General features: G+C 38.6%; 1 pseudogene; it reads left to right on the forward strand.

Moving 5' to 3' along the window:
- The first annotated feature begins 1,199 nt into the window (after positions 1–1,199).
- LOC144250999 (serine/threonine-protein kinase ULK1-like) lies at positions 1,200–59,021 on the forward strand (annotated as a pseudogene).
- Positions 59,022–72,089: the final 13,068 nt, after the last annotated feature.

The raw sequence follows: 72,089 nt of genomic DNA on the forward strand, positions 1-72,089 counted from the left end.
CCCTGACAATAATTGATGGCCCTGTGATCTCCAGGGACTTGGCCTCCCATGTGGTCATCACTCTTTCCTCTTGGCATTGGGGTTGGGATCAATGAGATGATGCACAAGGTTCCATGAACAGCCTGGCACATAATAACCTACTCCCAAAACTGGAATATGTAATTATGCAATCTTATATTTACACATGTATGTGGACATGTAGTCCTTTTTTTCTGTTCACTATACTGGTAATGATGGATTTCGTGGGTATACCTTTTTATGTTTTCTTTCTCCATTTATATAGTAAGCACTTTCAAGCATCAACAAACCCTCTTTGTGAATATCCCATTGAATTGATGACATGACATCTCATCGAAAGAACTTACTAACTTACCAACCTTCTTTAGTTGTCTTCCCTTAATGGAAATGGAGGTTGTTTCTTTTCACTTTCTCATAAGTAAAGCTACATAAAGACTGTCCATAAATTTCCATTCATGACTCTTCTAGCACCCTGAACCTAATGCTGCCTGCCACCTCTGTTCTGTCCACCTCCACCTGTTCTATTCAGCTACACAACATGGCCACCTCAGTGAGGGTGGTGCTCAGTAAACTGAGTTTTTAGTCCTGCTTGTCGATGTTATTCAGCTTTACTTGACCTTGAATTTGTCGTACAGAATGACCTCCAGGGTGCTCCTAAGCCTAACATGCTACCATTTTATGCCTTGAAAGTTTTCTATAAGGGAACAGGTATAATAAAAAAGGTCCTTAGCTTTCAAATCGCCAAGCTCAGTAAAGCCACTCATTTATGTGACTAGATGCCAATACCTTGACCAGATGGCCGGCCTCCTGGGCATCACTCAACCTATCTCTCACCCATATGCCCTGTTCATTCAGTGGGGTCCTTGGAACCTTGTCACGTGGAAACTTCAGGGTAACAGCCATCCATGCACCCTTCATGCTGAGTCCCAGACTGCACCATTGTGGGCCAGAGGTTTGGGGACATCTGGCATCTACTTGAGCATCTCTGCTGAAGCCACTCTCCTCCTCAGCTCACCAAGCTCTACTTTTGCTGGTTTTAATTTTTGTCTTTTCTTGGGCCAACTCCTTTATTTTCTCTGGGCCTTCGTGTTTTCTCTTGACTCCATCTGGCCTGTCAATCTACCACAATTCTTATTCTTCCTTTGGTGGAAATAAAAATGTCACATCATCAGACTGAAATAATGGATGAGAATAACTTACAGGAAGAAAAGTTTACTTGGGACCTTCTGGTTTTAGAAATTCAGTTCATGGTCAGCTGGCTCCATTGCTCTGGGAGAGGTGGGGCAGAATATATGGTGGAAGGGCATGGTAGAGGAAAGATGTCTAGCTCCCAGTTGGGACACAAAGATAAAGAGCCTGGAACCAGGGACAAGGTAGAATCCCCAAGGCCACACCTCCAGTGAACGACTCCTCCAATCACAGCCCACCTTCCTGTCATTACCCCCAGAAGTGCATTCAAACTATGAGTCCATCAAGTGGATTAATCCACAATAAAATTACAGCTCTCATAATGGAACCATTTCACTTCTGAACATGGCTACAATGGATATCATGTTTCTGACACCTGATTTTTGCAGGGATACCTCATATCCAGACCATGGCAATATTTTTTCTTATTTTCTGTCCCATAATAATGCAAGTTCCACAAACGCAGGGCCTACAGGTGTCTTTTATTTTTATTGACTGGTTTATTGATTGATTTACACATACATCAATTCAATTAATTAATTTATTTTTAATGCACATCAGTTGTACACATCAGGGAATTCACTGTGGCATTTACATACATATGTATGTCTTGCCTTGACCTGTGCTTGTCTGTCAATGAATCACCAGCCTCGACTGTGCTATGTGCTTGGGATATTGTTTTGCACCCAATAATTTTTTTTAAAACAAATAAATAGTATTTAACCCGATTCTAGAGAAATTCTTCAGACAATTTAATTAAAAAAAAGGAAGCAAGCAAGCCAACAAATAAAACCCTGGCAAAGCCTTGCTCAAAGCAGAATAGAACAAGAAATGCCAGGAGTCTTTTCATGTTCGTGAACTGTTAGATTTCCTCCTCCCTTAAGCCGGGGCCTCACCGTCTTGCAGAACACCTAGTAAATCAGCCTTCAACTTGGCAGAGGAAAAATAGAGAGAAAGGACTGCAATGGATACGAAGTGAAGATGATCAGAACAGTCTTCAGAGGACTGAGGTGATTTATAGGCACCACCTTCCTCCAGATGACCCACCTGTCACTGAATTTCAAATAAGGCTCTTAGAAGATTCCTGCCTGAGAATATCACCACCGTTTGGAATTCACTGTCTCTACCAATCTCCATGAGAGATGTGGCTTTGAAAAACACAGACATCTTCCATATAATGATCCAGGTGACTCTAGCAAGATGATTGCCTGCTTGGGTGGGAGCCCTGCTTTTCTTGCATAAACCTCTATATTTTGGGTTTCTGTGAGGTCTCTTTTTCCATGTCTCCCAAACTACCAAATTCAGCTTCTCCTTTTACAAATGCCTGCATTTGAAATTGCCATGTTGCATGAGATTTGATTTGTCTCTTTCTGTTATTAATAGTGACTGAAAAGGTCCAAAAATCGTGCACATGGGCCACTGTGGAACGGGTCCTATACCATCCCCCTCATTAAAAGGAGACAGCAGAGACTCTATCAGCCTTTGGGTTTCAGGAGTTCCTGTTGGGCAAGCAAGCGTTTTTGTTCTGAGATCCAAAAATTTCATTCACCCTGCAAAAAGATCTTGCTTCCAGCCACTGAGCAAAAAGTCCGTGTGTGTATATCAGGGATTTTTGGATGTATCCTGCTATCTGTGCCTGAGCCAGTATCTTTGAAGAGAGCATTGTTCTTGTGCAGTGAGTTCCCGTTCAGGACAGAGAAGATATTCCTCCTCAAAAGGGCCCTTTAGAACCAAAACTTCGGCATAGGGTTTCTTAGATTGGGTATCTGCTGTGTTGTTTGTTGTGGTGTGTGCTTGCCTGTGTGTGTGTTTCTTCATTATGAATATCTGCCACCTTGCCCCAGGGGGAACCTGTACTCTTAGGGATATGTTACAAAAGGCCATAGTGTTTTCAAAGCTTCCATAAAACCCCAAATTAAAGGTCCTCCCCATTGTTTTTATCCAAACAGCCTCAATCTGGGTACAATCAAAAACAAGAGGATATTACTCTGTTCCCGAAGCAATTCAGCCTCTTTGTTAACATATGCTATTCTCATTTTATAAATGGGAAAACTCAAGAGGGTCTTTTTACCCTGGACCCTCTCTGCAAGAGGTTGCTCTGGCTCCCTGGCCAATAGGTTTTACCATTGCTACCAATAAGGGATCATTCAGTGATGTCTCCAGAATTTGAAACCCTCTGCCACTCTGAGTCCCACTTTGAAATGTCCTTTGGTAAGCCCTGCCAAGAGCGCCAAGTCCCAACTTCAGAGAGCCAGTGTTTCATTTGCAACTGAAAGAGAGAACCCTATCATTGAATGTGGTCTTAGAGGGAAGAAAAAGAGCACAAGTTGGAAAGGAAGAAACTGGAGGAAGAGTCTCTTTCTTTGACTTGGAGGGCACATTAGGGGCATCTTTCTTGAATTTTTATTGTTTTTTTAAAGTCCTGGGCTCGGTGCCTGTCATAGACCCCTGGATTTGTCATTGTGGGTGGCTTGAAGTCAAAGCTGTAAACCAGGTCACTTAAACTCAATGGAACGAGTGGCCTTTTCCCATCTGTGAGAACAGCACTAGCTCCCCACCCAGAGAGGACGAGGATGGGGACAGATGTGGAATGGATCACCAGAAGGGAGTCTGGCTTCTCGACAGGAAAGTCAGAGCAGATTTGACATAAGACACAGAACTTGCTTACAAAGACTGGGGCAGAGGTGGGCTCCTCAGCTTGGGAGAAGGCTCAGTGCACCCAGGTGGAGGGGAGAGGAGGGACGTGAAGGAAGGAAACGGGGGTCCCTGGGTGGCCCTGCAGAGGCACTGGGGGGCAGGGGTGGGGGAGAACGTAAAACACCAGGTGAAGAAAAATCAGAGAAAGAGCAAATGGATCCAGCTCTGTCCGAGGAAAAGTGCTATATTATCTGTCTCCAGACATGTAGCCAGGAGGGCTGGAACGAGTCTATTGATTTTTACTGTTTTACATTTTTAAGGCTGTAACCAACATTTTTAAAAAAGTTATTTATGGAAAAGGTGGGGAAGGAAGGGAGGGAGGGAGGGAAGGAGGGAGGAAGGAAGGAAGGAAGGAAGGAAGGAAGGAAGGAAGGAAGGAAGGAAGGAAGGAAGGAAGGAAGGAAGGAAAGAAAGAAAGAAAGACATAAAGAAAGAAAGAAAGAAAGAAAGAAAGAAAGAAAGAAAGAAAGAAAGAAAGAAAGAAAGAAAGAAAGAAAGAAAGAAAAAGAAAGAAAGTAAGTTTAATTACCAGCAACCAGAGGAAGCATGTTCAGCTTGGGCCTGCCCTTAACCGTCCTGAAGTTAGATCCTAGTTGTCAACTGAGATCAGACATTTACCTAAAGTGATTGTCAAGAGCACTGAGCTGCAGGGGGGAGGCAGGCCTGAGGATACCTCTGCTGTCCTTGGCCAACGGTGAGCCACAGGGCACAGCCACATGGTCCTCTGGCCTCACCATCCTGGCCTCCTGAGAAATTCCACTTCTGAGCCGCCCCCTGGGTTGATTGAGGTTCTGACCCGGACACTCAGCACTTGTGTGATCCTGCCTGAGACTTCAACTCTGGTTCTCATATGGTTCTTATCTTTAAGTCTATTGATGTGGTGAATAAAATGTTATTGATTTCCGTATATTGAACCATCCTTGCATCCCAGGGATGAATCCTACTTGATCGTGGTGCACAATATTTGATGTGTTTTTGTATTCAATTAGCCAGAATTTTATTGAGGATTTTTACATCTAGGTTCATTAGAGATATTGGTCTGTAGTTTTCTTTCTTTGAGGTGTCTTTGTCTGGTTTCGGAATCAGGGTGATGTTGGCCTCATAGAATGAATTTGGAAGAGCTCCCTCTTTTTCTATTTTCTATTGAAAATTATTGGTATTAATTCTTCTTTAAAGATTTTGTAAAACTCCGCTCTATACCCATCCGGTCCTGGGCTTTTCTTGGTTGATAGTCTTTTGATTGCTTCTTCAATTTCATCCATTGATATTGATCTGTTCAAATTGTGTGTATCCTCCTGATTCAGTCTGGGCAACTCATATGACTTAAGAAATTTATCGATGTCTTCACTATCTTCTATTTTTTTGGAATATAGGTTTTCAAAATAATTTCTAATTGTCTTCTGTATTTCTGTAGCATCTGTTGTGATATTGCCTTTTTCATCCCGTATGTTAGTAATTTGAGTTCTCTCTCTTCTTCTCTTCATTAGCATGGCTAAAGGTCTGTCGATATTATTTATTTTTTCGAAGAAACAACTTTTAGTTTTGTTAATTTTTTCAATAGTTTCTTTTGTTTCAATTTCATTGATTTCCGCTCTGATTTTAATTATTTCTTGCCTTCTGCTACATTTGCTGTTGTTTTGCTCTTCCTTTTCTAGGGCTTTGAGATGAAGTGTGAGCTCATTTATTTGTTGTTTTTTTTTTTTTTTCTTTTTTTGAGGAATGACCTCCAGGCGATGAATTTCCCTCTTAAAACTGCTTTCATTGTGTCCCATAGATTCCAGTATGTTGTGTCTGTATTTTCATTTATCTCTAAGAATTTTTTTTATTTCCTCCTTTATGTCTTCTATAACCCATTGATCATTCAGTAACATATTGTTCATTTTCCATGTGATGTAGGATATTTTCTTCCTTCTTTTATCATTGATTTCCAGTTTCATTCCATTACGATCAGATAAAATGCATGGTATTATCTCCACCCCTTTATATTTACTGAGGGTTGCCCTATGACATAATATATGGTCTATTTTTGAGAAGGATCCATGTGCTGCTGAGAAAAAAGTATATCCATTTGATGATGGTTGATATATTCTATATATGTCAGTTAAGTCTAGGTTATTGATTGTGGTATTGAGTTCTATAGTTTCTTTATTCAACTTTTGTTTGGAGGATCTGTCCAATGGTGAGAGAGGTGTGTTGAAGTCACCCATAATTATTGTGTTGTGGTCTATTTGATTCTTGAACTTGAGGAGAGTTTGTTTTATGAAGGTCACAGCACCCTTATTTGGTGCATAAATATTGATAATTGTTATGTCTTGTTGGTGAATGATTCCTTTTAACAGTATATAATGTCATTCCTTATCCCTTTTGATTAACTTAGTCTTGAAGTCGATTTTATTCGATATGAGGATGGCCACCCCTGCTTGCTTACAAGGACCCTGTGCGTGGTATATTTTTTCCCATCCTTTCACCTTCAGCCTGTGTATGTCTTTTCCAATCAGATGTGTCTCCTGGAGGCAGCATATTGTTGGATTTGTTTTTTTAATCCATGATACCAGCCTATGTCACTTTATTGGAGAGTTTAAGCCATTAACATTTAGAGTTACTATTGATATGTGGTTTGTACTTCCAGCCATGTTTGATTATTTATCCTTTTTAAAAAAAAATTAGTTTGTTTCTCCATGATTATCTTTCCCCTTGCCCTCTGTCTTTACCGAGGCACTTCCCACTGATGGTTTTGGTTATTGTTTTTCATTTCTTCCTCATGTAGTGTTTTGCTCAAAATGCTTTGCAATGCTGGTTTTCTGGCTGCAAATTCTTTTAACTTTTGTTTATCATGAAAGATTTTTATTTCGTTGTCATACCTGAAGCTTAATTTTGCTGGATACAGAATTCTTGTTTGGCATCCATTGTCTTTCAGTGTTTGAAATACATTGTTCCATGACCTTCTTGCTTTCAGCGTCTGTGATGAAAAATCAGTGGTTAACCTTATTGGTTTACTCCTGAATGTAATCTGCCTCCTTTCTCTTGTAGCTTTTAATATTTTCTCTTTGTTCTGTATATTGGACATCTTCATAACAATGTGTCTTGGCATTGGTCTACTGTGATTTTGTGTGTAAGACCTAAGGGGTAAGCCGGGCTTGGTGGCTGGTGCAGCTGAGATCAGGAGGATTAGGCTGGGCAGACAGGGAACCGGGCCCCTGGGTGACTTCCTGAGCAGCAGAGCACAAACAGCAGCTGCAGAGTTTTACTGAGACACTGACAAAAGGGCTGTTTTCACTTTATTTTATTGATTTTTTAAAAAATAAATGACAGCAGATAAAATAAATCACAATTCTTATTACACATACACAGCACAATTGTTAATGTTTCTGCCTGTATATAAAGTAAGTTGACACCAATTTGTGTCTCCATACCTGTACTTTGGATAATGATGTCCATCCCATTCCACCATCCTTGTTAACCCTTTGCCCCATCCCTGCCCCTTCCTCCCTCTGCCCTATCTAGAGTTCCTCTATTCCTCCCATGTTCCCCCTCCCTACCCCACTATGAGTCAGCCTTATAAAGGCTGTTCTTAAATCAGGACCTACATGACCTGGCATTTGGGACCCAGGTGACACAGCATCCTCAACCTCTCCAAGGAAAAGCACCTGATCAATATTTTGATTGGACTCAAGTCTTCGTGGATGTCTCCTGGACACTGAGTGCCTTACCCAGGATTGAGCTGGAGTCTGACTTCCTTAAGCCTTAGATTTATATAAGCCTCTAGACAATAGCCATCGGTGGGCTTCCCTTTCTTGGGACCCCTCCCTCTTTAGGTCTTTCTTTCTTTCTTTCTTTCTTTCTTTCTTTCTTTCTTTCTTTCTTCCTTCCTTCCTTCCTTCCTTCCTTCCTTCCTTCCTTCCTTCCTTTCTTTCTTTCTTTCTTTCTTTCTTTCTTTCTTTCTTTCTTTTCTCCCTCCTTCCCTTCCTCCTTTCTCTCTCTCTCTCTTTCTCCCTCTCTCTCCTTTCTCTTTCTTTTCTTCTTTCTATTCTCTAATAAATTCTGTTACTTTGCTGTCACCCCTGTGTCCATGGATTTTATTCTTCAAATCCCTGAGACAGCCAGGCAAGATGGCACATGCCTGTCATCCCAGCGGCTTGGGAAGCTGAGACAGGAGAATCGAGAGTTCAAAGCCAGCCTCCGAAAAAGCAAATTGCCTAGCAACTCAGTGAGACCCTGTCTCTAAATAAAATACAAAATAGGGCTGGGGATGTGCTCAGTGGTTGAGTGCCCCTCAGTTCAGTCCTGGTACTCAAAAAAAAAAAAAATTCAGGAGGCAAAGAAGTCACTTGACCCCCAGGCTCCATGCCTCACAGCCAGTGAGTCACCAGGGCTGTCCAAGATCCATCTTTCCATGCTTTTTCCGCTTCCCTCAAGGAGATGGGAGGGATCTGATCAGCTAGTTATAACGTGTTCCTTTCACATTGTGGCCAAAGCAGTTCAAATGTTTCCATCCCCCAAAGGCACTATCCTCGAGACAAGGAGCAACCATCTTTTATAAGAGCCCTTAGATGTCACAGAATCTTCTTCAGTCTCGGGGGACAGTGGTGAGTCCCATGACTGGTGAGGGGCAAATATTCAGCTGCAATTATTCAACTTCTTTCCTGCTCCTCAACATTCCTTTATCTGCTCTCTTTGGTGTCGAACTATTCAGACCTGATTTATGGGGACTCCCTGCAAAGTTGGGTCTCTGGCCTAGAACTCCAGAAACAGAGGTGGGTGGAGGTTTTCTAGAAAATTGGGCACCTTCTTTTCTTAGTCCTTTTCTGGTTATTTCCGGTCAGTGTCAGGTGTTTGGTAAGGGTCAAATCCTTGGGGGGAGGGGTGCATTGACATATAATGAAGAGCATGCCCACAATTTGCTCACCAGGGACAAAATGTAAACAACAAAGTCACACACCCAACTGACCCAATTTCTCCAGTCACACCCTACCAACCTACATTTTCCACCCAATTAATCCATATCTGTGGATTAATCCACTGTCTTTGTTTCTTTCTGTTTCCAGAACTTTCTTTTAAGGCAAGCATAGGGATGGCAAATTCTCTTTGTTTTTTCATCTCAGAATATCTTGATTTATTCTTGAAGGATGTTGATACTGGCTATAGAATTTTTTTTTTCTGGTACCAGGGGATTGAACTCAGGGGCACTCGACCACTGAGCCACATGCCCAGCCCTGTCTTATATTTTATTTAGAGACAGGGTCTCACTGAGTTGCTTAGCACCTCACCATTGCTGAGGCTGGCTTTGAACTCCTGATCCTCCTGCCTCAGCCTCCCAAGCCGCTGGGATGACAGGCGTGCACCACCACACCCGACTATAAAGCTCTTCTTTTAGAACTAGAAAAATATGCTGTCATTTTGTTGAGAGGCACAGCCAAAGGGGCCCCAGCAAACTTCCAGCTGCCAGCAAACTTCCAGCTGCCGGCTGATGATTGGCTCACAGTGGCCCCAGCAACATCTAGTTGTTTGGCTCCTCTGCGGTGATGTTCACTGGGCTGTTTCCCTGCCCTTTCAGACCACGGAGCTGCTCATTGGGGGACTTCTTTGGCTCCGCCCACACAACCCAGCCAATCAGCCTCAAGAACAGGAGGATTGTGGGAGGTGGTGAGGCTTGTGGAAGCCGGTGGTGGCAGTTGGGCTCTGAGGGTTTTTTTCCTGAGGAGCTGTTTTGTTTGCCTTTTGCAGTTCTAAAAATAAAGTTAGTTTCTTTTGACAAGTGGCTCCTGAATTGTGCCCAGCCAGACTGTGGCGTCATTTCCTTCTGGCACCCATAATTGTAATGGGAAATCCATTGTCATTCAAATTGCTTTTTACTCCATACATAAAAATGCCATTTTTTTCCCTTACTTCTTTGGAGACTCTGTCTTTAGTTTTTCGAAGCTTAGTTGTTTGCGTCTTGTGTGCATTTCTGGGGGCTTTTCCCGTTCAATGTGTGATCTTCTTCTTGAGACTACAGGTTTATGAATTGCTGAATTTGGGACTTTGGATCCATTACTTACTTGAGCGCTCTCCATTCTACCTTCTTTCTCAATCTCTTTCTGCTCCTTCAACCGTATGAATATTTTACTTCTGCTCTAATCCACCAGACCTCCGAGAGCCTGATCATTGTTTTACTCTTTCTCTCTGCTTTTTAAACTAGATAATTGCTGTAGTTCAGTCTCATGAATCCCACCCCCAATCTCCTCATTTTTGCCACCAAGCCCTGCACATGGATCTTTATTTCATTTTTAGCATTATTCAGTTCTTGAATCTCCTTTTGATTCTTTATATCTTCTGTTCTTCACAGAAGTCTTCTGTTTCTATTTTTGTTTTTCTTTTATTGCATGGATGCTCATGATTGCTCAAGGAAGCCCCTTTCTTCCTGTTTCTCTTTTTCTCTTGCAGCCCTGGGCATGGATCCTGGGCCTTGCTCGTGCCGGCTGAGTGCTCTAGACGGCACATCTACCATGGAGGCTTTAAAATCACGTCCTGATGTTTCTGACGTCTCTTTTCATCCTGCTGTGGGTAGACCTGTGCATTCTTCCTTTTCCTTTGGCTTGTGCCTTCCGGTTCTTGGTTGGATTAACATACTTTATTTTAACCTGGACATTTTCATATTGTTTCATGACACTCTCAGCTTTTCTCTGGCTCTCTCTCTCTGACATCCCTGCAGCATGCCCAGGAAGAGGAGGTCACGACCCTTTCCCTGCAAGTGGAAGTTGAAGTCAAAGTGTCCCACTCAGTCTCTGTGGACACCCATGTGTCCCCATTCCTGATGGGTGGGATGGGAACTCCAGTTCCCCAGAGGGTCTCACTTGACACAGTGGAGTCACAGACCCCTTTGCTTTTCAGTGTAGATGAGAGCCCTGGCCTCCTCCCTGGCCTCCCACCTGCCTCTATATTCATATCTGTTCTAATTAGATATACATGACAGTAGAATGACTTTTGACACACACCATACATAAATAGAGTATAACTTCTCATTCGGCGTCGGATAGTATATGATGTAGGGTTCCTAAATTTTAAAGATCCTATAATCATAAGCTGATATAGGGTAATAATGTCTGACTCATTCTCTTCTCCTTCCTATCCCCAGGCTCCCTCTCTTACCTTCACTCCCCTCTGTCTAGTCCAAAATACCTCTGTTCTCCCAACTACCATCCCAACCTTATTGTAAATGAGCATCCATATATCAGAGAAAACATTTGGTTTTTTGGGATGGTCTTATTTTGCTTAAAATAATATTCTCCTCTTCTACCCATTTCATTCTTCTTTAAGGCTGAGTAATATTCCATCCTGTACATTTACCACATTTTCTTTATCCATTCATCTGTTGAAGGGCACTCAGGTTGGTTCCATAGCTTAGCTATTGGGAGCTGAGCTGCTCTAAACACTGATAGGACTTCATCACTATGGTATGCTGATTCTGAGTCTTTTGAACAGTGTGCCAGCAGGGGCATTGAGACACCTTGTCCAGCATGGTGAGATGGTAGGTCCAACCTGTCCTAATGGCCTCTGCCCTTAGGAACAGGGTCATCATTCCTTCTATGGTGCTAGCTGGGGTAGAATGGTTATTTCCCAAAGGGTTTCTGACTTGCTCAGCTAACCTCTTCCTCCTCCTTTATGTTGAGTAAGTAGACTTTTTCGGGGGCTATGGACTCTCCTCATTGTATATTTTTAGAAGACAGTAGCTTTAGCTCCAGGTATGGGACGTATAAGGCCAAAATAATATCCAGGGAAGTCAGCCCCATGATATGCCTTGAGCTCCTAGTCCACAGCCTATCTGTAATCCTCCTCACCTTGCAGAGTTTGCCTGGGATTTGCATGGCTTATGGTTGTATACTGAGTAGGAGGAAGAGGGAAAAGCATATCTACTCCATATTCCTGGAAGCAGAAGTCAGTAAGGAATGTACATTGGAATAAGCATCCCAGGTGCTTCTGAGGCAGGTGATCATGGACCACATTTTGAAGATGATTTTGCTCTGCAGCCCTGAAAAGACCAACTCAAAAATCCCAGGTTGCACAATCCAAAAGCTAAACTCAGCCCTGTGTGTTCTGGCTTGCATTTCAATGCCATTTTTTTTTCCTCGTGACACTAAATAAAGCTGCGAAGAATACCAAAAGGAACTAATGTATCAATTTCACTGATATTCATGGAGATCAAATAGTTTGCCTCAAGGTAATTCACCAGCTTATAGAAAAGTGGAGCCAATATCTTTCTGATTCATTTGCTCTGCAGAAGCCACAGTACAATTCTACTAAGCAGGATTCCAGGCAATTGCTCCAAGATGGGGCATTGTTTGCACATGAAAGAACTTCTTGGAAATTAAAGTCAATGCACTAGATTCAGGGTGCCACCCAGAGCCAAGACAGGCTGACTCAGACCCAGGGAAGCTTTTCCACTTATGCTAATCCTCATTTGGCAGCTGGCTCTATAATTGCCAAAGTCAGTGGGTAGACATGCAGGAAATGCTAATTCTCTGCAAATACAGTTATTCATAACTGGGTGTCAGTGGTATCACCCTCCATAGAGACAGCTCTTCAGAGGACACAGGTGTCTGGGGCAGGAGGTCAGCATCTCCTCAGCCTTGGGGAGCCCTTGAACTCTTAAAGTGAAATCTCGAGGGATAGGAAATGGCGTGAGACCGAAGGTAGCACAGGAAAGCATCTAATGAAATCCAGGCATCCTCCTGTGGCGGCCTTTTATTGGACTGGCCCCATGCACAGGTAGAACCAGATGGTGTGCTCATGGTTTCCATCAATGCCAAAATGCAATGAAGAAGGGAAGAGAAAAAATGGATGAGCAAAGGAAAGTCAGTCTGCACAGCTGAAAATAATTATGCTTGCATATCTAATGACCCAGGGAATTAGACAAAGCCAAATCCATTGGAACCCTGGCCACATGCAGGCAAGTGTCACAACTCAATGGCAAAAGATGGATTGTTTCATGTGCTATGTAGACGCCGTGACGGTTCTTCCTTCTGAATTGCTGTCAGAGAATTAAATCGTAGGGAGATGCGTACAGTGGGTGTCTTTGGATTTTAAAAGGGGCTTGCTAGCAATCATCTTGGACAATGGAGAAAATCAAGAGATGTCAGTAAATGTCATACTGATGTCCACTTTGACCTGCAGGGATATTTGGAAGCAGTCCACAAGGTGTGGTGGCCAGTTTTTCCTACCACCAACGTATAGATTCTGCATTCCTTGGGGGCAAGGGTCAACTCTGGCCCTTCTTTTGTGGGCCATTTAAAAGCATTTATTGAAATTCTGCCAAGTACCCGGCCCTGCTTAACAATCTCCAATAGATAGATGAGAAACACACTGCTCCTACCCGGCCTGGAGGAGCTCACAATGCGTAAATATTGATTGGAGGGTGGATGACTGATTGCTGTTCCCCTGCGGGGACACAATTGGGGTTTCTGAAATTCTCATTTCTTCCCATTGTAGCTGCGAAAATGGTATTCAAATGCTAGAAGTTCAAGTATTCTTTCTGTAATTCATTCACTGAGTCATTCAGTCAGTCTTTACTGAATATTGATTATGCGTCAGGCACTATGCTTGGCACCGGGATAAAAATAGGGAGAAACATTTTAATACATGAATACATGATATCATGTGTTTGCTTTGGATTGTTTTTTGGTGCTTGTGACTATTGCAATATTATATATCTCCATTCATATATTTATATTTGTAGATATATGTATATATATATATATCTGCTGCTGTGTCTCTCCAACATTCACACACTGAAACTCTAAGGTCAAGGTGACCGCCTTTGGAGGTGTGGCCCTTGGGAGGTGATCAGATCATGAGTGTGGGGTCCTCCTGGGATCTGTGCCCTCATGGAGAGAGACACAGAGTGATGAGCACTCCTTCTCTCTCTCTCTCTCTCTCTCTCTCTCTCTCTCTCTCTCTCTCTCTCTCTCTGCCATGTGATAATACAGCAAAAAGACAGCTGTTTGCAAACCAGGAAGAGAGTCCTCCCTAGAGCACAATCAAGCAGTCACCGGATTCCAGGCTTCCAGCTTCCAGAATAGTGAGAATAAAAGGGGACTGGTGGTGGTTACAGTAGCCTAGGCAACCAATAAAAACAAATTTCTTTATATTTCATCTCCCCCTTTTCCACATAATTCACTTCCCTACAGCCAATGGGATCTCTTTAAAAAACTCAACTCTGATTACCCCACGTATCCTGTGCTTAAATCTTCTTCTACCTTCCTATTTCACTTGAGAGTAAAACCCAGCCTTGGCTTGGAGGATCTAAATGGTTTCCTCTGCCTCTGCCTCCTGGCCTGCTTGATCACTGAGCTGCAATCACTTTTTTTTTTTCACCTTCTCTTCCTTAAAGAAATCACCAGGTTGGACTTTAACTCTCTACCCAAGAGCAATATATATATAGCCTAGCTCCTCCTAGTCAGGTCTGAACTGTCCCCAATATTCATGAAAACGTACCCTGGGCTGGGATTGTGGCTCAGAGCACTTGCCTCGAAAGTATGAGCACCAGTTCAATCCTCAGCACCACATAAAAATAAATAAATAAAATAAAGGCATTGTGTCCCTCCACAACTAAAAAAAATATTTTTAAAAAAATGTTCCCTGAATTCCTAACATCTTGTACTTCATCTTTAGGGTCAAGGATGTCACCTGGCTAATTGCACGGGGAATTACCATCATGGGAAGTGGTCTAACTTAGCCACATCTTATTTCTGCTCTTTCTTGCTGTATGGAAGGTCTGTGCATACCTGGAGTTCGCTCTCTGCTATGTATGCACGCCCAGCCTTGCACGTTGTAGGGACTTATCTGTATTTTATTGAACAAAACTAGTTTTCAGGGATGGGAGAATTATGGTTTAATGGAATAGAAAGATACCTGAAATATTTACTCACTTAATCTAAGAATTATATACATAATGTAAAAGTCAAATGGGATACTAAGGTCCACAGGGGATCAGAGAATGAAAAGTACCTGGGGACGCATGGGTAGAAAGGATCTTTCAGAGGAAGAATAAGATTCTAAAGAAGTTGAAGGGGAAGAAACGGGGCAGATCTCGAGACAAGGACTGGTACTTGCAATCACAAGATAAAACAGGAAGAATTCCCGGAGATTAACCAGATAGGAAATTTGCAGGAATAACAGAAACTTTATTGACCATAAAATCAAAATTAATGAGGTGGGTGAAATCACGTTGCACAAGAAGAAGGATTATTTCAAATCAAATTACCCAAGATCAGCAGACTCCAAACCGGAGTCAGAGGAAGATATGAGGAAATTTTCTGTCCCCAATACCATGACATAAGTGGCTGCACATGACGGGCTAAGGTCCCTGCAGATGGAAAGAGGTGGGGACAGGGCACTTCCTCCCTGTCCTCTCTTCCCACTTCTGTCTTCTTTTCCTGCTCATTCTGCAGTTGCCTGAACAACTTCTCAAAGAGCGCTTCATTGTTGAAGGGGACAGACTGGCTGATATCTGGTCCCCTTCTCTCTAATTTAGGGGCTCACACTGTGATGCAGCAGGGCTAAATCGATGATGAGTTCTCAGAACTTCTCAGGCCATGCTGGTGCATGCCGCACCGTGAACAGCTCTCTTCCCTTCAACCTCTCTCACCACCTTGCTCTGCCTTGTACATTAACTTTCCCTGGGTCTGCACAAGTCCTGATGTTCTTGTTCTGGAAAGTTCTTTCCTTTGTCTCCCCTCTCCTCTTTACAACTGATTATTGTTTGGATGTGTGTTGACCCCCAAAAGCTGATGTGTGAGACAATGCAACAGAGCTTAGAGGTGAAATGATTGGGGTTTTGAGAGCCTTAAGGTCATCAGGGCATTAATCCCCTGGTAGGGATAAAATGGGTGGTGACTGTAGGCAGGTGGTGTGGCTGTAGGAGGCGGGGCTGGGGCTGTGTCTTTGGGGTTTGTAGTTTGTCCCCCGGTGAATAATGTTCACTCTGCTTCCTGACATCCAGGAGCTGAGCTCTTGTCTTCTTCTACACCCTTCCACCATGATGTTCTGCCACACATCAGGCCCAGAGCATTGGATCAACCATCAATTGACTGAACCTCTCAAACCATGAGCTCCAAATAAACTTTCTCCTCTCATTGTTGATGTCAAAAACAAAAACTAAAACAAACTAGCAAAACTTACCTCTTTCTACTCAGATCCAAACTTACCATCATCTCAAAGTTCAAATGCTACTCTCTTTTGGAAACTTTTTTATATTTACTCTAGTAATAGCATATAGAGCCCACATATTTTCTGTGACCAAAACCTAACAGTCATGCCTGAAAATATGTTATTGTTTTCATCTTTGTAATTACTTAAGCATCACCATCCCCTTTTATACAGGAAGATGCTGAAGCCCAGGGAGATTCTGTAACTTGCCCAAGATTCAACAGTTCTAAGTGTCAGAGAGTCCAGACTTTAATTCAGCTCTGTCTAATTCAGTCTGGGCTACACGACTGCACTGTAATGTGAAGTCAGCATGGGTCACTTTCCTCCTTGAATTCATGTGTAGTCATTTACTGTATGCCCTATTCTATCATAATGTTGATGGTCTCCAGGAATCTGTTGTGATCGGTCCATACCAATGTCATATTCATCCTGAAATTCTGAATACACCCATGCTTTACCCTCTGTATTGTGTTTCATGTGTCTTGCCAGAAAAATAGAATAGGTGCATATTATTTTTATAAGAAAAAGCAAGAGGAATGATTGAAACACATATATTTTAGATTCTAATCATTTAATTTCTCCATCTGCAAAATTGACTGTGAGCTTTCTTGAAAGCAGAGACAAGGTATTCATCCATCCATTGACTGATTTTTCATTTCTCACAATTCTTCACACAAGGTGCTCCAAATGTTTGTTGGGTACTAGGCAAAGTCCTGGGCCATCCGGAGAAAACAGATCTGGTCCCCAGCATGAGCGAGCTTCCAACCAGTGTTCAAATCCTTGTTCCTCTCTGGTATGTGATAAGTGGCATCAACCTACGGTGATTGATGGAGAGCCATAAATTCATAGGATGCTAAGACAAGTTTGGGCACAATGCTCGAGAGGCACAGCACAGGACACAGGGAATAACTTCAACTGTGACAGAAAACTTAATTTTATGAAGTTATCCAAATGGGGGTCAGTTAATTGAAGAAGTAGTTTAGGGAAGGAATTAATAAAATAAATTATGTAAATGTTACAAGTATGTGTGTGTGTGTGTGTGTGTGTGTGTGTGTGTGTGTGTGTTTTGCTGGATGTCATATCTGGGCCTTGCGCATGCTAGGAAAATGCTTTACCAATGAGCTATCCTTCCATCCTTAAACCTTATACATTTTATTTTTCAATACCATAACTGCCTTTGGGTATAATACCAAGGAATTTTCTTGATGTGTGGGTCACCTAGTTGGTATTTTCTGTCATCAACCTTACATAACCCACACCCATAGTGACCTATCTCTAATTTCCATTTTCAATTTTCATTACAAAGAATGAGAACTTAAAGATTTGGGGATTATATATATATATATATTTTTTTCTAAATATTTCCCTGTTGTATTGTCACTTTGTGGTTTAAAATCAATTTTTTTAAATGCAACTTTCCTTCATTGGGTCTTTCTAGAACATTGCAGTTAGTTTCCATAGCAACATAACTCTATTTTCACACAGATGTTTATATAAGTTTACATTATATTAAATTAAATTATGTAATTATAATAACAAGTAAACAACTTAAACAGGTTTGGGAACAAATGGCAGAACAGACTCTTGATAAACACAGCTCAACTGTTGGGAGTAAAATGTGTGAGACCCCACTTCTTCCTAGGTACCCACATGCAATGTGTAAGCTGACTAGTTCCCTGGGCTTTGGGAACGAGCATGGTTCCCTGGAATCTGGACTTTTTGCTTTAAAGCCAGGGTGTGTGCTTTCACATTTCAATGCTGTGACTAAAAGACCCAACCAGGACAAATGTAGAGGAGGAAAAGTTTATTTGGGGGCTCATGGTTTCAGAGGTCTCCATCCATAGACGGCCAGGTCCGTTCTTCAGGGCTGGAGGTGAGGCTGAACATCATTTCGGGAGAGTGTGGCAGAGGGAAGCAGCTAACATGATGATCAGGAAGCAGAGAGAGAGAGAGATCTCCACTTGCTGAATACAAATATATACTGCAAGACCATGCCCCCAATTCCCACCTCCTCCAGCTACACTCCCACCTGCCTTTAGCTACCACACAGTTAATCCCTATCAGGGGATAAAATCACTGACTGGGGTAAGGCTCTCACAACCCAATCAGTTTTCCTCTTAACCTTCTTGCATTGTCTCACATCCAAACCATAACATTGCATTGGGAATACCAGGCTGCTTGCTCTCTTTAACTGTTGGTGCCAGAGATTCTGCTTTCTGGAAGAGAAGCTAGACACTGGTAAATCTGAAAAATTCACCAAGTGGAGTTTTACTCAAGAGAGTTTACAGCCAGTTCGTGAATGGACGCCACTAAAACTTCAGGATGTCTTCCTGCCTCCATGTTCTTCCTTATCCCTGCCTGCCTCCTTGGGAAAAGGTAACTTATGCCCAATGCTATAAGCAATCACTGTGCTTGTCCCCTCACAGGCCAGGCCAACGTCCCTTCTGGTGGCAAAGATCTCACATTATTTAGGCTCTATCTTTATGCTCTTATTTGTTTCTATGGAGTTTAGAATTTTTATATTTGATGTCATCCAACTTATTGATTCTGGGTTTTTTTTTTTTTTTTTTTTGGTAGGGTACCAGAGATTGAACTCAAGGGCACTTAACCACTAAGCCACACCCGTATTCCTATTTTTGTATTATATTCAGACACAGAGTATCACTGAGTTGCTCAGTGCCTCACTTCTGCTGAGGCTGGCTTTAAACTCGCAATCCTCATGCCTCAGTCTCCCAAGCAGTTGTGTGTGACACCACACATGGCTCCTCTTATTGAGTCTTGGTTTCATTTCTTATACTTTATAAGTTTTGTTAAGACAATTAGTGCTTGTCAGAATGCCAAAGTGTTCAACTTACAATTTTATCTAGCAATTACAGAGTACTTGTGTAATTCGTAAATCTTTTATATACTCTGAGTTGATTCTGTGAAGGGTGAGAAAGAAGGATCAAGTTTTATTCTTATTCATGTGTGCATCCAGTTTTCCTAGACATACTTGTTAAAAAAGACTATATATGTTGTTTTCTAAAAGCAATCCATTGTGATGTGATAAGGAGTAGAGGTAATTATTCTAATCTTTTTGTACTTACTAATACTTGCTTTGTATCCTAATATATGATCTATTATAAAGAAAGTTCCTTGTGTTGCTGAAAAGAATATTTGGTCTGCTGTTTTTCAGATGAAATAGTGTGTAGACAACTATTAAATTGGTATTATGTGAAGTAAAGGTGAGATTTAGAAACTTTATTGATGTTTTCTCCATATATCCAGCCTCTGGTTACAGTAGTGTTAAAGTCACTCACATTTATGATTTTTATTAGATTTATCTGTTCCTTTAGCCTGAATAGTAATTATTTTATAAAAGTTGGGTTAACTGCCATACACATGCAAATATTTATAACCATTTATCTTCTTGTTGGGTTTTTCTCTTTAACACTATGTAGTGACCTTCTTTGTCACCTTTGGGTAATTGTTGCTTGAAGTCTGCTGTATCAAGTATAAAAATAACTACTACTTTTTTCTTGCTTACATGTGCATGGAATAGATTTTCATCCTTTCACTTTTATTCATAAACATCTTTGCATGTCAGGTGTGTTTCTTGTAGATAGTATATATTTGGGTCTTTTTAATTAATTATATCAGTCTATGTCTTTTAAGTTCATAATTAACACAATGTGAATTCAGTGTTAGGATAGTGAGTTTTGTTTCTCTCTAATATAGGATTTACACTTAATAGTCAATTATTTATCTACTCTTAAAGTGCCATTTATTCTATTGTACTCTCCCTTGATTTATTCTAATCTTCTTTTTGTGTATACAGAATCTCATTGTGAATCTTTTGCAATGGTAGCTTAGATGTCACAGTTTTTTTTAGTTTATTCTTGTCTTGGAAGGTTTTTATTTATGCTTTGAATCTGAAGAATAACTTTGATGCAGATAACAATGTATACTGGCAATACTGAACTAAGACAGATGAGACTGGCCAGAGGAATTAGCATAAGCAGGTTTATTGTCTGCAGACTGTCCAGCAGGGGCTTTCACCTAAAACAAATCCTCCCTCTGAATGCCAAGTCTAGACATTCTTTGAACTTTATAACCAGTGGTAGGCAGGAGGTGCTTGGAGATGTACATTTTTGCAGTGGTCTACATAAAAGTGATTTTTTTTTTGAGTTCTCAGAAGGTACCTATTGTCCCATTTCTTAGAACGGTTTGGGATTTTGCACATTATACCATAAAAGCAGAGTACATACATTAAGTTTGTGGTTAAATTTAGTTTTTGTAGGACAGAGCTGAGCAGTAGGAAATAGAGCATCTAAGTACAGTTGAGCCCTTTTGCAGAGATCCTTGCTGATATTTTGTTAAAAAGAAAAATTGTGGTGAGAGTCTCTGGGGAAGCTTAATTAAGATGACTATGTGGAAGAGGATGTGCTGCTACAGTGTTTTTCTTTCAGTGTTCGAAATATATTATTGCATGTTCTGCTGGCATTTAGAGTTATCCAGCTACATTACCATTTATCAATAACTTTTTGCTTCTCCCTTGAATTTGTAAAAGTCTTTCTTTGCTCTGAATTTTGTCATTTTAACCCAAATATGATGTTGAGAAGTTCTTTATGGCCATGTCTGTTAGGTTTTCTAAATGTTTTCTGTACCTGGATGTCCATCTTGTTCTCACAATTAAGGAAATTTTTCTGGAGTAATTTCACCATAAGTTTTCTATTTCATTAGTCCTTATACACTCCTTCCTTCAATACCTTAGTCTTCAATTGGTCATTTAAAGTTGTCCTAGAATGATTGTATATTGTTTTAAAGTCTCTCCTTTTTAGTACTGTATGAAAATTCTACTTCATCTACCTTGTCTTCAATACTTAACATTCTTCAAGACATATTATACTGGTCATATTTCCCATTTGTAATTTTAGTTGAAATAATAAAACTTATGATTTTTAAATTTTCTACTTTGTTATTTTTTTCTGAAACTCTATCTCCTTGTTGGAATATTCTTTTGAAACTTGACTTGCCTTCATTAATTTATTTCTTAGTACTTTAATTTCTTAAATTATTTTCACAGTAGTTTGAATTCTTTGCTCAGCATATTCTCCACATCAGTGTATGTGGATTAAGTTATTGGGGAAATAAGAACTTTGGTAGTATCCTAATAGTTGCTCTTTCTTGTTTCCTGATTTAATGTTCAGTGAGGTTTTTGTATACTTTCAAATAGATTTCTCTTTTTCTCTAAGATGTAGGTAATTTTGTTGGGTAGATTTCTCTATGGATATGCCCTGACAGAGTTTATGTTCCATATTCAAAGCCCTAACTCATTGACAAAAGTTGTGGGACCACAAATATATAGCACTTTAGTAGGAAAGAATAACTACCAGTAATAGTAAAAACTTAAAAGAAAAGGAAAACACATGTTGATTTTTAAGGAAAACAAAAACTTTTAAAAAATGTTTTTTTTTCAACTCCAATAACCAGTGAAGAAGTGGTAATAATGTACAATGCCCAAAATTTAGGCATTAATGATTCTAATTTTAATACTAAAATATATAGAAAAGTGGTGATATAAAAAAAGAGTGACAACAAAAATGTGGAAAAGAAAAAAAAATGGAGCACATGCAAATGAAAAATTAAGAAAAAAATTACAAAGTAAGAAACAATAAAACAGTTAAATATTATGTAATTTAGAATGAGAATAACAAAATTTTTTACAAAACTACTTACAAATGCAAGACCAAGAAAAGTATATGATTTCCCTAGCTGATATAATTCAAATGTAGACAGTTTCTTTCACATTTTCAAGTCTTAAAATTAATCATCATTTTGGGGTTTCTGAGGAACAACTTTAGTTTTACTTGTTTCTTCTCAATTCTAGCCCAGACAGGCCTAACAAGCCACTGTGTCCTAGAGATATAAAACATGCAAGACAATTTAATCTGTCAAAGACAGAGTCTCAGCAGTGAAAACTTTATAAGGGAGGAACCCACTCAGTGAGTTGCCATGGAAGTGAATGTTGTTGCTTTAGTTGAAGAATTGGCGGTTCTTCCTTCAAATGCCTCTGAGAATAGTAAAATGACCAGACATGGGAGATCATCTCACCTCGCTAGAGCACCAAGTTTTCTACCAGAAATAATTCTTACTCTCACTGTCATATAGTTCCTACAGTCACATTTGAATGAAACTCACTTCAGTTTCTATTCCTTGGATTGACCATGTAACCATGTCTATAGATTTCAGAGCTCATTGAAGATCTGTTTCTTAGTTTGTATTATAAATAGAGCCTGAAATTGTTGGGTCTTGAAAATATAAGAACATAAATGCCAGGGTTACTGATCTTCCATAAAGAAAGTCTATAAAAATAACTCCAAGTGAAGAATTTTCCTATGTAGGTGATTATGAGTCTATTGAGAAAAATCTGCAGTGCACCTGTCCTCCATTGAAATTTCTGGCAGAATCCAACTGGCTCCTTTGCTGAAACTGTTTACTGAAATTTTAAATATTCTTTTTTTAAGACTATAGAGGGTGTGAGGCTACCAGCGAACAGCTTCCACCTAGCCAGTTTTTCCCTGACAACTGCTGCTGTTAAACTCTTTTATGAACACTTTTGTTACACTAAAAACTATTTCTGGGTTTTATTTGTCCATTGTCTCTATGTAATTGCACCCCCAGTGTTTGCCTCTTGCCAGTGTTTGTGCAGACACACACCATTTGTTTTGAGTCAAATTCAGGGTGCAGTCAGTAACTGCTGTATGCATCTAAATACATACTTTTTTACCATAGTTTTTTAAAAATGATTTTCCCTAGAGTGGAAATTGATGCATACTCTACCCTCATATATTGGTAAAATCAAGAAAGCTTTTAAAACCAACTTCATCATTTTATTAAACTAGTTTTTCTATCAGTAAAAGTTTTACCAAAAATATGTAGATTTCTGTAAGCCCTTGCTTATCTGAATGAAACACTGAAAACACAGCTTGTTTTCTACTTGATGTGAAATAATTCAGTCTCTATAACAAAATATCTCAGTTCAACACTAAAAACTTAGAATGTGTACAATGTTTATTTATGTGTAGCAACTGTGTATATGTATATTGGTATAACTATATATGTATATATACAATTTAAATTTATTATGCATAATATATATATATATATATATATATTATATATGTTAGAAGCTCTTCTTATTTTAGTGCTATGTTATGAGTAGGGTTAGATATAATGAGGTTACTTTCTTTTGGAATTATGTACATCAGTTAGTGCACTGTGTGTAAATAGTTTTTATTTATTTTTCTTCTATCTTTTTTTATATACAGTTAGTAGCCAAATGAAGATAATAGTTGGCTGATTTGCAGAGAATGCATTAGACTCTGATATAAAATGTTTTTATTTTCAATATGTACTCAAGTTTCTAAGACTAATTTATTTCAGATCTGGAAAATTAGGTGTCTTCTTAGAATAGTGATTAGGAAATCTTTGTGCAACTCATTAGTGATATTAGTTTTATCAGAGTGTCTCTCAGATTAATCCTTAGAAATTTGTTGGGCATTTATCCAGTGATCAACATCAAAGAGCAAATCATGATGTAAATTGACATATAGAAAGTAAGAACCACTCATTATAAAATCATTGGATATGTTTGTTAAAACATGAGCACTTATATGTTTTAAAAGTTGAAGAAGTGAAAAAATAGTGAGGAAAACATTGAAATGGTATCAACTTATCAAGTTGCAGCAACATGGTAAGTTGGAGTGTCACTAGAGGAGCTGAATTATTAGGTTTATTTCCAGACCTTCTTAGAGAAAAGTTGGAAAATAAGAAAAAGGTGGGGACTAAAGCTAATGAAGAATGAGAAGGGTAAAGATGACAGACAAAAAAGGGGAAAAAAGCAGGAGCTAATTGTTAAGGGAGGTGAATACAGGTTAGATATTAGAAAGTGGATGAACAGAGTATTAGAAAAATAAGAAGATCTGAGTTTCCGTTACCAAAGCTGGTCTAAAAGATAAAGTAAAAATTTCTAACAGTTCTGATCTTTGACAATATTGAAAAGAAATAAAGGAATGAGTTTCAGATCATAAAAAGCTATATTTGGTTTATCATAAATAAACATAAACATATATTATTCCCTGTGAATGTATATAATTAAATAACATATGAAAGATTTATAATTCCTAAGACCATAAATATTGCCCAAAATAATAAAATTGTTAAATAAAAAGAGGGTATATTATGGGATGGTCAGCAAAGTCATGGCCTGGTAAAATGTTTCCTGGAAAATGTAAATAATAATAATAAAGAGTAAACAGAAATAATGTGCAGAGACAGGGAAGGTGGCAGAGTGGCTCTTTGTCCATGTGGCCACAGTTATTTATAACAATAGTTTACAATAGGTTATTAGTACCATAACCACATTATTGTTTAGAGTATCAGTAAGGTTGCTTATTCTGTAGTTACATTTTACAGTTACATTATGTAATGTTAGGAGCTTTGTGCAGCTCTCAAGAATATCCATTGTCCACAGTTACTGTTAGGCAGGCAGCTCCAGGAGTACTGGTGTTTGATGAAACATTGTAGTTAATATTAAACTTAAAGATGCTTCCAATGCTCCTGATCCACATGACACATTCTGAGTTGCAAATAAATGAATTGCCCCATAGAAAATCTAAATGAAGGGCCATTGCATCTTAGTTTAGGGCATAACAGATCAAGTGAATGCATAAATCTTTCGTTCTGATTCTGTCCCTGTGCAAAGGGGAAGGATAAAATGATGAAGACATAGAAATTGTATTTTTAGATAGAGTTTTTTAATTTCCAAGAAAAAGAAGTGGAAGTAATCCAAATAAAGAATGTAAAAAAGAATCAAGACCACAGATCTAGAGGTTGCTTATGAAAAAACAAAGGGAAGGAGAAATGAGGAGGGAACCAAATAAAATAACTAGGTAATTTTGAAAATAATGATAAGAAGACTGAGGGAATGCATTTCAGCTGGTTTCAGTATATTTGCATTGAATACAAAGATGAGTTTATTACTAGTCAGAGATGGTTGTGATCAGGGGAAATGGATAGAATTGGGGAAACCGCCACTATTCTTTTTTTCTCCATAACTACCAAGCATATGGAAGAATGTGGCATTGATGTCAGTAGTTGAGATGAGAAACATATCATTTCAGAAGCATTGGAAATTTTTAAAGATAGTTAATTTGAAGCTGGGGTTGTGACTCAGTGGTAGAGCGTGCACCTAGCATGTGTGTGGCCCTGGGTTTGATTTTCAGAACCACATAAAAACAAATAATAAAGGTATAAAAAAGATAGTTAATCTTCTCTTTGCTGAAACCATGGTTATAGGCATTCTAGAAATGCACTCTATTACGAAGCTACATCTTCATCTTTAAATAGCTAATTTTCTGATAGGACAGGTATTTCATGAAAATTCTTGAAAGTCTAACAAGATATACCAAAACAGGCTCCTTTTGAAAAGACCAGACTCTATAGGTTAATTCTTTGCATACCAAAGCTTTTATTCTTTGTATATATGCCAATGAATTTGAAATAAAAATGTATTCATATCTGATAATTATTTGACATTTCAGTTCACTTTTCCTTTTGGATTACCATATTTTAATACTTTATGCTTATTATACATTATTTATTATATTTGCTTCCTATATCTTTTCACATGAGTTGATAAAGAACTTTCAGTTGGTTAGACCAGAGGATACAGTAAAAGAAGACACACCACTGTCCTGCATGGACAGTGAGCCATAACCCCACCCTGCTAAAGTATTGTATATATAAGCAAACCCATGATACTCCATGTTGATTCAGCAAGAATGTCTGGGTGGTTTGTCATATTCATGATTTGTGGATTATGTATCCCTTTTGCTTTTTTCTCTCATGAAAATAATTAAACTTCTATGATTATCTTGAGTTATTAACTGAATATTACATAAAATGTACAACCATTATTTAATATCTTCTTCCAAACTCATACAGCCTATTCTAGATAGTAGATGTTTTCTTCAAAAGAATACAGTAGGGACGACAGAAGCAAGGATATGCAAATCAGATAAATTTTGTAATAAAATTCTCTAGAAAGAATTATATTAAAATATTTGAAATGCTAGATTGTCCCCTAAGTGGTGGGAAGATAGTTAATTTTCTTTTTACTGAAACCATGGCTATGGAGGACAAATAGCACATGTGAGACCCTGAGTTAGATCCTCAGCACAACATAAAAATAAATAAAATAAAGGTTTTAAAAAATACACCAGTGTCTACATTGGCATATAAGTTTAAGAATACATTTTTAAAGACACACCAAAATGGTTTCAAGAAAAATCTTTATCTCAGACATTTCTAAAATTAAATTTCCACAATTGGAATTCTTATACCTGTTAGGTGAATTATGAGACTCTATTTTTTCTCCAAATTAAAAAAAAATTCATAGGTGACAATAATTTTCAAATCTTGGGAGATGGACATAAAAATATTGGATTAAGGGTAGTGTGTGAAACAAAACCTGTTTAAAATTTAATTTCAATTGTAGTATAATACCCAATGTATTGAATAATTACTTTGAACCCATATAGTATTTGATACCCCTGTTTATTCTGTGTCCATCATCACTCATGTGATCATGTCTGTAATCATGCACACAAAGTATTATTTTGTATATTTTATTCATTTCCTGTAAAACTATTTGTAGGAAATTATGATTTTCTGAAGTTGGTTTTTTATTTTGTTTTGTTATGTTTTGTTTAAACCCAGAGTTGCAAATTTAAAATTACTTACACAAACCACTGTGTATATTCCCTTTTATTGCCTTCTTTGGTTGGGTGGTTTACTTTTTAATGGTGGGCCTGAACACAGATCCTTTGCATGCTAAGCAGTGGTTCTATCACAAAGTTTTTCCCATAGAGTGCTCTGATTCGTTGGATGATTGAGTAAACCGAAGATTCAAGAAATTGCCCCCAAAGCACCAAGATGAGTCCCTTCAACACAGGAAAACATGAAATTGAAAGACTGCATGTAATCCCAGACAACTTAAAAAGTTGCTGTGTTTTATTTCACATGCCATTTGAAACCTTGTTTAACAGTCCAGAGCCTCTTATTCCAGAATCTGAGGTTTGTCCTTTATTTAATAAAAGTTCATTCTACACTATCCCAGAAAATGATACATCGTTTATATTTCTTGGAACATTCCGTCAATTCTGGCCTGCTTTCTCTCTATTTTTGCACGATTGCCACCTTTTTTATCTCTGCCTATAGGTATGTTCTCCACATTTGTTCTGTCACCAACATTTGGAGCCATTGAGCTACGATGTTCATGTGACCATAAACCTCTCTTTAGAATGTGAAAGACCAAGCTTTTGAAATTTTCCAGAAATCTTTCATAACATGAGTTCAGCTTTACTCTTTATCCATTTCCCCCAACTTCACTGTCCTCTGTCATTGCTCCTTACCAGTTCCTATATTTTGAGATAAATACTGACCCATTTAATGCTTGATTTTGTATCCAACTACAGCCTTCAAGCTTTTTCCAGTTTCTGCCTCTGGCTGGTAACTTCACTTCTTTAGTCTCTGCTGAGAAAGCCACTATACCTGTTACCATTTTTTCTCTACTCTCACTTACAAGGAACTTAATCATTTGGGTTCAAGTAAACTGTTGTCTCCAAGATAATGTAAAAGAGGTCCCCTCAATCCAAGAGCCAAAGAACTAGACAAGGGAAGGAGTAATTTGAGGTCAACTGGTAGATATCTAGTAGAATGGCTGAAATGCTAAGGTAGCCCCAAGGAAAGAAAAAAACACTTTATGACAAGGAGATTCATAATCATGAGGGAATGAACAAACAGACTGAGTCTTTTGGAACATATATTTTTTTCAGAATAATGAATTAACACCTTGCATATACAAGTTTTTTTAAATAATAGTGTAGATATTCTCAGTCATTGTGGAAATAACTACTGATTAATAGTTTCTTTTGAAAAGTTACTGTTACAAGAAAAAGAATAGAAGATGGTGTGGATTCCTACATTTAAAAAATTAATTGTTTTTTTTAAATGACAGTGGAATGTGTTACAATATTTATTACACATATACAGCATAATTTTTATATCTCTTGTTATATATAAAATATGCTCATACCAATTCATGTCTTCATACATGTATTTTGGATAATGTTGACTATCACATTTCACCATTCTTGCTAAACCCTGCCCCCTCCCTTTACCTCCCACTCCTCTGCCCTACTAGAGTTCATCTGTTTTTCCCATGCTTCCCCTCCATACCCCAGTATGAATCCTACATTTCTTATATTGTTTTTTAAATTAACTTACCTTTTTTTCATCTTGAGTGGATATAGTTTGAGATTTTTTTGCATATTGAACCTGTTGATATGTAGTTTGTCCCAGGTAGACTGTTGAAGTTTTATATTACTAAAAGCATTCCATGAAGTAGTAAATATCTGGTAGGTACAATGGTAACCTCTAAGCACAGCTAGTTGGAAGTCTGAGACAGGAGCATGGCAAGTTTCAGCCAGAACACTTTAGAGAGACCCAGTGTCCAAAAAAAAAAAAAAAAGAAAAAAAAAAGCTTTTGGGTTCAACACTGGCAGAGTGCTTGCCAAGGTTCCAATGTCCTGGGATTAAATCACTGAGTTCACACAATTATACCCCACCAATAATCATCTAAAAAGGTAAAAAAAAAAATCACCTAAACATCAAGCTTATTATTACTTTTCATTTTTGATAGACTCTTATTCTGTATAAATCTTCTAATTAGTTTAAATACATATATTTTAATATAAATATGCATTTAATATTTAATATATATATATTTTTTTTCAGCTGAATCACTTGATATAAATTATCTGAAGAAGAGGAGGAAGGTTTTTGTAGCATCAAAAAAAAAAAGGCCACAGATGTGTACACATATATTTTTAAATTTCCGATTTTCTTCTGTGTTACTTGTTTTAAGAAGTTTATAAATCCAAATATAATTTTCTTTCATAACAGTGCTTTGAAATCCCAAAGTGATAATTGATATTTAAGTCTCAAAATATTTAACTGATTATGACTCTGAAAATAGCATTACAACTTATGATAACATATAGGTAAACATTTGTGCTTCCATTTTTCTATCCTCCTTAAATGATGAAGATGTTAAATATCCATTTAAAATAATGAACACATATAATGGCAGTGGCAACTGAGTGCATTGATGGTAAAGGATAGTCCTTCCTAATAGCTCAGTTTTAATTACATATGAACATGCTTTCATGCAAAGTTAAATATTTTATATGGCCTAGACCTCAGTGTCTCTGTCAATGCAAATAGTATCCTCAAAAAGATATCCAATGGCCTATTAAGGAAATTGAAACCTCCCAGAAAGAGACCATTGCTTTTGGGTTCAAGCAAGACGTCTTTAGTTATTTTTTCCTTTTTTAAAAAATTTTTTTCAAAATTTTTCCAGTTCATTATGTAAGGGAGTGTACATCAAAGGTAGGAATAAGATTTCAACAGAAAGAGTCTTTCTTCAGACAGGTTTATTGGCATTCTGGCAACTCTCACTCATCTCTGAGATGCTATGTTGCTATGTGACACCAATGTATGATACCATCTCCACTGCCATGCTGAACTTAAGACCTAGCTATGTGCATGAGGTTATGGCTCAGAGGTAGAGTGCTCGCCTACCATGCATGAGGCACTGGGTTCAATTCTCATCACCCAATAAAAATAAAATAAAGATATTGCTATAGCTAAAAACAAATATTAAAAAAGACATAGCTATGTAGTATATAACATGTACTGGATAGTCTTAAACCAGCTGGATTTCAACTTTGAGTTTCCAGATACCAGACTTTCTTGCCTAATGACCTCCATGTTTTGTTTTGTTGTTTTAAATTTCATGCACAGTTCATAGCTGTCTTCCAGCAGCTCTGCACTGTTTCATCTTTTATAGCAACAAGGATTTTAACCAGACTCCGAGTTAAGATTCCAGAAGATCTATGCATTTCGGGGTTTTGGGTAAAATGGAGTTTGTTCTTATTCATAGCAGAAAAAAACTTTCCAAGTGTGATACCCAGAGACTTCCTGGATTCTATACATGTACCCGGTAAACTTAATTCTGTTACCATTAGATTTTTCTGAGGCCCTAGCACTACTCATCTGTGAATCTCAATGAATATGTTTTCAACAAATCAAAAGTATCTTCTAACTGATTTCAGTGAGCTAGTTACATAGAAAGAATTTTAGCAACACTCACAGTGATAGATATTTTAGCTGGAAAGTTGAGCAGCCCATCTCAGATACAGCTTGCTCTTTGACTTAATGAAGCATGCTCTGGCACATTAGTGTCATGATTATGTCCCAGTGCCTGCAGAATCCCCTGCAAATTAAAAGCAGAGAATAGTGTGTTGGAGGCAAAGTGGCACTGTAGGGATGTGGGCCATTGGATCAGCTGGAGAGAGACAATAACACATAGTCACATTTGAGGATCTGTGTGTGCTTTTAAATATATCTTCACAGCATTTTGGAATTATACTCTTCCTCTAAAAAATGGAAAATTTGCTATGGGGTCTATTTCATGCTTCAGTTAGTCACTGGAATAATTTGAAATGTACCACTGAGTAAACATCCACAAATATTTCTGTAGATAAGATATTTTTTAAAAAAGAAAAGAAGATGAAGAAACTCTTTATTTCTTTAGAAAATTTCTTTACTACTTTATAAAAATGATGCAATGAACAGGTTTCCCTTGTTGCAATGCATATAATTATAATAAATTAGGGAATATTTGTACTTACATACTATTGCTTAATCTAAAGGTAGATGTAGATACTTGGAGAGACCTCTATATTTATGATAAATCTTTGAAGACCTCTAGATTGGTCTCAACTCTAGGTAATTAGCAATATATTAGTTTTGGTGTAAAACAATATAAAGTCTGTGAAACTCATTAAAATTTACTCCTTTTTTATTTATTTTTAATTTTTTTTCCTTTAGTAGTAGGTGTACTAAGGTAACTATTTTTTTCTAGTTTTACTTTTTATTTCATATTTTTTATTTTTTTTAAAATTTGTTTTAATTAGTTACACATGACAGTACAATTATCTTGACATCATCATACATTTGAATCAGATGGGACATAATTTCTCAATTTTCTGAGTGTACAGGTTGCAGAATTACATTGGTCATGCAGTCACATAAATACCCACAGCAATAAAAATGACTATTTTATTCTGCTGTCCTTCCATTCCCCCTTCCCATCCTCTCCCCTCCCATCACTTCTCTCTACCCAATCTAATGTGACCCCCTTCTTTTTTTTTCCTCTCACATTGTCATACCTGAATTCTGTATAACGAAGTGGGTCTCCTTTCCTCTTCCATGCAATTTCCCTTCTCCATCCCTTTCCCTCCCACCTCTCTTCCCTATCTAAATGTAATTTTTTTTCTCATGCTCTTCCACCCTACCCCATTTTGAGTCAGCTCCCTTATATCAGAGAAGAAATTTTGCATTTGTTTTTTGGGGATTGACTAACGTCACTTAGCTTAATCTGCTCTAATGCCATCCATTTCCCTGCAAATGCCATGATCTTGTTATTTTTTAGTGCTGTGTATAAATGCCACCTTTTTTAATCCATTCATCCATTGAAGGACATCTAGGTTGGCTCCACAGTCTAGCTATTGTGAATTGTGCTGCTACAAACATTGATGTGGCTGTGTCCCTGTAGTATTCAATTTTTAGGTATTTTGAGTATAGTTTGAGAAGAGTAATAGCTGGGTCAAATGGTGGTTCCATTCCTAGTTTTCCAAGGAATCTCTATACTGCTTTCCAAATTGGCTGCACCAATTTGCAGTCCCATCAGCAATGTATGAGTGTACCTTTTTACCCACATCCTTGCCAGCATTTGTTGTTGTTTGACTTCATAATTTCTGCCATTCTTACTAGAGTGAGATGGTATCTTAGGGTTGCTTTAATTTACGTTTCTCTGATTGATAGAGATGGTAAGCATTTTTTCTTGTATTTGTTGATAGATTGCATATCCTCTTCTGAGAAGTGTCTGTTCAGGTCCTTGGTGTATTTGTTGTTTGGGTTATTTGTTTTTGTTGTTGTTGTTGTTTAACTTTTTGTGTTCTTTGTATATCCTAGAGATTAGAGCTCTATCTGATGTGTGAGGGGTCAAAATTTGTTCCCAGAATGTAGGCTCCCTATTCACTTCACATATTATTTCTCCTGCTGAGAAAAAAACTTTTTAGTTTGAATTCGTCCCATTTGTTGATCCTTAGTTTTAAATCTTGTGTTATAGGTGTCTTATTAAGGAACTTGGAGCCTAACCCCATGTGATGGAGAGTAGGGCCTACTTTTTCTTCTATTAGTTGCAGAGTCTTTGGTTTGATTCCTAGATCCTTCATCCATATTGAGTTAACTTTTGTGCATGGCGAGAGATAGGGATTCAATTTCATTTTGTTGCATATGGATTTCCAGTTCTCCAAGCACCATTTGTTGAAGATGCTATCTTTTCTCCATTGCATGATTTTAGCATCTTTGTCTAATATAAGGTAGTTGTAATTTTGTGGATTGGTCTCTGTGTCCTTTATTCTTTAGTATTGGTCTACCAGCCTGTTTTGGTACAAGTACCATACTGTTTTTGTTACTATAGATCTGTAGTATAGTTTAAGATCTGGTATAGCTATACCACCTGTTTCACTCTTCCTGCTTAGAATTGCTTTAGCTATTCTGGGTCTCTTGTTTTTCCAGATAAATTTCATAATTGCTTTTTCTATTTCTGAGAAGAAATGCCACTGGGATTTTGATTGGAATCACATTGAATCTGTAGAGTTCTTTTGGTGATATGGCCATTTTAATAATATTAATTCTGCCTATTCATGAGCAAGTTGTATCTTTCCATCTTCTAAGGTCTTCTCCTATTTCTCTCTTTAGGGTTCAATAGTTTTCATTGTATAGATCTTTCACCTCTTTTGTTAAGTTGGTACCCAAGTATTTTTTTTTTTTGAGGATAGTGTGAATGGAGTAATTTTTCTCATTTCCATTTCAGAGAATTTTTTACTGATATACAAGAATGCCTTTGATTTATGGGTGTTGATTTTATATCCGGCCACTTTGCTGAATTAATTTACTAGTTCTAGAAGTTTCTTTGTAGAACTTTTTGGGTCTGCTTGGTATAGGATCATATCATCAGCAAATGTGCTAGTTTAAGTTCTTCTTTTCCTATATTTATGTCTTTAATTTCTTTTATCTGTCTAATTGCTCTGGCTAGTGTTTCAAGAACTATGTTGAATAGAAGTGTTAAGAGAGGGCATCCCTGTCTTGTTCCAGATTTTAGAGGGAATGCCTTCAATTTTTCTCCATTTAGAATCTACACTGTCCTGAGGCTTAGCATAGATAGCTTTACAATGTTGAGGTAAGTTCTGGTTATCCCTAGTTTTTCCAGTGTTTTAAACATAAAGGGATGCTGTATTTTCTCAAATGCTTTTTCTGTGTCTATCAAGATGTTCAATGGTTCTTATCTTTAAGTCTATTGATGTGGTGAATTACATGTATTGATTTCTGTATGTTGAACCAGACTTGCATCCCAGGGATGAAACCCTCTTGATCATGGAGCATGATCTTTTTGATGTTTTAGTATCCAATTTGCCAGAATTGTATTGAGGATTTTTGCATCTATATTAATTAGAAATATTGATCTGAAATTTTCTTTCTTTGAAGCATCTTTTTCTGGTTTTGCAATCAGGGTGATATTGGCCTCATAGAATGAATTTGGAAGTACTCCCTCTTTTTCTATTTCCTGAAATAGATTTAAGAGTATTGTTATTAGTTCTCCTTTAAAGTATTTTTTCTTTTCTTATTGTAAATCAGACAATATCAGTAAACATTTTTATCCAACCTCTTTATTGAATGATAGAAAAAATATCTTTGAATGATGTTATTGGAGAATTAAAGTATTTGAGGTGTTTCTTGCTCCGTTTTTTTTTTTTTTACATTGTCTGTATTATTAAGGCTGAGGTTTTGCATGTATTGGGATGAATTATTCTTTTGAGGATATTTGCAGCTTTCTCTTTAGAATGTACCCTGGGGAAGGGGTGACATCTCAGTGTCAAGTACCCACTTTGACATGACTAAGGTGCTAGGTTCACCAACCAGGATCTTTCTGAGAGAAGAGAATAATTTCCAGTAAGAATGACAATTTAAAGCTATACATATATTAACTATTAATTAAATGATGTTCAAAGTGATCTCTATAAGTCCACAAACTGGAGAGATGATGTGAGAAATACATCTGTACACCTGGCTGAAAAAAAAGGCATTTGTGATAGTAAAATCATTAGCATGCAATTCAAAAAGGAAGAAGAATAAAACTGATGTGATAAACATAGATGGGGAGGAAATAAGGAAAAAAAAGTAATAAAAATGAGAAAGTATTGGACTTGAAGTAAGAAAAAAATGGTGATGGGGAAAACAGGAGAGGAACAAAAATCTTAGAAAATGAGATGAAACATGAAGAGAGAAAAAAAAATGAGGAAACCTCATACACAATATCTGACACAAAAAAAAAAACAAAAGCAAAAGAAAAGCTTAAAAATTCTCTTTGTTGATGGTATTGAAATTGGGAAATTTCTTTCTAGGATCTCCTATTATAGAAACCAAAACCATGGTGGGATTGCTTGGAGGCAGATGTAGTCCAAATCTTTTCTGGTCTTTCCAGCCCAAACACACCTAACCTGGTAGTGACGTGGTAGTGGAGTACACAAGCTGAGCTTCTCTGTTATATCCAGCTCCTTGCATAAGGTGCTTAGGGAAGGTTTCTATTGCAGATGAAAACTCACCCCCAGTACTTTTTTTCTTTTTTAAAGTCAGGGATGGTTTGTGTCTCTCTGATAAACCCATTGAAGAGACCCATGGGTGAGAACTATGGAGTCTGGGGACTACTCTGTAATGCAGATCCCAATTGTGGACTTCTTCAGTCAGTGATCCCAGGGGTGTGCAAAATTACAAGTGTCTGACAGATTTTCTGGCACTCTCTTTGAGCATGGTAGATGAGGTCTGTTGGCAGAATCTGTGCTTTGTTCTGGAAAATGAAAGAAACTATATTCTCGCCAGACCTTGCTTCAGCACTCCTGGACCCTTCTGCTTCTTGATTGCCCACACAGCTTTTCTCCCTGATGACAACTATTTTCAAAGCACCTATTTGAAATGTGCAAATGCCCCTGTTGGCCTCTACTATATAAATTGTCCTGTTGTCAAAACACATCTCTTGCTGATAAGTGTTTTCATCACATTCCCTTTAGTCTCTATCATAGACCCATATTGTCAGGTTGAACAACCACCATCCTGTGAGGATAGCTTGCAGCTGCTCCTTGGAGATACAAGACAGGCAGGGTGTTCTGATCTCTCACGTAGGCAAACCATTCCAAAAGGGGCTTGACCACAGGGGTCCATTGCATCACCCAGAAAGAGCATAGAACCACCTCTGTGGCAGAAGTGGGAGGAAATAATCAAAAAGAAAATTCTCTAAAAGCAAATACTCTAAAATCGTGGTGAGTTGACCATACCTGGGATATCTGCTCACATGTATGGTGCTGCATACTGTGACTATTCTACCAGACACATCCCTGGCATTGATGTCAGAGAATTGCAAATACCACATCAGAATGAAAGTGCCCCAGGGTTTTGTTGTCCAATGTAGACCACAAGACCTGCAATATCTCCTCAGAGCTCTCAGAATATGTGTCTCATTTTTTTTTTAACTCAGGGATAGCATGTGTCTGTCTGATAAACCCATGAATGAGACCCATGGGTGAGACACATGGAGTCCCAAACCCAGCCTGAATAGTAGTTGGGTGTGCCTCCAGAGCCAGTGAATTCAATGCACATTGAAGTATTGAAAAAAAAAAAGGTTCTTTTTTTAAATGCTGGGGTTTCTGATGTTTTATGAGAAATGACTAGAAAAATGTCCCCAAGTAAAGAAGATTTCTTTCCAGGTACTCTGATACTGCTCACAGGAATTTCCAGTACATGCATCCTTCTCTAGACTATTTGTATAACTTGTAGCAACAAACACTGATGTTGACATATCTTACAAGTATGCTGATTTTAATTCCTTGCAATAAATACCAAGTTGTAGTATGGCTTGGTGTTGAGGTGGTTATATTCATAGTTTTCTTGAGGAACCTCCACACTTCTTTCCAGTGTAGAAGTTTGAAGTTTCAGTCTCAAAAACAATGTATGAGAGTAAGTGTCTGTCTACTTTTTTCCTCCATTAACTAATGAGATTTGTAGAATTTTCCTCCTCAGCTTATTAGAAAGGAGCTTCCCCTTTTCCACCCTTTGCATTTTCCCCTAACACTGCAACAGAATATTTGTTTTGTGAAATAATTTAGTACTCTAAAAGCCAAAATTCTGAGTTTCGTTTGGTCTCAGGCTCTCTACAGTTGGTCTTCTGTGTTTTTCTGTGGCAGCTCTTTTCCATCCAGAAATCACACACCAAAAAAAAAAAAAAAAAAAATGACTCATGCCCTGAAAAATAGTCAGGAAGTGATGGGTGTTTTTGTGCTGCCATCTTTTTATTGGTATAAGTTTTTGCACTCTCAGCAAAATGTGTCACTTATTTTACCCAGATTGAGTGTGCTGTTACATAAAGGTAAAAGAGAGAAACATTTCTTCATCCAAATTTGTCATTTTATTAAACTATATGTTGCTCTCAGTGAAATTTTTACTAAAAGCTCTTTAGCTTTTAGTAAAAGCTAAAAATGACATTTTCTGGTAAATGGACGGAGTTGTTGACTGTCATGCTAAGAGAAATAAACCTATCCCCAAAAAACAAAATCTGAATGTTTTCTCTGATATGCAGATGTTAATTCACATTAGGAGGGGGCTACGGAAGAACACATGGTTATATTAGATAGAGGGGAGTGAAAGTAGGGGAGGGAAGGGACATGGGAATAGGAAGAATAGTAGAATGAAATAGACATTATCTTTTGTACCTATATGACTGCATGACTGATGTGATTCTGCAACATGTAGAATCAGAAAAATGGGGAAATTATACACCAACTATGTATGATATATCAAAGTGCATAAATAATTCTACTGATGTGTGTAATTGAAAAATAAAAATATTTTGTAAAAGCCTGACCACTCATATCAATGTTTATAGCACCTCAAAGCACAACAGCTAAGCTAAGCAACCAATGTAGGTGCCCTTAAACAGATAAATGGATAAAGAAAGTGTAGCATATAAACACAATTGAATATTACATAGCCATAAAGAAAAATAAAATTATGGCATTTGCTGGAGAATGAATGGAATTGGAGACTATCATGCTAAGGGAAATAAGCCAATCCTCCCAAAAAACAAATTCCAAATGTTTTCTCCCAAATACAGATTTTCACATATAACAAGAGGGCTTAGGGAAAATAGAAGTTCATTGGTTTAGACAAAGGGGGATGATGTGAGGGGGGATGGGATTAAGAAAGATAGAAGAATGAATTGATCATAATTTTTATATGTTCACATATGAATACATAACCAGTGTAACTCCACATCATGTACAAGAATGGGAAGTTCTACTTAATCTATGTATGTCAAAATATTCAAACGTCATGTATAAATAAAAATTTAAAAAATTAAAAAGAAAAATATGAGCAATAATATATTCTAATTGTTAGATAAATGTGCATATTAAATACATAGTAATAAAAAAGAAAGGTATTAAATGGTGTATCATATTAAGAAATATCCAAATACAGGTTATATTCACAGAGTCACTATTAGTTCCAGCTTAATATATGCATAAATCACACAAGATATGCAAATAAGAAATAGGAGAGGAGAGAGGGAATGAAGAATGGGAATGGCAGAGAGTACATGGAGTAAGAGAAGGAAAACCAAGCAGGTATATATAGATTGGGGAGGAAAGTTAAGTCATATACTAGAAGGAAAAGCAGCAGTGTACAACATTTTGAGTACACTGCTGATTTCCCACTTTCAAATTGAATGGGGATAGTGTAAAACTTCATCACTTTTTTTCTGCATCAGTCACTGTTGGAAAATAATTGAGGAGTGCAGACCTGATAATGCAGAATTTAATATTTATAGAACCATAAACGATTATAAAACCATACGGTTGGTCATGCACAAGTACAATAGTGAAACAGAAAATGTTACTACCTCCTAGAATGATTCATATAGGGAATACACAGCATGTGGAGAAGTAGAAAAGAGTACAAATGGTAAGAAATGCTCTTCAAATCTGAAGCTTTCTAAGATGTCCTTTGAAATACCGGGTCTCCTTCTAAGACCAGGATGTTAGAGGGAAGGATTTGGGGTTATATTCTTACAAGAAAATTTAAGGCAGAATATTTGGCAAAAGCCTACATATACACAAAACTCTAAAACTTTAATAAATCATCAGTTAGAAACCCTATTTGAAATGCGCATTCTGAATCAGGTGTTGTTTCTACATTTCCATTATTATCTAAGTTATTCCTATGATTCTTGTCAACAGAACACATTTTAAGTAGAAAGTAAAAGAATTTCCTTTTAGCAAAACTAAACACAAACCATTAGAACCTAGAGTTTAGGACATAACTAAACTGAAAGCCTATGTCTTCTGAACAGGTCTTTTTGCAAGTGGGAAGGGCTCAAAATTTGAACATTTTCTAAATTTGGAGTAAAGAAGAAGTTGGAATCATCTGTACACAGAATGTAAAATGGAAAGAATCAAGACCACAGATTTAGAGATTACTTTTGAAAAGATTCAGGGTAGGGGAAATGAGACATAAACAAAAGAAGTTAGCAAGGTAATAGTCTTGGAAATAATAAATCTGAGACAAGGTAATTCATCTACTATGAGTAGATCTGCCATCAAGAAGTGATGAAATGATTATTGGTTCAGAGATGATTAGAACCAAGAAGAACTGGTAGAATTGGAAAAATCTTCAGCCACAATTTTCTCTTTTCCATAACTATCAGTCATAGCAATCCATAAGGCATTGAGAGAGTCATTCCAATGAGAAGAAGCATTTCAGAATCATTGCGTTTTTAAAAAGTCTGCTACTGTTTCATTCTTTTTTTTTTTCTTGTGTTGATGCCTAGAAATGAAATCATGACCTAGGGCTTTCTAGGAATGTACTTCTAACTGAGCTACATCTTCATCCTTAGCAATTTTTTTTTATAAACAACACTTGAATAAAAATATTTGAAAAACTGCAAGATATATCAAAAAAGCCTTGATTTAAAAGGCTATTCTATAGTTTGTTGCTTGAAGATCAAAGATTTTATTCTTATTATTCATAGGAATGACTATGAACTATAAAAGGTTATGGATATTTGATAATTCTGTGCCTTTTCATTTTAATCCTTTGCCTTTGAAGAGCCTTATCTGAATATTTTATGTTCATTATATCTTATTTCTTAGGTGTGGGACTTATGTCTTCTCCCATGAGTGGATTGAGAAATTTTAAGCTGGCTAACCCCAAGGAGGTTCAGATAAAAAGAAGGTTTGTCGAAATGAACCAAGTAAGCATACAGACACCAAGGCAAAGGCTCCTAGAGCAAGGCTTGGGTGTGGCCTCCAGACGGTGGCTTTGCCTACAGAGCCAGCAGGGTCTTACATAACCAGGAGCCTGTTTCACTCCAGCAGGAAACCCAAGTCCAGACGACACCCTGCCTGCAGAGGATAGCCAGGTAACAGTCTGACTGCCTCATTTCTTTCCTCTTCAACTGAAAGAGACCCAGGGCAGATGTTTTCCTCATACCCTGAATTCATTAGACTTATTTTCTCCTAACCATGCTGCAGAGGTTGAATTGCCCTCATACATAAGTTGACTCCAGATCAAGAGAAAGAGACAGCAGCATCCAGCTATTGCACCTAATAAAATGTGTTCAGTGGAAATCACAAGAGAAATTGGATGAAAAATCCTAAATAATAAGAATCCTCAGGAACCTGCCCTGGAATTCCAACCGATTTTACACGTCATTGGGTGGGAAGATGCTTTGGGTTTACTATTTTTAAAAAAAAATCATCTTTACCTTCAATCATTACTTCATCCCTGGTTTCAGATGACTCTCATGGGATTTCATCTCTCCAGGAAAAAAAAAAAAAACTTGATATTTAGAGAAAGTGACTGAGCTTAAAGGCAGCACAGAGGCCAGGGATTGAGAATCTGATTGGTTTCAGCCCTCAGGGGCCTCACTCCCTTCTCCTCTGAACCATCTCCTCCCAGTACTACTCACTAGCCCTGTTCATAATTATCTGCTGTCATGATGCTATTGCTTTTGGCAATAAACACTTTGCACATTGCTACTGGTTTTTGCCAAGACAGCATGCCCCACTCAGATTTATGATATAAAAGATACAAGACTAACTTTCACAGCATAGTCCATTCCATAAAAGAAAGATATTCCATATATAAAAAAAGTCTTGCCTTTCACCTTGCCCACTTCTCTTCTTTTCTCTGTATCCAGGACAAGCTACAGAATGTGCATGTGGAAATGGGAAGGCTTTTTATGAAGAAAACAGCAGAGGCTTAAACGGATATGTGTTTGAAATCTGATTTGAGGTCTATTTCTTCTTGTCACAATGTACTTTTATGTCTTATTGAGAAGAAGAGAAGGAAGAAGAGAAGGAGAAGAAGGAGGAGTAGGAGGAAGATGAAGAGGAGAAAGAAGGGGAGCAGGAAGAGGAGAAGGAGGGAGGAGGAGGAGATAAAATCAGAATAAAACCTAAACTTCCATTGGTGCCCAGTTTTCCTCTCTACCATCTACTCTTTTTGTCCTTGAGCACCTCTCCCAAGCATCCATCTTATCCAATTCTACATAGCACATAACACAATATCCTTTAGAATCAGATGTACCTGGATTTGAATGTGCAAACCTCTTCATCTCAGTTTCCCTTGTGTTAAATAAGTAAATCAATAGCATAAAAACACTTTTTCTGGCTGATAAAGGACTCAGAATAAACCTATGCTGCAGTCTCTGTTATAGGATTAGCACTTTAAAAAATCTGAGCTTCTTTCTTTCCTTCTCTTCTATCCTTCTGTCCATAATGTTTTCCCTATATACTAACAGAACACTCTGGTCATCTTCTCATTGAGCTACCTTAAAATGCTACTGGCACCAACACTTCTCACTTCTAAGTTGCCCGTTTCCTCTTTAAAAATCTCTCAGAATGTTATTCTGCCTTCTTTTGTTTTGAAAACGTGACCACAGTTAGAGAAAATCAGGTATACTTGGTCAATATATTGCACTCCTTTCAAGTGACAATCTCATTTTAATGAAAATAGAGGCAATAATTGAAAACAAAGTGTTGAGGCTCTCAAGTGAACTAGTTTGGCAAACATTCATTGTATATCTACTAATGCACAGCATTGACATAGATGAGGAAGTAACAAAGATATGAAATAAAATTGTTTTTTTCCTTACATAATTTGTAGTGTAGAGTGGATGGCAGACACATAGAAATGATTAAAAGACTGAATTCCATTGAGTGCTAAAATAGAAGTTGAATCAAGAGTCATGGGAGAATGTGGGAGAAGGAGATGAATTCCAGCTGGAGAAATATAGGCACTTCATATGCTTCTTTGGGGCATATTTGAACTAAATTTTTAAACATGGGGTTTGGGAATGGCATGAGGAACTTGATCAGAGACCCAGTTGCTAAATAATGCATAATGCTTTTGGAGAATAGCAAGTAAAACATGGCCATTGTAATGGCTATTATAGGCTGGGAATAGCAAGTAAAAGCAGAAAATAACATTATAAAATTGGATTAAAAACAGTTGAGAACTCTTTATGGCAGTTTCAGGCATCTGAACTTTTTAATTGTAGTAGAAATCCATGATCCTATAGCAGGAAAGGTCATGATTGTTGAGACAGGAGCGGCCTCAAATGAATCAACAGCTGTCTTTACTAAGTGTCAGCAAAATGGCACATGGCACATTGTCAGGGGAGAACATGGCACAACTGGTTACAAGAGGGGTCTTAATGAGAGTTGATCCTAGCAGAATGTTTAGTGTGAATTAATCATAAGATGGAGGAGAAGTAGTCTTGGCCAACAGGAAACTAGTTGTGCAGGTTAAAAATCTAACTCAGTAAAACAGCTATAAGAGCTCAAAACTCATTCTAACCCAAGGAAATGGTTGTAAAAGCTCAAAACTCACTGTTACTGGGATAAACATTCAGAATAGAGAGCTCATTTGTTTGCCTTCCTCTCTAGGACTCAATGTTACTAGGAAAGGATAAAAGCCCAGAAATTGATACTCATTGCTTATCTTCTTCCCCTGGATCCACTGTTACCCAGAGCTTCACTTTTTTGCTTTTTTTTTTTCCTTCCAGAACTCACTGGAAATGGGAAAGGGTAAAAGTTCAGGGCCCAGTGCCTAGTACCCGCCTCCTCCTTTCAGGATCCATTGCCACTGGGAAGGGATGAACCTGTGTCTTCTTCACCACCCCCCTCCTTCCTGGCCACTGTGTCCTCCTTTCTTCCTGGGTGCTGTCTTGGGGAATGTTATTTATTATATCCTTCAAGGACACTATATATAGAGAGAATGTGTCCTCTCAGAGAGGAAAGGTACAGCAAGCCTCTGGTGTACTCCACGTTTTTTAGGGATCCCAGAGAAATTTCCAGAGAGTCCCCACACAGATCCATCTTTTGACTTTTGACTGACAGCAAGATGACATCAGACGTTCAAGTCCCCACTGCCATGACAACTCTAGGTCACTTTGACCTATGCTGACCAGTTCTAATTGAATTCTTAACCACAAATTCTTACAAATTTTATGGCTAAGAGGAATTATCCTTATCTCTCTTTTGAGTTTTGGGATCTAGTCTATGAAAAGGATCACAAAATTTCCTCCATCAGGGTAACTTGTGTTTCTCTTATCAACATTATTTAGGTAACAGGTATTTTACTGAGGAATGTGACTTATCCTGTCCACTTAAGGCAGGCAGGGCTGTAAGTAAATTACTTCTGAGAAAAGAAAGTATTGGGGGGGGGTCAACACAGTGGGCCCATTTTATAGAATTATTCCATTAACTTTGTGTTCCCACCACTTACATCTGTCTGTCCCCTATTAATAGCACAAAGCAAAACAAAGCACCATATATTCCTGGCAGATTTTCGAGCTAATTCTGGCTTTAGATTTCTTGGTAGCCAAAATAAGCATCAAAACATGCTCTGTGTGCATGAATATTCAGAAAACATGCAGCTACTTCTGGTGGGAAGATTCAATCCAAGTTTTGCTATGGCCCTTTGCAAAGGCAACACCTTGGAATATCTGGAATATCGTGGATGACATCTTCCACATCTTCACTATGTTTATCACAGAAAGTTTCATATGACTGTTTTTATTTTAACATTCCTGAAGGACTAAAGGCAGCATCCTAATGCATAAATGAACAGTTCAGTATATATAAAGATGACTTTTAACACAAATGACAAAATTGAGATTCAGACTATAAAGTACTATGTGAAAGTGAAATTTCTCAAAGTTGAAGCTGTTCTGTGAATATGTGGGATATCTTTGTGAAATATACATTGTATGCTTAGAAGTAAAGGGACAGCATGTAGGTAACTTCTGCTAACATAGTTCAGAGGAGAAGAGAAAGAGACCAGAGAGCAAGTGATAAAGCAAATGTTAACAGGTGAATCTGATCAAAATCTATTTTGATGTTAAATATATGATACTTATCTTACAATGTTTCTATAAGTTATTTCTGTAAGTTTTTTTAAAGTCATAATTTTCATTAGAATTGAAATGCAAAATTTATGTTTGAAAAAACTACAAGCATTTTTGGAAGTTACAAAAGTAAAAAAAAAAATACCCTTTTGATTCATATGTAAAAATTTTACTTTTCTGTCCTTAACCTGTTTTTGCAATTTTTTCAAGACTGTACTATCTAGTAGAAACGTAAAGTAGCTGTAAAAATTCATAATTATTGTAATGAACTTAGTTGCTCTATAAATACTTTTTATACATAACTAAAAATGAATACTTTAATTCATAAATGCATAAGTTTTAGAATTTAGAACCAAAAAATAATAACAAAACCACTCATGATGTTATCACTTACATACTTTGTATAAATATCTATTTGCACAAAAATATAATTATTGTATAATATGAACTTAAAAATCTGCTTTTTGTAATGCGAATTTGATATAAATAGTTTTCTATAAAATTTAACCCTTTAAACAACTGTATATGTTTCATAACTGTAATAATCTCTTGCTGTTTATTTTCTTCTGTGAAAATTATTAACTGAACTGTTACACATGGAGTTGGAAACTTTGAAAACAGCATAACTATTTGGTAAATTTTAGAATTTTCACATAACGTCATTTAGAAAGAAAAATTCTTCCTGAATTATTTAAGCCAACCAGAAAGGAAACCAATAAGCTATAAGTGATCCAAATTGACTTCTATGCATCTGTTTAAACAGAAGAATTGATGGGTAATGGGATTTCACCTTAATATTTTTTTTCCCAATACAAGTCAATAGCAGTGCTGGAGCAATTAAAGGCATTTACGTGTTTTATGGAAACTTTTCTAGTGAACATAACTGGAGTTTTCAGTTGACTTTCTGGTTTGGTTTTTAGATGAATTTAAAATTGGAGTTGTATAATAAACAGTAATTTGAAGCATAAACGGAGAAACCTTAAAAATTTAATGAGTTCTTTGATTCTTTTGTGCCCAGCTAAATCTTTTATGTGAGGATATTGGAGAAATAAAATTTTATAGCAAGTTATCATTTCTATTGGGGTCCTAGAGAATTTTATCTATAGAGAATTAGAAAAAGAAAACAATAAGACCCCTTTCAGCTGGGGAATAATTGCTAAATTTTCATAAACACCAGACTATTCTTCAAAGCCAATGAAGCATTTACTATTACAGTCATTTAAGGTGAAATGGGATATTTTCTTTATCAGGAAGCCAAGTTGGAAAAAAGCAAGTTGTGGTAACGTCTCTACAACACAATTTCATGAAATTGAGAAGAAAAATATATTTGGGATAACTTTAGTCAGGAACAGAATAATGTGATTTTATGTTGGAGGTAATTTACCTAATTCAGTGTATCTTTCTGGCTTTGTAGGTCTTGAAAGACTTTAATGTTTACAAAATTTCTAATTCACTTATGTTTTTTGCTCAGAGACTATCCCTCAAAACAATCAGACTTCTGTTTTTACTTTGCTTGAAGACTGGAAAAAGGTTAGTAAATGCAACATTTTGAAATATTTGTGTTGTCCTGTTGCATCAACTTCTTTCTAATCACATTTCTTATTAAATTCCATTTCCCCAAATACCACAGAACTATAATTTTTCTACTGATGGTCTATATTTATACTGGGGACCTCAGGGCCTTAAAATCCTGAAAGAAAAGATAAAAGAATTAATAACATAGTCAGCAACCATATATCTAATACAATTTAGTTGATTTCTCTCCGAAAATAACATGCCACAATTCTGTGAAGTTCTAAAACTATTTTAAAAAAGATAATTTTGGGTTCTTTCTATGAACTAAGTATATAATCATCTGCTTCATCCATGGGAAGAACCAACACAAATAAAGTTTTCATTTTTTAAGTTCTCTTAGTGAATACTGGAAATCCAAATGCCTAAAAGGAGATTGTATTCTGTTTGAATTCTTGGTCACAGAATACAAGTTTCAGAGAGATATGTAATGTGAGCCATGGGCAATGAGATAGGCTATGCCAGACTGGGTTTAAAACCCAGGACTTTGCTGTCTCTCCAAGTAAATATTTTATGCCATTCCTGATTTTAAATTGGGAATTTCTAATAAAATATAAAATAACCACATACAATTAGAAAATTTTGATACACAGCATGTTAACAGATGTTTGGAATTTGGCTTTCAAAATATTTTTTCCAATAGTTCTTAGACTGAAAATATATTGGTTGGCCTGGAAAATATGTATCATTTAAAATATAATTATTCTGTAAACTCCTTTTTGTTAATTGGATTTATTGTATTATTCAATTTAATTTGATATTATGTACTTTTTGGAGCAGTGAATTTGGGAACAATTTGTCTCATTGATTGCTTCTCCATAGTGTGTGGAGAGTTTTTGGATGTCTTCCTTTTGTTAATCAAAAGATCTTAGAGATCCTGGTATGAAAACTGAAAACAATTATATGACTAATTAAAATAAAAATATTTGCATATTTATCTCAATATTTAGAATTTTGTTATGTTTGTTTTCTTGTCTTTTCTTCTTTCTTTTTTTGTACTGGGATTAAACCCAGGGGCACTATACCATGAGAAACATCACCAACAGTTTATATTAAGACAGGTTTTTCTAAGTTGCCAAGCCTGGCCTTGAACTTGTTTTCCTTCTGTCTTAGCTTCCAGAGTCACAGGGATTATAGGCATGTGCCACCACATCTCTCTAATAGTATTTCAGGTGAAAGATTTTTTAAGGTATGGTATTATTCGGCTAATCAATCTTTCATTTTACATATAAACATAATAGAAACTTCTTGATAAAGACATTTCAAAGAGGGAAAATATCATAGATTCATTTATCCTAATTTTTATTAAATATGATTTATTCTACAAATAGTATTTAATAATACCAGAGGGAGTAACAAAGAAGAGAAGGAAGGAAGGAAGGAAGGAAGGAAGGAAGGAAGGAAGGAAGGAAAAAGTTACCTGTAACTCTTACCTTAAATCAAGTAACTATCTTCAGTTTTCACCTTATCCTCTATATATGAATAGTATCATAACTGTGAATATGGGTAAGTGCCAGTTTGATTCTGGAAAGACACATCATCATAGATACTGGCATAGTTTTGAGTATTATAATAATTTGTATGACTATCATTTTTAATGTCTTTTTATTGTTGACCAAACTGAAGAAAACTGCATCACATAAAACACTCTATCTGCTGGGCCGGTGGCACATGCCTGTAATCTCAGCAGTTGGGAATGCTGAGACAGGAGAGGCAGAGGCAGGAGGATCATGAATTCAAAGCCAGCCTCAGCAACAGTGGGGAGCTAAGAAACTTAGTGAGACCCTGTCTCTAAATAAAATACAAAATAGGGCTGGGGATGTGGCTCAGTGGTCAAGTGCCCCTGAGTTTAATCTCTGGTACCCCAAGAAAAACGAAAAACAACAAGCAAAAATACACTTTATCCGTGGTAATTCCATTGTTTTCCAATTTTTGGTAATGTAAGTAGTACTATAATAAATATATTTAAGTAGTTATCCTTTGCTCTTATGTAGGGCATAAATTTTCAGGATACACACATACACAACACAGAAACATGGTTCACAAAAAACCAAAGTTTTTTGGCTCCTAATTATACAGATCAAATTGCTTTTCAAAAATGTTATACCAACTGATGACAAGATAGACTATCCTTAAAATCCTTAAAATGTGAAACAGATTATAATTTAAGGCAAGTTTTATAATACGGATAATGTTATATTTATGACTACATGACTGCAGTGATTATATTTTACTTTCCACAAACATATAGAATTAGAAAAAAAAAAGTAGCTCACATCGTTCACATTTTATTCCCCAATTCTCTTAATAGTGAATATTGATATGGTGAAGGAAGTCATACAAAAATGGAAGAAACCTTTACTTTATATTTAGGTTGGAGATTATAATTTTCATAAAATATAGAATGAACTATAGAGTCTATGGGCCTCACATGGCTCAGGAAGTTGTTCTGATATTCTGACAAAGCATTTTTGGTCTGATGGGTGGCTAACAAAAGCATTTTGGGCAAAATTTAATATTTAGCTGTTGTTCTATATAAATTCACCATAATTTATGTGAAACTATTTGGGGACTCTTGTACATCTGCTTCTGAATGTTTTCTATCAAGTTGCCAAAGAATAGTTTAGAAAACAGAATCGTTTTTATGCAGACATTGATAAATGTACAAGCATTATAATTCTTTCCTGACAATTCTTAGCTATTCTTTTTTATGTTTTATGAAAAGGCATTGTTTTCATGATCATCACAGGAAATCCTTCAGCAGAAATCATTCATTAAACTAGTTCTATAAATCCTCTATTATTTTCTTCCAGTTCACATACAAGGTCATGCAATTATATACAAAATTGACTTTTCAAAATTACTTTAACATTCATTTTTCTACCTCCACTACCTCCTCTCCTCTGCAGTACTCAGAGGATAGTGGAACTTGGTCTTACCTCCTCTATTTAAAATTTGAAGAAACAGAGGCACATAAAATTTAAGCAACATAGTTAATGCCCCATAATTGTTTGGTGGCAGAAAAATGATAAATGCACTGGTGTTTTTGATTCCCAGACCTAACATCATTTCCCAAAATGAGTTTTCTGGAATACTAGAGTTCTGATAAATGAAAACAAGCATTCTAGTAAAATAAGTGTTTCTTGGTCACTGTATAATATAATTTCCCCAATACCAGTGGATTTTTATAGAAATCACAAGATATTAAATGTCATTGAGGTCCTATAATTCAAAAAGAATGGTTAACCTGGCATTACTCAACTTTTTTGTTCAAGAATATCTTGCAAAACTCACCACTATTTCACAGTACACACTTTGGAAAATGCTGATTCACAGCATATGTGAAAGCCTTACTTCCTCTCAGGACTGAGATTATTTATACATCTTGACTATACCCTTTATACATTTTGTTCCTCAGAAAGTCTAGAAAATTCTAGACCTCAAAGTAGAAGCTAAATATACATTTGTTGATTGAGTGATAAAATCTAAAATATGGGCATTTATAAGTAGAGACCTAAACATTGTTTGGATGTATTTATTGAAATAATGAACCAGTTTATTGAAACCAAAAGAGAAGGCAGGATCTATTGAAAAGTTTCTACCAGCTGGAACATTTAATGCACGTAGGGATAAACATTAGGAAAGAAGGCAATGACATGAATAAATCAAATAAATTTATAAGTATGTTCTGAATGTGTATTCGGTACCTATTATCTTATTGCTACTACAAATGCTTTCTCAGTCTTCCCCAAAATTGAAAAATAGGTAATGCTGCCATTGAATAATCAAGTCACTTAACAAATAAGGACATGCATACTCTTTTTGATTTCCAATGGAATTAATGAAGATGCCACTAGCCAGGAGTATATGAATAACAATGAGTTGAACTCTAGCCTTGGAAGCCCAGCCATGCAGTTTAAAACAAACCACACATCCCTAGTGTCCCTTTCCTCCACAAATTACTCCTCCACGCAATCCAACTCATCTGGAGAAGGTAGTAGCACTTGGCAAGTTAGCAAAGTTAACATGGACTCATTTATTTCAGCCTTTACATTAAACATCAGTGTCAAGCTAAATATTATAGTAGCTTCCTTGGACTCAAAACAAAGTGAAGACTTTGGCTTTGAGATTTAAAAAAAAATAAAATAAAAAAAACAATCCCCCAAATTCAATAACATTTTGAAATGCCAGAGTCATCTTGTTTCAGTTATTCCAACCGATAAATATAACTTGAGGTTCTATGACTAAAGAATCAAAAATAGTCATTGCTATCCCCAAAATACCTTGCCATACTCACAGGTGTCCAATGTTGGTTAAAGCCCTTTCAACTAAATGAAAGCTCTATGGTCCCATTGGTCATTCATCACTGACAATTTGTAGAGGTGCCCCATGCATATTTCACAGCTATTGTGAAGTACTGCTTGATTTCTGCCAAGATCCCAGGAGGACTGAATTACTGTTAGTCGTGATTCCCCAAGAACTGGTAGAACTCCTTCTTGTACAACCAAGCTAATATATCTTAATAGCAGATTTTCTGCCAGGGAAAGTCCAGGTAAACCTTGATACCAAAACATTCCTTATAGTTTGATTTGGTATCAACTGAATCAGAGTCTTCTATGGCTTTATTCTATCATTTTTGAATAATTTCCCACTTCAGGAGAAATGGTCATTGTCCTTTAAACTTAACCACACAGCAATCTATTGCTATTACTTTTATGAACCTATCTGGAAAGATTTGTAATATGAACCAGGACAGCCTGTTTCATTTAAGAAAAGGGAAATGGCTTTTTTTTGTTCCAAATTTGTATCAAAATATTTGCTAGGGCAAAACCTTTCTTGTAACTTATGCTGTCTGGTTCCACAAGTGGTAACAGTAAATAATTTCCTCCCTTTTATTATTATAGGAGGTTGAATTTGGCACTTTGCCACTGAGCTACAAACTACATCCCCATTTTTAATTCTTTATAAAAATTTTTTTGACAGGGTCTTGCTAAGTTTTTGACACTGGCCTCTAACTTATGATTATCCTGTCTCAACCTCTCCAGTGGCTAAAATTACAGGTGTGTGCCACTACACTGCTTTGATTTCCCTTTTCATGTTATGTGCTTGTTTTAATTGCTTTTCTATATGCTGCTTCATTATGCTGCTATCAATTTGATTGACCTCCTTTATGACATCTTCCCTAGTTTCCTATTGGCCCTTTTTAGCAATCAAGTGTTTAAGACAAACCTGCACAATGAAACTCTGTGTTAGTTTACTTGCTTAATGTTGTTTTTTTTTTTTCATCTTCTTTCTTTCATTCCAAGTATAGAAAGGCATTTAGTGCATGAGCTCTGGATTCAGGATTTTAGCAATCAAATCATAACTACTAGACCTGCCAAAAATTCTATGACCTTGGACAACTTTCCAAACTTTTCTGTGCTTAAATGCCTCATCCATATACCAATGACCATAATAATAGAATATTTTGAATATCATTCTATTCATATAATAGAATTTCCCATGCAATTGTGTAATAAAGATTAAATACGATAATTAACACCCTTAGTGTAGTGCCTGAGATTGCAGATGTTCACGTAGAGTTATTGGTATCAAGTCTGGCTTCTAGAAATTAAGACCCATATTTTATGCATCATCCATCAAGTTCAAGTTCTAGGAAGTGGCAGAAATGAAATTCTTCCTTAAGTAAAGGTCCAAGCTATAAAGTGGATATAGAATATGTTCAAAGAACAATAAAAAATCACTAAAAAATGTTATATTGAAGTTTCACACTCTACCTAATAAATGTGTTATCACCAGGCAGAAAATGAGTGAAAGAGCTACAGTAAGAATGGGAAGAGACTGCAGCATTAAGACACAGGTCCTTTAAATGTGAAGAGGCTGCAGCATTAAGTTTTAAAACTATCTTACTAGCAAATATTTTGACCTAAGTTAGAAACAGAAGTAGGCCCAAATAAGCTATTGAAGTTCCCTTTTCTTAAGTGAAATAGGCTGTCCTGCTTCATGTTACAAATCTTTCCAGATAGGTTCATAAGAGTAATATCAATAGATTATTGTGTGGTTAAGTTTAAAGGACAATAACCATTGTCCTTTAAATGGAAAGAGACTGCAGCATTACATTTTAAAACTATCTTACTATTTCAGCTTTTGATATAGACACCCTGAAGCTTATCATCACAGATTCTCAGCCATTCCATCTCAGATTCTTCCTTCCATGTGGATGCTTCAGTTCCTACAACAAACATTTTATTTCTGTGTCTCTTTCTGAATCCACTTTTCATTCCAATCTACCCTGCTTCCTCACCTGAAACTTCTCAGATGACTCTTCCTTTTATCTTAGGGACTTTCTCCTTAAAGTCTGGCAAGTGGACCAGTAGCAACAGGAGAGATTTGTTTTGTTCTTTGTAGTTATACATGACAGTAGAGTATAACTGGACTTATTTATACAAACATCTTATTCTAATTAGGATCTAAGCTTTGTGTTGTACACCATGTAAAAATTCACTGTGATATATTCCGATATGTATATAGAAAATTATGTCAGAATCATTCTGCTGTATTTCCATTCCTTTCCCCCTCTGTTCTGTTAATTTCCCTTTGTCAAATCTACTGAAATTATATTCATCCCCTCCCCTGCTTATTGTGTGTTAGCATCTACATATCAGAGAGAATATTAGACCTTTGATTTTGAGGGATTTACTTATTTTGCTTAGAATAATAGTCTCCAGATCCATCCATTTTTTTTTTGGCAAATATCATAAACATACATTGAAGAAAAGAGAGAGCCTCTTTGACAAATGATGCTGGGAAAATTGGAAGTCCATATGTAACAGAATGAAATTTAACCCTAATCTTTACCCTGCAAAAAACTCAACTCAAAGTGCATCAAAGACCTATAAATTAGACCAGAAACCATATATCTACTAGAAGAAAAGATAGGTCTAACTCTCCATTATGTTGGTTTTAGGAACTGACTCCCTTAATGAGCCTCCTAAATGAATGCAAGAAGTAAAATCAAGAGTCTATGTAAACTGGATGGTATCAAACTAAAACACTGTTTCAAAGAAAAGGAAACAATCAAGAATGTTAAGACATCTACAGAATTTGTGAAAATCTTTGCCTCATCCACCTCAAATAGAGCATTAATCCAGGGTATAAAAAAATCAGAAACTTTAACACCAAATAACCCAATCAATAAATGTTCGGAGAATCTATATGAGCATTTCATAGAAGAAAAAATACAAATGGTTAAAAAATATATGAAAAATTGTTCAACATCTCTAGTAATTAGAGAAATGCAAATTAAAACTATGCTGAGATTCCCTGTCACGCAGTCAGAATGGTGGCGATCAAGAATACAAATAACAACAAATGTTAGCAAGGATATGTGGGAAAAGGTACACTGAAAAATTGCTAGTGGGACTTCAAACTGGAGTGACTACTATGGAAAGCAATATGGGAGATTCCTCAGAAAACTTGGAATGGAATTACCATTTGACCCAGCTCTCTCTCTCTCCTTGGTATATACCCAAAGGACTCTCAATGAGAGTCTTAGCCTGCACCACAGCTATTTTTTTTAAGTTGGGATTTTTTTTTTTAGCAGGATCTCCAGGATCTTCAAGAACATTTGGGTTTGAGAAGCAGAGGAAGCATGTCTTAGGAAAACTCTTACCCCTTTTACTCTAAATAAAATCTTTGCCCCTCTGTGATGAGATAACCAAACAAACCCAGTTGTATTTTTTAGCTCATGAAAACATGCAAATGACTATCCTCCTCTTGGCCATGTAGCCTCTTCATAAGTTGTAAGAAGGAAAAGGCTCACCTTCTTTCCAAGCTGTGTCTTGTTTTTTATACATAAAATTAGATATCAGAGACCAAGCAGGTGATTTGGTTCAGTCTTAGAAGATGGCCATTATTACCAATTGCTTCTGCAGATGAGTTTGAACATTTCAGGGTCAACACTAAAAATCACATTTCTTCTCTTATCCTGCATCTCACTATCATCTCCATATTGATGATCTTCAAAATGACTGACCTCACGTTCACTCTACATCAGCCATGTTAGTATTATTTATCACTTCCAGTTCATATTTTTTTCTCCCCAATTAAATCTATATATTTTTAAGTCAGAGACATGCTGGTAATGCTGCAGGGTTTCAAAGAACCCCCCACAGTACTTGATGAACTATAGCTCTCAATTCAGGCCTCTGGTTTGATCAGGTAATGATGAAATATTTCTTTGTTGAACTCAGAAACTTTCAAAAACTTGGCATTAGCACTTGGAATTGTAGCTTTTACTGAATATGATGGAGAACCAAATGTTTTATTGTCATTATCATCAAGTGTGCATTTCTCATGTGATCATGTGGCTTATATATTTTATTGGAAAGAAGGGATCTTTCTGTCACAGTAACAAACACCTTGTATTGCATTTTAATACCAAAAATTTAGTGTAATGAAAATGGTGTGGAATCAGAAGTGCTTTTTTCAAGTCCCTGAGCAGTCATTAGCCATGTGATTGAATTCAGCTACCAACTATTTTGAATCCAGCTACTAACTATTATTCATCCTGTTTCCTTGTGTGAAAGAGAATGATGATAATGTGAATCTCATAGTTTAAAGAGATAATGGGTAAAAATAAACCACTTTGAAACAACAAAAAACTATGTTTTTCTCAATCCATTACTCTAAATTATAATCTTCAATATTGAAATTTTTATCAGTTGTCTTTTAAGTGTGGTAGTATTTAATACTAATTCAGCACTGTTTTTTTAAAAAAAAGTTTGGAATTAGGATATTTCTATATAACTACTTGTTCTTTCCATCCTCCAAGTGAAACATGAAAATTTCAAAATTAACAAGGGTGTTGGGCAATGATTCAGATGACTGCAAAAGATTAAAATTCTTTGAAAAAAAATGAACTTGGTGTTTAAGCCTTTAACAGTTTGGTCTTTGAAGAAAGAAATGTGTTGCTTGATACTGGGAATGATGATAAGGCAATGCTTATTTTCAATTATTTCCATGCTTCTGGACTTTTCTAAGAATGTTTATCAAAAATATGCAATAGATTTAGATTTATATAGTGGAAATAAAGAAGGGGAAGAAAGAAGGAGGAAAAGAGGGTGAGAAGGAAGAAAGGACCAAAGAAGTCCAGGTATGAGTTTTGGCATTGATTTATGCTGCTGTCAAGTGTTACAAATATATAGTCAATTTGCTGAATTAGTCAATGTTTTAAAATCTCTATTTTAAACATTCTTTCCTTCCTTGAAAGGATTTCTATTTTCTAAAGGAAGGTGAGGCAGGAGAATTACAAGTTTGAGGCCAGCCTGGGCAATTTACAAGACCCTAAGCAATTTAGCTACACCCTATCTCAAAATTAAATGAAAAAAAAAGTGAAAAGGGCTGGGGGTGTAATACAGTGGTAAATCACCCCCTAGGTTCAATTCCTGATAATAATAACAATAAAAATTAGTTAAAAACACATTATAGTATGTTAATAAGTATATTTATGTCTATGGTCTATCACAATGAAAACAATCCAGTATGATTTGACTTCTGGATAACATGGAATGTATAATTCATAAAAGTAAACTTTTCACCAAATCCTACATATCATTTGCACAATTAATAACAATATTCACATAATACATTAGGCTTTTCTAATATTCTATCATAAATACAGATTCAAACTCTTCAAATATAAAAAAGAAAATCAAGTATACTAAATCATTTAAAAAATTTCAATATTTTTATTACACACAAATCTTTACAACTTGCACTGATCATAAAAACAATCAACACACTTATGTTGAAAAGTGCTAAACACCATAAATTTCTATTTATTCCTCTATTACTTTTTTCTTTTTCTGATTTCTTATTCTTCCCAGGGCTATAATTTTTTTTTTTTGTTCTTCCGCTAAAGGAGGGTTTGATTTTACACAGAGGATGGGTGAAGATTTTGAACTGAGACCATCTAAAGTGTTTATTCCAAGAAGCATCCACCTGAGATAATTACCCAATTAAGCTGGTTACATTTTTAGACTTTGCCCATTGTACCTAAACACTGTTAAAAGTACTAATCTGAGAAGTCTTATAGCCTTTGATTTTTGTGTGTTGTTTTTGTGGGGTAAGGTAAAAATCTTATCATCATTAATAATCTGATTGTTGTTGAATGCCTCACTTGATAAAAGGACCTAAAAAGCTTCTTTTCAAATGTCTGTTCTGAATGTTTTGATGCTAATATACATCATATATAAGCCTTGTTTTCATTTCTTTATTCTGTATGAATCTTTCTTATTTGAGTTAAACCCATATTTCAGTCAATATTTATACTGAAATTATAATTTTTCTATCAAGCACTAAGCTCTGCAATATTATGTCATAAGCATTGTTTCCCTGGCTATGAACTCTTATAAAAGATAATAAGAGTTATCTTATAAAAGATAAATTTGATGACTGCATTAAATTCTGTTAAGAATGTACTTAGAACAAAAACAAAGAATGCGCCCCGCGCTCCCGCGCCCCGCGCTCCCGCGCCCCGGAACCCGGACGTGGCGGCAGGGAGATCATGGGCAGGTTCGAGTTCTCCCGCAAGGACCTGATCGGCCACGGCGCCTTCGTGGTGGTCTTCAAGCACAACCTGGAGGTCGCAGTCAAGTGTATTAACAAGAAGAATCTGGCCAAGTCCCAGACACTGCTGGGGAAGAAAATAAAAATACTCAAGGAACTGAAGCATGAGAACATTGTGGCCTTGTATAACTTCCAGGAGATGGCCAATTCCATCTACCTGTTCATGGAGTACTGTAATGGTGAGGACCTGGCTGACTACCTGCACACCATGGGGACCCTGAGCGAAGACACCATCAGGCTCTTCCTGCAGCAGATTGCAGGTGCCATGTGGCTGCTGCACAGCAAGGGCATCATCCACCTTAACCTCAAGTCCCAGAACATCCTGCTGTCCAACCCTGGGGGGCGCCGTGAGAATCCCAATCACATCCGCGTCAAGATCGCTGACTTTGGGTTCACCCGGTACCTCCAGAGCAACATGATGGCAGCCACGCTCTGGGGCTCTCCCATGTATATGGCCCCTGAAGTCATCATGTCCCAGCACTATGATGGGAAGGCGGACCTGTGGAGCAGCGGCACCATCCTGTACCAGTGCCTGACTGGCAAGGCCCCGTTCCAGGCCAGCAGCCCTCAGGATCTGCACCTGTTCTAGGAGAAGAAGAACACACTTGTGCCAGTCATCCCCCCGGGAGACGTTGGCACCCCTGAAGCAGCTGCTCCTGGCTCTGCTGCAGAGCAACCACAAAGACCGCATGGACTTCGAGGAATTTTTTCGTCACCCTTTCTTGGACGCCAGTGCCTCCATTAAGTCCCCGCAGGTGCCTGTGCCCTCTTATCTGAGCTCAGGGTCTGGCAGCAGCTCCAGGAGTAGCTCCACTTCTCATCTTGTCTCCCGCCGTCCCTAGGGAAGATGACCCACATGCAGAAGACCCTCACCTCCCCAGCGGACTCAGCCGGCTTCCTGCACAGCTCCTGGGACTCTGCTGGCGCAGCAAGGACTCTTGTGACACAGACAACTTCGTCATGGTCCCAGCCCAGTTTTCAGGCGACCTGGTGGCTGAGGTGGCCTGTGCTAAGCCCCCACCGGATAGTCTGCTGTGTAGTGGGAGTTCCCTGGTGGCCTCTGCCGGCCTGGAGAGCCAAGGCCAGACCCCATCTCCCTCTCCCTCTCCCACCTGCAGCAGCTCCCCCAGCCCCTCTGGCCTGGCTGGCCCATTCTCTAGCAGTCGGTGTGGAGCCTCATTGCCCATCCCGGTCCCCAACCAGGTGCACAACTACCAGCGCATTGAGCAGAATCTGCACTCTCCAACTCTACCCCAGACGCCCTGGTCTTCTGCCATCCGCAGGTTGGGCAGCACCAGCCCCCTGGGTTTTGCTGGAGCTAGCCCATCTCCTCCATCCCACCCTGAGGGAGCTGTCCTGGCCAGGAAGCTCTCCCTGGGTGGAGGCTGGCCCTACATGCCATCTCCTCAAGTTGGAGCCATTCCTGAGAGGCGGGGCTGGAGCAGGACACCCTCCCCACTGGGAGCCGAGATGCGGGCTGGAAGGTCCCTGCATCCAGGCTCCTCCGTGCCTGAACACTCCCCTTGGGCCCCAGGTCTTGGCTGCGGTCTGCACAGCGCCACCCCCAACCTGTCCGACTTGAACGTTGTTAGGCCCAAGCTCCCTAAGCCCCCTATGGACCTTCTGGGAACATATTTCAGCCCACCACAAGCCAGCCCTCCCCAGCCAGTTCCTTTGCCACAGCCCTGCCGCTCCCTGCGTGGCTTGCCCAAGCTGCCTGACTTCATGCAGCACAACCCCCTGCCTCCCATCCTGGGCTCTCCCACCAAGGCCATGCCCTCCTAAGACTTCCCTAAGGCCCTCAGCTCCCAGAAACCTGCTGGCTCTCCTGGCCCGGCAGGATGTGGTGATGACCACACACACACACACACACACACACACACGCACACACACGGAATCGAACGCTGTCCGATCTCTCAGAGGTGGGGCCCTTTCCAGGGCTGCAGCTGGGCTCTGGCCTGCGGCCTGCCGAGGACAACAGGGGCCCCTTTGTCCTGTCCTTCAGCACTTTCCGCCTCACCGACCTGCTGCTCAAGGCTGCATTTGGTACCGAGGCCTCCGACTCTGGCAGCACAGACAGTCTGCAGGAGAAGCCCATGAAGATTGCACCCTCTGCTGGCTTCGGAGGGAACCTGCACTCAAGAGCCTGGGCTGGGAGCGAGCAGCCCCTCCCCAGTGGTCTTCACTGTGGATTCTCCCCCCAGTGGGACAACATCGCTCCAGGGACCCCGCACCAGGATGTTCTCAGTGGGCTCTGCTGGCTCCTCTGCCTGTCACCTGCTGCCTGGGGTCTGCAGTGAGCCTGTCCCTGAGCTCCCTGCTCCAGGCCATTTCTGCAGCTTTGCTGACCCCCCTCTGTCAACCTGGACAGGGCTGTGACCTTTGAGGCCCCTCATCACCCAGAACTCATGGAGAAGGAGCACACAGAGATCCTGCACATCCTTGCTTCACACTTGCCTTCCTCCAGCTTGTCCTGGAGATCACTACCCTCAAGGGCAGTGCCAGTGATGGGGCCAGGGGCCCTGAGTGCCAGCCTCAGGAGAGCATGGGGGCCGACCAGATCAGCCTGCTGAGCCACGAGTAGGGCTTCACAGAGCAGCTGGTGCTGTACTTGAACGTGGCTGAGCTCCTGTCCTCGGGCCTGCAGACCGCCATTGACCAGATACGGGCCGGCAAGTTCTGCCTCTCATCTACCGTGAAGCAGGTGGTCCGCAGGCTCAACGAGCTGTACAAGGCCACCATGGTGTCCTGTCAGGGCCTGAGCCTTGGACTGCAGCGCTTCTTCCTGGACAAGCAGCGGCTGCTGGATGCCGTCCATGGTGTCACCGCTGAGAGGCTCATCCTCAGTCACACTGTGCAGATGGTGCAGTCGGCTGCCCTGGATGAGATGTTCCAGCACCTGGAGGGCTATGTGCTGCGCTACCACAAGGTGTTGCTGCATGCTCACAGACCAGGCAGACATTGAGAGCATGGCCAAGTGCAAGCTGTGTGTCACATCAAGAGAAGGTGCTCGGCCTTGTTAACTGGCATCTGCGCCTGATCCACTGCCTGGTGTGCTGTGCTCGAGGGGCTGGACCTTCTCTGCGAACCGTGCGGGGTTGGGTCCACATGTTGGTCAGACTGTCAGGACAGGCCTGCCAGCCATGGCTGATTGATGGTGCTGAGTCTGCACCGCAGGCCCCTGGGAGGGGCACTAAGTGGAGCCATGGAGTTCAAGCCCCACTATGTGGTGTGTCTCCTGCTTCAGAGGTTGCTGGTCTTTGCTGGAGGTGGATTGCAGGGTGCCAGGGACAGCTCCCTCCCTCTGCAGGATTTCCAAACTGGTCCTCTGTGGCTGCCTCCCATGGCAGGGACAGGCTCCAAGTGGTAGCAGGTAGTGTTTGTGGTACCTGCCACCCTCCAAAGTCTGGGACAGCACTGAGGACAGGTGGGGCCCTGAGACAGCATTGCTGTGTCCATGCCAAAGCAAGCTTTTCCTCAGGGCTCACTGCCCAGTCACTTGCCCAGAAATAAGGGTGGGTCCTTGGGTCTCTGCCCTTCTCTATAGGAACTGTCCCTCTGAGACCACCCACCCAGCTCTGTGGGCCACCTGTGAACTTTATGCTGACCGCCTGGAGAGCTGCGTGGATGGTGCAGACTGCAAGAACCCTCTCCTGCTCTGTGGGGAGCATGTGGACGCGAATGGACAGCTGGGAGCTGTGGATACACACATAGGTGTATACACATGAGGAGACCCGCCAGTGTGTGTGTGTGCATGGCCTCCCCAGCTCTTGGTGTGGTCCTGGGAGGAAGATGGAACCTCTGCCCTGCAGGGGACGCTGTCCATGGGCTGAAAGGCTCTTAGGGACAGTGTGAAGCACCGAGTTTCCCAAACACAGAACATATGTCGTCTTTCACACTTTACTCCTAAAATGTGTCTTATTTTTCTGCAGTTCTTTCTTTTTCGTTGTTCAAAGAGAGAACTTTAGGTGTTTGAGGAATTGCTCTAGAAGGTGGGTGGGCCTGAGATTTGCTGTGGGTGCCACGTCGTGGGGCGCAGGAGGTGCCTGACGGGTGCCATGGTATGGCACGGCCCTCTTGCCGGGCACCCACTGCAGTGTGGGTGGTTCTGGCTGGCTGCTCCCCACCGTCCTACCCTGAGGCCACAGGATGGGCAATGCCCAGCCTCCATCCCTACCTGAACATGGTGGGCAGGGGAGGGTGGACCTTCTATGCCATAGGAAAAGTAACATATGCAGAACCTCCCTGGGGCTTTACAGCCGGTCCTGATGACAAGGCTTCTTTCCTGGTGGCTTCTGGGATGGGCTGAGCCCTGTCTCCCAGGGCCCAGGGTGTGGTGTCCTCAGGGAGCCCTGCCTAGGCCTCCCTAGTCTGCCCACCCTGGCTTGGCTCAGCTTTGCCAGCCTTACTTGAATGTATCCCAGAGCATCCACGGAGGTAGATGTGGGTCAGTAGTGCCCACGGTATAGGTTCAGAGGTCATGTGTCACATGCTCCGAAACTGTGTGGTTTTCCTTGCAATATTTGAAATGTCACCACTGTGCTTGGACGTATGAGAAAACCCCCACCCCTGTCTCCCTCATCACCCAGGCTTCCCTTATGCATGTCCTGTGTTAGTATTTATTGCTTTATGCCGACCGGAACCCAGAGCTGCGGCAGACTGGTGCCACGCCCTGCCTGCTGGCCCCTCCTGGTGCCCACAGCTATGGCTGTGTGTGCTGTGAATGGATGCTGCCATCCACGAGGTGGTGCTCAGGCCTGTGTCTTGTTAGGGTGAATGTGTGAGACCTCCCCTCACCTGTGTTGTGTGCCTCGAGGGAAGAAAACTTTGGAATTACCCCCCCCAAAAAAACTAGCAATATTAAAACATGTTACTATAAATACATTTATAAATAAAACATATTATAAATATAAATCATTTACAAATAAAACATATTATAAACATGTTTTATAAATAAAACAGAATAGGATTGGTGATTAAAAAGAATAATAAGAATCACAAAGGCATGTGAAAGTTCTTTTATAAGTCAGGTTATTCAAAAAATGGAACACATGTTTGATGACCTGGGGACAAAAGAGTAACTTATATTTCTATTTCATGGCTTATTCCAAAATAAATTCCAGAGAAATTAAAATTCAATATAAATAAATGAAACAGCAAACCTACCATAATATAATATTAAATATTTGTAAGACAATACTTTTTAAGAGTTGCATATCTGGTACCAAAGGCAGAAACCATAAAGGAGATTACTAATGTGTTTAACATAAAAATGCATAAGATGTAAATATCTCTAAAACTAACATCAAAAGGTTAAAGGCATGATCTTCAGAGGTGTCAGAAGTCACCTTTGTGAGAGGGAGTGACTGAGAACCACACAGATTTTAATAGACCAAGGAGACATGAGGTCTAAGTGTCATGTGTTATCCTGAACTGGATTTGGTATTAAAACAAAAAAATACATTTGTGGAAAAAGAATAAAATCCAAGCACTGCTATTTATTTAATAGAATTCCAACAAATTTAATATTTTAGTTTTCATCATTGTTTTGTGGGTTATATAAGATGTTAACACAATGAGAAGCAGGATATACAGTAGACAGGAGTTTTCTAGATTGTTTTTCCATCTTCTATAAATCCAAAGTAATCTTCAAATAAAACTGGAAAAAAAGAAAGTTAGATAACAAGGAGGAAAATTATTTTTAAGTTATGACTCATGAAAGATCAATATTCTTAATTTTTTAATATCTCCTTCAAGTCCTTATAAAAAATAATGCTCTAATGAAGAAAGGATTGAGTGATACCAATAGAAATCACACACACACAAAACAACCGTAAATGGATAAAAATATACTAAAATGTTCAGTCTTAATCAAAAAACGCAAATTACATAATGTAAAGCTTTTTTCATCTAAGAAGTTGGCAAAGATTTCTTTAAAACATTTAGTATAATCTTAGGATATGAGAAAGTGTAAACATAAAATCTAATCATCTCAATATTTTTAGTAATGTATCCAAGTTTCCATCATCTCAGTGATTTATCCTAAGGCTTTTAACTCTCAACAGACACAAAGTTTTAGCAACAATGGAGCAGCACCAATAGTAAGAACAAACATTGGAAACAGTTTCTAAATAGATTCTAACATGAGACAGATAAAATAAATTATAATTGTTCCATTAATGGAATAGTATGCAATCATTTTTAAATGACATTACATGAATAGCCCAGCACAGAAGGATTTTTATATGAAAAGACCAACACAGAGGGATTTTTAGGGCAGGGATTCTTCTCTACATGATACTGCAGTGGTGGTGTAGGTCATGCACATTTGCCCGGACCCAAAGCACATACAGAGCAATTGAAAACCCTAAGGTAAACCATGAACTTTGGGTGCTCACTGTGTGTTAGTATGGATTCAGTGATTATAACAAGTACACCATTCTAAAGGGGCATATTTCTAATAGGGGAGGTTAAGCATGAGGAATACAGGGGGAAGGTGTGCCATCTTTGTAATCTCTGCTCATTTTTTTCTGTGAATTTAAATCCGTTTCAAAAACTAAAATCTAGTTTGTAAAAATATCATTACAAAGAAAAAAATAGTGATAGGAAACACAATAATATTTTTGAAATGCATAAATTCTAACAGAAACCTTTTCCCTTGACTGTGTCATGCTTTTCTGTAAAAAGAAATAATTTTTTAATTTTAGGTTTAAAAGAAATAGAATGCTGTGGCAAGAAGGACAAGAGGACACAGAAATCATAGGGCAAACCAAGTTGGAAACTGGAAATAAAACAGAAAAATGTATTCCAGGTGAGTTAAGAAAAGACAGAATGAAGGTAGAAAGTAATTGGTTAGAGATTCAGGACTGAGTCATAACTGGAGGGTGTCCACCGGAGATACATTGGCTCGATAAGTGATGTATATGATGGGAAACTCAGCTGAAGGATGAGTTATGCAGAGAAGAAAGTAAAGGGAACTTCAGTCCAATTGTAGATTTCCCTAAGATCTCTTCATTCAGTTGACTGCAATTATTTCAGAATATGAGGTCAACATTAAAATATTACTAGGATACCCATTTTACAGACGTTTAGCAAATTTCATGCAATGTAATTTATGAAGTGCTTAGCACAGTGCTTCACATAAAGTGACCAAAAATAATGAATATATTTTTTAATTATCACCTTATCATTGTTAGGATGATTATTATCAAATTGAGGCTCAAATAAGTTAACTTACTTGGGCAAGGCCACCCAACTAGAAAAGAATCTCTGCTCAGACTTGCATTCTAATCTATTTAACTCTGAGAGCCTTTTCTCTGTTGCCTGTTTTGAAAATTGTATGGGTGTAGTATACCAGCATCGGGATGTAAAAAAATGAAGTATTGCAACTCTACCCAGCATGGGAATGTAAAATTGCTATTCCAATGCATTTTTGTATCAATTCCATAGATGTTTAATTCTGAGCATGAAGACTCAGAAGTGTCTTCCATTGAATAATCATAAGTTTTAGTTAGTATTTTTTTTATTTAAAATGCTGTTAGCTTATAATGTCACTAATTTGCCCAAGAAGATATATCCCACACTTATCATTTGTTCATTCAACTAATAAATATTTTGCATCAGCATATACTGCGGTCTAGACTATCACATTACCAAAATAAATTAGACCCATGATCCCTCCCATTACATCAATTAACCAACTAATATTCACCTTTTTCTTCTTGTCCCTCTTTCCTATGTCTACTTGCTTAGTCAAGCAATTATTCATTGCCACAATCCGGCTGCAGCAAAATAACCGGGGGGGTGATGAATAACTTGTGTAGATTGATACAGCTGGAGTGGGAGCCGTTTATTGTAGGACAACAGAGGTATTTATACATTCCACACAGCTTATCTTAATTAACATAAACTAGATACAGCAGTCAACCAATAAGAAATCTCCACACTTAATGGCTCGCTGGCGCCAACTCATAAACCACTCCCCCTGGCAAAATGCCAGGCGCCATCCTGACTTGTTTACAGACTCTAACAATTTATTACCTGTGTGTTTAGGATTGTCACAATGCTCTTACATTATTTATACTTAAGTTTTATTCCTGAATTTGATAATATAGACATATTTCAATTATTTTTAAATTATGGAGGCATTCTCTTGACCATGATGTACTATTTATACAATAATTTCTCTCTCTCCCAATCAGATACACCAGTAGAGCTGGTTATCTCTGTGATATAGGGGTGCTTAGAACTTCTGGCTTTATCAACAGTCTTTAGAGTGTCAACCAACACTAGAACAAAGAGTGTCATTATACCATTCTGTTGAATATATAAGGCTTATTCTCTGCTAATAAGAAAATGATGTTCATGTTCAGGAACAAAACTGACATGAGGCTTACATTGCATTGCATGTGATTGACAGTGCATAAACAAATAAATATGTGGTGATAAGTGTTCCAAAATTAAAAGAAAATAAAAGAACCCAAACTATTGATTTAAGAACAATATAGGGAGAGAGCTTGCTCTTTAAATTGAGTGGTCCGTCAAAGCCACTTTGAAAATATATTTGAGCAGAAATCTTTAATAAAGTGAGGGGGAAAATCTGATGATAACTTGAGGCCTTCCTAGAAGAACAAAATGCATGAGCTAATAGCAGATCTGGTGTGTCCAAGAAGCATCAGGGAAACCAGATGTCTCACTGAGTAGCCTAGAAAATAAGTTGTAATAAAAGATGATTTAGAGCAAAGGTGGGAGAACAGGTGAAGCAGAGCCTGTAAGTCTGGCTCTGAGGAAGACAAGGCCTTAGAATGCTATGAGCAGGAACAGTGGCATGATCTAACGTTTTTAAATTGTCACAATATTTGTACATACATATATTGTATGCATAGTTGACCCATGCATATGATATGTAATAACAAAATCAGGGCAATTAGCACTTCCTGATCCTTAAACATTTATTGTTTCTGTGAATTGGGAAAATTCAGATTCCTCTGGTTGTTTTGAAATATATAATAAATTGTTATAGACTGCAGATATTCTTCTGTGCTATAGAATACAGAACTAGCTCCTCTTATGTGGTTGTACTGTGGTACTCATTATCAAATCTCTCTTGAACCCCTCTCTCCTCTTCTTCTTAGCCTCTAGTGATCACTCCACTCTTCTTCTATGAGATTCAACTTTTCAGCTTTTGCGAAAGAATGAGAACTTGCAATATTTCTCTTTGCCTTGCTAATTGTATCTAATAAAAGACCCTCCAGTTCCATCCATGTTCCCATGATGACAAGATTTCATCTATTTTATGGTTGAATAATATTCCTTTTAAATGACTGCCCTAATTGCTGTCTTAAAAAATAGCCTCAAAAGGAAAAGTTTTTAGCAGGAAGATCAAGCTAGAAGTGCTGCTATAATCTAGGAAAGAGATGATAGATTTAGCAGCCACTGAAGAAGCCATCGGAAAGTGCTGGATATAATTTAGGATGTGTTTATAGATACTGTAGGAGGCTGAATAACATTTATCCAAAACATCAGCTCTTAATCCTTGAAACCTGATCTATTATTTGAAAAAAAGATTCTGTTGCAGATCTGGTTGAAAATTTTGAGGAAAAAAAAGGTTATCTTGCTTTATTGGTGTGGGCCCTAAATGCCATCACAGTGTGATGAGAAAGGTACAGGGAGCTTCAACATAAAAACCAAAAAAGAGAAGGCAATGCCACCACCGAAGTAGAGGTTGGTTCTAAGTCAGAAGTCAAGGAATGCAAGGACCCACCCGAAGAGACAAGGAACAGATTCTCCTCCAGATCCTCTGGCACCTTAATTGGTCTGTTAAACTAATTTTGGACTTCTAGACTCCAGAACTGTTAGAGAATAAATTTTAAGGCAGTAATCTTGAGATACTTGGTAACAGCAGGCTCACAAATCTAACAAAGGCTTGATGCCACATGTGAAAGGAAGAGAAGAGCCAGAGAAAACTGGAGGCAATTTTGTTTAAGTGAAGATATGGTGTTTCCAATTCCTGAGATGGAGATGTTTGGGACAGGAACAGCTTTAGATGAGAAAAATAAAATTATAGTTTACACATGTTATGTTTGAGATTATTATCAGCATCTAAAGGTAGCAAATCAGAAGACTGTGAGTCTGGAATTGAAAGGACGATTCAGAGCTGGAGGTGGAGGTGAGAGTTTTTAACAACACCAAAAAAAGAGTCATTAGCAGTGTATAAGTGGTAATTAATGTCATAGTACAGAATGAGCTTACTTAGGAAGCACTGGAGAGAGGGAATATGTTCAATGACTGAGTTCAGAAACTTCCTCGTTCAGACATCAAGAAAATCAGAAGGACCTAGCAAAAGACACGGAGAGTAAGCTGTGACTAATCTGTGAAAAGAACCAAGAGAAGATGGTGTTCTAAATTCCAAATAAAGATGATTTATCACAATGCTGGGAGCAATTCTGTCAAATGCTGTGGAAAGAATATAGGATGGGGAAGTTTAGACAGCTAATAGGAATTTTTTGGGAGTGGAGCTATAAGTGAAAGGAAATAGGGAAAATAACAGAGTATCAGGTAGTAGTATGTTTTTAAGATGAAAATTGTCCTAGCAATAACATCATGGTCTTAACAGGGTCAATGATCAGAGGATGATGAGCATATGAGCTGAGTCAAATAGGATTATGAACATAATGTTGGGAATGTATTCTGCAACAGGGAGAATCTAGTCTTTGAAATCTAAGAAGATAAATCAAGTCTTGACATGAAAACAAGGATATATATATATATATATATATATATATATATATATATATATATATATATATATAAACACAATATCTTTATATTCTTTATTTATTTTTATGTGTTTCTGAGGATTGAACCCAGTGCCTCACACATGCAAGGCAAGCTTTCTACCCATGAGCCACAGCCATAGCCCCTAAAAAGAAGTTTTTAAAGAAAAAACATTTGAGAAGGATGACATGATAACGGGTTTAACAACAATAAAAATAAAGTTAAGAAAATATATGTTTATATAATAATTTAATTTGTAAGGTCTTTCCTATGCATTATCTTTTTCCATTCTTACAACTTCCATGTGATGTTAACACACATTTGATAGAAGAGTGAACCGGTTGAAGTGATTTGGACAAGACCAAGGAAGCTAGTAAGCCATGACATGAAAATGTTTAAAGAAAAACAGTTTTGAGTTAATGTAGCACATAGGTCATTAGGAGAGAATAATAAATAGAAAAAGGAAAAGAGAATGTAATAATCCAAATAGAATATATTAAAGATCCAATAAAGTCAGTGGGTACCAAAATGAGCAGAGTGTGTTTATGCATATATGTGTGCAAGTGAATGCACTTATTTTTATAGTCTCGGGCCATGGTATATTACTGGAGTGTGATTTTGCATCACAATAATACACTCCCTTTCAATCTACATTTTGTTCTAAACTCCTTTCATATTTATTACTTCATTTTACTGTTGTATCTAAAATGAGCTGTAAATCACTGATATCTTACAGATATGAGAATCCAATTTTCACAATGTACAACTTGACCAAAATTATGAGACTGGAATATAAATGAAAAGTTACTCAAAATTCAAATTTATAACTCTAGACCCAACCTAATGTGTTTTTTTTTAAATGAGGAAAATAGAAGAAGAAGGAAGAGAAGAATTAAAGTAGACTGGAAAGGTCCAGGAGCATTTCACAATAATGAATCTGGGATCATACTTACCAATTAGGTCGAACTATTATTGGAAATAATATCCTTAAGTAGCAACTAGATGTGGAAGACTCAACTGCTCCTAAATAGATCTATCCCAGAGAAAATTCCTGGATTGTTGACCTATATATCCACTGTACATGAAATGCACTGTAGCATCTTGAAATCAGCATGCCCTAAATTCCCTTCCCAATCATGCTTTTCTTTTTGGATTCCCCATTGGGATAAATGTTAATCCAACAGAAGTCTGACACAGAAATCTTAGAGTTATCCCCAGCTTTCCTTTCCTTACTCTCTGTATCTAATCAATTATGAACACCTATGAAATGTATACCTCCATTTCTCTTGTCTGAATCCTCATTGTTACTCTTTATTTATAACATCTGTCTTTCTTGCTTCCTTTCTGCAGTTTCCTCCAATTTGTTCTCCTTGCTGGTCTTTTTATACTACAGTAAAATCTCCACATTGAGATTCTAAATTGAAAATAATATCATATCACTCTCTCAACTTAAACTTTCCAGAATATTTTTTTTACAATCTATAGTTCAAGCTCAAACCCATCACACAATATACATAAACTTGTCATCTTACTGCTATCTACACTTCATCTGCTTTCAATTCATGTAAACATTGCATAATGTTCAAATCAGGTTAAATATATTATCACCTCATTTATCATTTATTTATGGTAAAAAATTCAAAAGTCTTTCTTCTAGTTTTTGAAATATACAGTACATTTTTGTTATCTATAGTTGCACTACTGTGCAAAAACAGCATACTAGAATTACTTACCCTTAAGTAACTCCAACTTGGTACCCATTGATCAACCTTTCCCAAACTTCTGCTTTCCCCAGCCTCTTACAACCACCATTCTACTCTCAACTTCTATGAGATCAACTTTTTAAAAGTCTTCATATGAGTGAGATTGTGTGGTACTTGGCTTTCTGTGCATGGTTTATTTCACTTAACATAATCATCTTCAGTTCCACCTGTATTGCTTCAAATGAAAGGATTTCATTCTTTTTATGAATACTATTCCACTGTATATATACACCACCTTTTCTTTATCTATTCATCAGATGATGTTTAGATTTTTTCCATTTCTTGGCTATTGCAAACAGTGCTGTAATAATCATGGGAGCACAGGTGTCTCTTTAACATACAGATTTCATTTCATTTAACATAAGTACCCAGCGGTGGGACTGTAGTTCTACTTACAATTTTTTGAGACACCCTAAGCTGTCTTCGATAAGGTTTGTACTAATTTACATTCTCACCAACGATGTACAAGAGTTCCCTTTTTCTCCACCAGTTCTCATCACTACTTGCTATCTTTAGTGTTTTTGATGAAAGTCATTTTTACCAGAGTAAGGTAATATCTTATTGTGGTTTTTATTTGTAGTTCCCTGATGATTAGTTCCCTGATGATTAAGTGTTTGTTTGTTTGTTTTTTAATATATACATGGGATTTTTTATATCTTCTTTTGAGAAATGTCTATTTAGGTTTATTGTTCACTTAAAATTTTTCTTTTTTTTGGCATTGAGTTTTTGTAATTCCTTATAAGTTGCAGATGTCAACCATTGTCAGATATAATCCCATTTGCTTAAATATAGCAATTTTTTAAATGTTCTGTTGGGTTTGCAGTTATTGTTTTTTCTTCACCATGTTATTAAACTCCTTGAGTACAAAGGTTCTCTTATATGTCTGTCTTTGTATCTCCAGTAGGCTTGGCACACTGTATGTCCTAAATAACTAACTGATAAAGAATGGAAAATGATATATTAATGGAATGCAATGCCTGAAGAACTGAAACTCAGAAGAATGAGATCAACTCAACTTACAGCATAAATCTGGATATCTTTCTTTTATTTTTAGACCTTGGTTTTCCTATCTTTAAAATCATGCCTCTTGACTAAATACTCTCAGAGGCCCCTTCAGCTCTCCAATGTTCCAAGCATGTCTGTTTGAAATTGGGTTATGTTAATATAGTTCTATTTTTTTTCTGCAAAGTCCCAAAGCATGCCAAACCCTCTAGCTACCTGAGAAAGTCAATTGTTTTCCAAAGAGTGAACAATTTATTTCCTAATCATTGGCTGAAACACTGCAATCTTCTATAAAAAGAAATATTCCAGTAATATAAACATAATAGATTGAACCCAGAGATTGAGGTTTTGGAAAATATGAACAGCTCTCTCATCTCCTTTGGAAGATGAATATGATTTTGAGAGGTTTCATCTGAAGTCAGCTTGTACATGAAAATCACACTTTGGATATAAATGGCACTGATGCTTGGATTCATTCTACTTAATCTCTAAAGTCCTTTGCTAAGTTAAAAAAAATATTTAGCAAAATAAGGATTTTTGACAGAATCTGTGTTTCTCTAATGGCATTGGGAACTAAAAAAAAAGTCTTCCTGCTTATGCTTAGGATACCCTGGGTGCTGTGGCTGTGTGGGGAGCTTCTCCCCAACACACAGGTTAGAGAGGCCTGCCCACAAGAGGGGGAGTGCCCCTCTACCCTGGGTGCTTTGGCCATGTGGGGAACTCCCCAGACACCCAGGTGAGAGGGGCCTCCCCCCTCGAGGGGGGCGTTCCCCTCTACCCTGGGTAAGCTGGTGGTGTGGGGACCTACCCCTGAAACCCAGGTGAGAGGGGCCTCCCCCTCAAGAGGGGAGTGCCACTCGACCATGGGTGTGATGGCAGTGTTGGTAGGTCCCCACCTACAACCAGGTGAGAGAAGCCTACCCCCTGGAGGGGGGAGTGCCCCTCTACCCTGGATGTGGTGGCGGTGTGGGGAGCTCCCCCTCACCCCTAGGTTAGAGGGACCTTTCCCTGGAGGGGGTAGTGCTCCTCTACACTGGGTTCAGTGGCGGTGTGGGGAGCTCTCCCCCTACAAACCCAGGTTAGAGGGGCCTCCCCGCCAGATGGGGGAGTGCCCTCTACCTTGGGTGCAGTAGTGCGGTGGGGAACTCCCCACACACACCCAGGGTAGAGGGGACCCACCCTAGAGGGAGAAGAGGTCCCCTACACTGGGTGCAGAGGGGAGCTCCCCCAAACACGCAGGGTAGAGGTGCCACTACTCATAGTGGGGGGAGTGCTCCCTGTACCGGGAGCACAGTGGGGAGCTCCTCCCTGACATCCAGGGTAGAGGGGCCTGACCTCTAGAGAGGGGAGTACCCTCCTACCCTGGGTGCAGTGAGTTGTCTCCCCCCAGACACCCAGGGTAGAGGGGCCTGCCACCTAGAGGGGGGAGTGCCCCTACCCTGAGTGCTGTGGGGAGCTCCCCCAACACCCAGGGTAGAGAGGCCTCCCCCCTAGTTGGGGGAGTGCTCCTTTAAACCTGGGTGCTGTGGCGGTGTGGGGAGCTCCTCCCCTCAAACCTGGTTAGAGGGGCCTCCCCCCTAGAGGGGGGAAAGCCCCTCTTCCCTGGGTGCCATGGCAGTGTGGGGAGCTCCCCCCATCACCCAGGATAGAGGGGCCTCCTCCCTGGAGGGGGGATTGCCCTTCTACCCTGCGTGCAGTGGAGGTGTGGGGAGCTCCACCCCTCCACACTCAGGTTAGAGGGGCCTCCCCCCTGGAAGGGGGAGTGCCCTTCTATGCTGGGTGTGGTGGGGGGTGGGGAGCTCCTCCCACACACACCCAGGTTAGAGAGGCCTACCCCCTCAACCAGGGAGTGATCTCTACCCTGGGTGCATTAGTTCAGTGGGGAGCTCTTCCCCACACCCTGGGTGTGGCGGCGGTGTGGGGATCTCCCCCCTGACAACCAGGTGAGAGGGGCCTCTCTCTGGAGGGGGGGAGTGCCCCTCTACCCTGGGTGTGCTGGTGGTGTGGAGAGCCCCCCCCCCATGCTCAGGTGAGAGGGGCCTCCCCCCTAGAGGGCCTCCCCGCTAGAGGGCCTCCCCCCTCTGAGGGGAGTGCCCCTCTACCCTAAGTGCCATGGTCCTGTGGGGAGCTGCACCTGAAAACCAGGTTCAAAGGGCATCCCCCTGGAGGTGGGAGTGCCACTGTACCCTGGGTGCAGTGGGGAGCTTCACCTAACACCCAGGTTCGAGGGGCCTCACCCCTGTAGGGTGGAGTGCCCCTCTGCCCTGGGTGCATTGGGGAGCTCCATCCTACACCCAGGTTGGAGGGGCATGCCCCCTGGAGCGGGGAGTGCCCCTCTGCCTTGGGTGCCTTTTGGAGCTCCTCTGGACACCCAGGTTAGAGGCTTCTCCCCCCTGGAGGCGGGAGTGCCCCTCTGCCCTGCTTCCCCCTCCAGGGGGAAGACCCATGGAACCTGGGTGTTGGGGGGAGATCCCCTCTCCCCACACCCCACTGTACCCAGGGTAGAGAGGCACTCCCCCCTCGAAGTGGGAGGCACCTAGAACCTGGGTGTCAGGGGGAGCTCCCCA

This window comes from Urocitellus parryii, chromosome Y, assembly GCF_045843805.1.
Source record: "Urocitellus parryii isolate mUroPar1 chromosome Y, mUroPar1.hap1, whole genome shotgun sequence".
Classification (NCBI taxonomy): Eukaryota; Metazoa; Chordata; class Mammalia; order Rodentia; family Sciuridae; genus Urocitellus; species Urocitellus parryii.